The 72089-nt window shown below is 46.6% G+C and overlaps 4 non-coding genes across 4 annotated transcripts; 2 read left to right on the forward strand and 2 right to left on the reverse strand.

Moving 5' to 3' along the window:
* Positions 1 to 29593: 29593 nt before the first annotated feature.
* On the reverse strand, positions 29594 to 29665 carry trnag-ucc (transfer RNA glycine (anticodon UCC)). The gene has a single exon. It is a non-coding gene; the product is annotated as a tRNA-Gly (tRNA).
* Positions 29666 to 33793: 4128 nt separating this feature from the next.
* Positions 33794 to 33865, forward strand: trnaq-uug (transfer RNA glutamine (anticodon UUG)). The gene has a single exon. It is a non-coding gene; the product is annotated as a tRNA-Gln (tRNA).
* Positions 33866 to 34337: 472 nt separating this feature from the next.
* On the forward strand, positions 34338 to 34409 carry trnaq-cug (transfer RNA glutamine (anticodon CUG)). Its single transcript has one exon. It is a non-coding gene; the product is annotated as a tRNA-Gln (tRNA).
* A 13272-nt stretch (positions 34410 to 47681) lies between these two features.
* trnas-aga (transfer RNA serine (anticodon AGA)) lies at positions 47682 to 47763 on the reverse strand. The gene has a single exon. It is a non-coding gene; the product is annotated as a tRNA-Ser (tRNA).
* Between the last annotated feature and the right edge of the window lie 24326 nt (positions 47764 to 72089).

The following is a 72089-nucleotide window of genomic DNA, read 5'->3' on the forward strand; positions in this document are numbered from 1 at the left end:
CACCGTATTCTGGCTTTTGTCCCTTTCTTTCTAATCCCGATGAAGGTTCTCAGCCCGAAATGTCGACGGTTTGATGAGTTCCTCCAGCATTTTCTGTATGTTTGCTTCAGTCTGTGTATTGATTAAGCTAATCAAACTGGTACAGTGGAAGAGGAATTTGTGGAATGGTCAGAGACAGTTTCTTACAGCAGTATCTTACCCACGAACGGGCTATTTCAGATGTAATCTGTGTAATTGAGGTGGGATTACAGAGAGATCTTGTGGTGAAGGATCCCTGAAGAAGTGATCACAATGTGGGAGATCTCCAGACCACAGATTGAGGGTGAACAGCAGGGTCAGAACCAGTATCCTCACCCTAATTAAAGGCAATTTCAGAGACGTGACTGTGGAGTTGTCTGGCGCAGATGGGGTAAATAGGCTCAGGGACAGGTCAGTAATGAGCAGTGGCAGATGTTCAAGGAGACTGTTCGTAACACTCAGCAGACGTTGATCTCGATTAGACAGAGGGATCACAGAGAGCAAAGAACATTCTGTGGTCAAAGGAGGCAGACAAGAGGATCAGGATTTTTTCAGGAACCAGTGATGAGACAAAATCTAAAACTAACAAGGAAAAAGCAGAGAGGTTAACTCCAATAATTTGCATTAGTGTTCACAGTGGGGGCACAGCAAACATCCCACAGATATCTCATGGTGAAATTTCAACATTGTGCCATAATGTGTAACAATCACCATCACTAGGGAAAAAAACTAATGGGACTAAAAGCAAACATTACTTGGTCTCAATGACCTGCACTGGAGGCTTTCACAGGAAGTCTGGAGAGAAAGTAGATACATTGAAGTCTGTCAAAACTCACTGTTACAGAAAGGTCCCAGTGGAGTTGAAAACCATTGTTGAAGAAGGGTGGAAGATGAAAAGCAGGTAACTGTAGTCCAGTTAACTTCACTTCAGGTACTGGAGTCTATAATCTATGAAGAAATAATGTCATTTAGAAAAGTTTAATGTCATTGAATTAAGTCACCAGGGTTCACAGTCAAATTCACACAGCACAGAAACGAGCCATTCAGCTCAAATGGTCCACGCTGACCAAAGTTCCCATCTGAGCTCGTGGTCTGTAACCCCCTCACCACCACATTATGAGCAAGGTTATCCTCCTCCTTCTCCCATTTCCTTCCATTTGACCCATATCCTTCAAAACCTTTCCTTTCCATCTACCTGCCCAAGTGCATTTTCAATGTACCTGACTCAACCACTCCCCATAGCAGTTCATTCCATTTACTGACCAGTCTGTGTGTGGAAAAGTTGCCCTTCAGGTCCTTATTAAATCTCATCTTAAACCAATACCTTCCAGTTCTTGATTTCCCAACACTGACAAAAAGACTGTTCTCTTTGACCCAACCCTGGTCCTTCATGAATTTATACGCCTCTGCAATATCAGCACTCTTTCTCACACATTCCAGAGAAAAATATCTAAAATCCTTTCCACAGATCTCCTCTGCACTCTTTCCCGCTTAATGCTGTCTGTCATACGGCAGGGTGACCAAAACAAATCATTCTGGTCGCCAGTGAATCTTCTCAGCTCCAGGGTGGACAAGGTCAATTGTGTAATAAGGACACATTTGAGTAAAAACACTGACACTGTATACCAAGCACACTGAGCTGCCAGAGCACAGCATCGGCCAGTGAGGACACAGACCAGTACAACACCCGGCTCTCTACTACAAAATTCAAAGTTGAAAGTAAATGTATTATCAAAAATACACTTGTATCACCGTATACAACGCTGAGATTAGTTTTCTTGTGGGCATACTACCAGTTTGTTAGAGCGGTAGGGGAGGATGAAACTAATTTGGTGGGGGTAGGTTGTAGAAACCAGAGTGGAGGCACTCAGGATAGGAGGGAAGGTAAAAGAGCAAAGATAGCATGCAATTACACTGTCAGATGATAGGACATCACCGCAGCCAGCAGGGTGAGTATCAGTGCATGAGGGATGCAGAATCAAAGGGTAGCGATACTGTACTCAGAGTGTTATATCTCTATCCACAGAGTATAAGAAATAAGGTGGGTGATCTTATTGCCCTATTACAGATTGTCAGATATGATGTCATGGCCACCGCTGTGTCGTGGCAGAAGGATGCTTGCAGTTGGGAGCTGAATGTCCAAGGTTACATGTTGTATCAGAGAGATAGGAAGGTAGGCAGAGGGGGTGGCATCAATTCAGTAGAAAGATGTGATATAGGATCAGAAGATGCTGTATCATTCTGCATTGAGTTAAGAAACTGCAAGGGTAAAAGGACACTGATGCAGTTATATACAGGTCTCCAAACAGCAGCCTGGATATGGACCACAGATTACAACAGGAAATAGCAAAGACGTGCCAAAGGGCAATGTTATGATAGTCATGGGAGATTTCAACATGCAGGTAGATTGGAAAATTCAGGTTGGAATTAGATCACAGGAGAGTGAGTTTGTTGAATACCGACAAGATGGCTTTTTAGAACAGGGATGAGCTACATTAGATTGGGTGTTATATAGTGAAACCAAGGTAATTATGGAGCTTCAGGTAAAAGAATCCTTAGGAAACAGTGATGACAATATGATTGTGTTCAGCTTGAAATTTGATAGAAAGAAAGTAAAGTCTGACGTATCAGTATCTCAGTGAAGAACAAGATATTACAGTTGTATGAGAGAGGAGTTGGCCAAAGTAAATTGGAAGCAGATACTGGCAAAGATCAAGCAGAGAAGCAATGGTGTGAGTTTGTGGGAAAAATGAGGAAGATGCAGGATAGATGTATTCCAAAAAATGAAGAAACACTTAAATGGCAAAATGGGGCTGATGAGGGAAGTCACAGCCAATGTAAAAGCAAAAGAAAGTGCATCCAACAATGCAAAAATTAGTGGTAAGACAGAGGATTGGAAAGCTTTTAAAAGCCTGCAGAAAGAATAACAGGAGGGAAAAGATGAAATGTGAAAACAAATAGCAAACAATATCAAAGTGCGTAGTAATAGTTTTTTCAAGTATGTTAAAAATAAAAGAGAGATGAGAGTGGATATAGGACCGCTGGAATACGAGGGTGGAGAAATAATAAAGGAGGACAAGGAGATGGCAAATGAACTAAATGGGTGTTTTGCATGAGTCTTTGCAGAAGACACTAGCAGTGTGCCAGATATTGCAGGGTGTGAGGGAAGAGAAATGAGTGCAGTTACTATTACAAGTGAGAAGGTGCTCAAAAAGCTGAAAAGGCTGAGTGTATGTGTCACCTGGACCAGATGTACTGCACCCTACGGTTCTGAAAGAGATAGCAATAGATTGTGAGGGCATCAATAATTATCTTTCAAAATTATTGGACTCTAGCATGGTGCCAGATGACTAGGAAACTGCAAATATCACCCCACTCTTTAAGACTCCAGGAAAGCAACAGAAAGGAAATTATAGACCAGTTAGCCCGAACTCAGTGGTTGGGAAGTTGTTGGAGTCAACTTGTAAGGGAGAAGTTAGGGAGTACTTGGAGACACAGAACAAGATGGGACAAATACTCCAACATGAGGAATTCTGCAGATGCTGGAAATTCAAGCAACACACATCAAAGTTGCTGGTGAACGCAGCAGGCCAGGCAGCATCTCTAGGAGGAGATACAGTCGACGTTTCAGGCCGAAACCTTTCATCAGGACTAACTGAAGGAAGAGCTTGTAAGAGATTTGAAAGTGGGAGGGGGAGGATGAGATCCAAAATGATAGGAGAAGACGGGAGGGGGAGGGATGGAGCCAAGAGCTGGACAGGTGATTGGCAAAAGGGATATGAGAGGATCATGGGACAGGAGGCCCAGGGAGAAGGAAAAGGGGGAGTGGGGGGAAAACCCAGAGGATGAGCAAGGGGTATAGTCAGAGGGACAGAGGGAGAAAAAGGAGAGTGAGAGAAAGAATGTGTGTACATAAATAACGTATGGGGTACGAGGGGGAGGTGGGGCATTAGCGGAAGTTAGAGAAGTCAATGTTCATGCAATCAGGTTGGAGGCTACCCAGACAGAATATAAGGTGTTGTTCCTCCAACCTGAGTGTGGCTTCATCTTTACAGTAGAGGAGGCCATGGATAGACATATCAGAAAGGGAATGGGACGTGGAATTAAAATACGTATGTGGCCACTGGGAGATCCTGCTTTCTCTGGCGGACAGAGCGTAGGTGTTCAGCAAAATAATCTCCCAGTCTGCGTCGGGTCTCGCCAATATATAGAAGGCCACATTGGGAGCACCGAACGCAGTATATCACCCCAGCCGACTCACAGGTGAAGTGTCACCTCACCTGGAAGGACTGTCTGGGGCCCTGAATGGTGGTAAGGGAGGAAGTGTAAGGACATGTGTAGCACTTGTTCCGCTTACAAGGATAAACGCCAGGAGGGAGATCAGTGGGGAGGGATGGGGGGGCGAAAATGGACAAGGGAGTCGCATAGGGAGCGATCCCTGCAAAAAGCAGAAGTGGGGGGGAGGGAAAGATGTGCTTCGTGGTGGGACCCCATTGGAGGTGGCAGAAGTTACATAGAATAATATGTTGGACCCGGAGGCTGGTGGGGTGGTAGGTGAGGACCAGGGGAACCCTATTCCTAGTGGGGTGGCGGGAGGATGGAGTGAGAGCAGATGTGCGTGAAATGGGGGAGGAAGGGAAGCCCCTTTCTTTAAAAAACGAGGACATCTCCCTCGTCCTGGAATGAAAAGCCTCATCCTGAGAGCAGATGCGGCAGAGACGGAGGAATTGCGAGAAGGGGATGGCACTTTTACAAGAGGCAGGATGAGAGGAGGAATAGTTCAGATAGCTGTGAGAGTCAGTAGGCTTATAGTAGACATCAGGAGATCAGCTGTCTCCAGAGATAGAGACAGAAAGATCTAGAAAGGGGAGGGAGGTGTCGGAAATGGACCAGGTAAACTTGACGACTGGGTGAAAGTTGGGAGGCAAAGTTAATAATGACATGGGTCCGAGCTATGCCTGCCTTTTGTTGGCTTTGTGGAACAATCTATGTTCCAAACCTATTCTGGCATCTGTCCCCCACTTTTCCTTTGCTACATTGACAACTGCATTGGTGTTGCTTCCTGCACGCATGCTGAGCTCATTGACTTTATTAACTTTGCCTCCAACTTTCACCCTGCCCTCAAGTTTACCTGGTCCATTTCCGACACCTCCCTCCCCCTTCTAGATCTTTCTGTCTCTATCTCCAGAGACAGCTTATCTACTGATGTCTACTATAAGCCTACTGACTCTCACAGCGATCTGAACTATTCCTCCTCTCATCCTGCCTCTTGCAAAAATGCCATCCCCTTCTTGCAATTCCTCCGTCTCTGCCGCATCTGCTCTCAGGATGAGGCTTTTCATTCCAGGACGAGGGAGATGTCCTTCTTTTTTAAAGAAAGGGGCTTCCCTTCCTCCCCCACTTCACGCACATCTGCCCTCACCCCATCCTCCCGCCACCCCACTAGGAATAGGGTTCCCCTGGTTCTCACCTACCACCCCACCAGCCTCCGGGTCCAACATATTATTCTCCGTAACTTCCGCCACCTCCAATGGGATCCCACCACTAAGCACATCTTTCCCTCCCCCTCCCCCCTGCTGTCTGCAGCGATCGCTCCCTAAGCAACTCCCTTGTCCATTCGTCCCCACCATCCCTCCCCACTGATCTCCCTCCTGGCACTTATCCTTGTAAGCGGAACAAGTGCTACACATGCCCTTACACTTCCTCCCTTACCACTATTCAGGGCCCCAGACAGTCCTTCCAGGTAAGGCGACACTTCACCTGTGAGTCGGCTGGGGTGATATACTGCGTTCGGTGCTCCCAATGTGGCCTTCTGTATATTGGCGAGACCCGACGCAGACTGGGAGATCGTTTTGCTGAACACCTACGCTCTGTCTGCCAGAGAAAGAAGGATCTTCCAGTGGCCACACATTTTAATTCCACATCCCATTCCCACTCTGACATGTCTAGCCATGGCCTCCTCTACTGAAAAGATGAAGCCACACTCAGGTTGGAGGAACAACACCTTATATTGTCTGGGTAGCCTCCAACCTGATGGCATAAACATTGACTTCTCTAACTTCCGCTAATGCCCCACCTCCCCCTTGTACCCCACCCGTTATTTATATACACACATTCGTTCTCTCACTCTCCCTTTTCTCCCTCTGCCCCTCTGACAACACCGCTTGCCCATCCTCTGAGTTCCTCCCCCCTCCCCCTTTTCCTTCTCCCTGGGCCTCCTGTCCCATGATCCTCTCATATCCCTTTTGCCAATCACCTGTCCAGCTCTTGGTTCCATCCCTCCCCCTCCTTTCTTCTCCTATCATTTTGGATCTCCCCCTCCCACTTTCAAATCTCTTACCAGCTCTTCCTTCAGTTAGTCCTAATGAAGGGACTCGGCCTGAAACATCAAACGTAACTCTTCCTAGAGATGCTGCCTGGCCTGCTGCGTTCACCAGCAACTTGGATGTGTGTTGCTAGGACAAATACAGCATGGTTTCCTTAAGGGAACATATTGCCTGATGAACCTGTTGGAATTCTTTGAGAAGATTACATGTAGAATGGGTAAACGGGATGCAGTCCACGTTGGATATTTGGACTTTTAGAAGGCATTTGATAAGGTGCCACATATGAGGCTGCTTACCACATTAAGAGCCCATGGTATTACAGGAAAGTTACAAGCATTGACTGATTGGGAGAAGGCAGCGAGTGGTAATAAAAGGATCCTTTTCTGGTTGGTTGCCAGTAAGTAGTGGTGTTCTGCAGGAGTCAGTGTTACGACCGCTTCTTTTTATGCTGGATATCAATGATATAAAAGATGAAATAGATGGCTTTGTTGTCAAGTTTGCAGATGATATGAAGACTGGCGGAGGGGCAGGTAGTGTTGAGGAAATGGGTAGGCTGCAGAAGGACTTAAACAGATCAGGAGATGGGCAGGAGAGTAGCAAATGAAATACAATGTCAGAAAATGCATGGTCATGCTCTTCGGTAGTAGAAATAAATGTGCAGACCTTTTTCTAAATGGGCAGAAAATCCAAAAATCTGAGATGCTAAGGGAATTGGCAGTCCTCGTGCCGAACAACCTAAAGGTTGACTTGCAGGTAGAGTTGGTGATGAGGAAGGCAAATATTATAATTAACATTCCTTTCAAGGGGTCTCAAATATAAGAGTAGGGATGTGATGCTGAGGCTTTATAAGGCACTGGTGAGACCTCACCTTGACGACAGTGAACAATTTCGGGCTCCTCAACTAGGAAAAGATGTGGTGGCATTGAAGAGGGTTCAGAGGAGGTTCATAGGATGATTCCAGGATTGAGAGTGTTAGGCTCTGAGGAATGTTTGATAGCTCTGGGTCTGTACTCGCTGGAATTTAGAAGGATAAGAGGGGATCTCATTGAAACCTTTCAAATGTTGAATGGACTAGACAGAGTAGATGTGGAAAAGATGTTCCCCATTTCCCATGGCGAGGGAGTCTAAGACAAGTGGGCACAGCCTCAGGGTAGAGGGGCGCCCATTTAAATCAGAGATGCAGAGAAATTTCTTTAGCCAGAGTGTGGTGAATTTGTGGAATTTATTACCAGAGGCAGCTGTGGGGGCCAGGTCGTTGGGTGTATTTAAGGCAGAGCTGGATAGTTCCTTGACTGGATGGGGCATCAAAGGCTTCGGGGAAAAGGCCGAGGAGTGAGGCTGAGGAGGAGAAACAAGCGTCAGCCATGATTGAATGGTGGGGCAGACACGATGGGCCAAATGGCCTAATTCTGCTGCTATGTCTTATGGTCTTACTCAGTTAATCCAAGAACCACAACATAATCAATGAAACACCGCACCCAACCAGGTAACCAAATAACCAATGTGTAAACGACAACAACGTGTGCAAATACAAGAGAGAAAATAATAATAATCATAAAGAAATGAGAAATAAATAGAGAACATAAGATGCAGAAGTCGTGAAAGTGAGTCCATAGATTGTGGGAAACAGTTCAGTGATGAGTTAAGTGAAGTTAAATCTCTTTTTCTAGTAAATGAATAGCCTGTAACTTCCCTTTGGACTTGGAGGCAATTTGATGTGGCAGAACAGAGGTGAGACAGCGGACCCGTCACTGAGAGTGAGGAAGACACGAAGTTCGGTTGATTTAAACGCCGGGCCCAAATGGAAAAGTCAGGTACAGGCCAAATGGAGGCAGCAGGGACCAGGCCCCAGCTCGTATCGAAGCAACTGAACCCAGTGTTTGGATGATGATTTAGGAGCCAGGCCAGATTGAAATGGTCAGTGTGTTGGCCCGAGGCCAGGGATGAGCCGGTTCAGCTCGCTGCTCCATTCTGCGCTGAACTAAGCATCTGTGGATGGACTCTCTGAGGATTTCAGTTCAAAATGCTACAGTATTTGCTTGTGTTTATTGTTTGCATGATTTATTTTCCTTTCTGCACATTGGGTGTTTGACAGTCTTCTTGCTTTATTAGTGGGTTCTTTTGGCTTTCTTTGTTTTATGGCAGCCTGTTTGGAACGATCCTCAAGTTTGTAGAATATAAGCATACTTTGATAATAAATGTACTTTGAACTTTGGTTCAAAAACCTGATGGTTGAGGGTTAAAATAAGGTCAAAAATTTAATAAAACTCAAAACTGATGATCTTTTAATTACAGGCCAGGATGCAGAAGAGTGGAAAATGACAAATATTCTTCCCCTTTTTAAGAACTGCAATAGGGACAAGACAGGAAACTATACCCTGGTGACTCTTACATTAGTGGTAGGGTTATTTTTGGAAATGATCTTTAACAATGGGATCAACTTGTTTCTGAGAAAGCATAAATGCATTCAGAGTAGCAAAAATCTCTTTGCATGGGCAACGTCAAGTCTTGCAAACTCGGTTGAATTTTTAAAGTGAGAAATTCAATTGCTGAGGGCCGGGTAGTGGATATAGAGCATGTGGACTCTGGTGAAGCTTTCAACAAAGGCACTGATCGAAAGCAAGAAGGCACATGGGCTGAATAGATATTTGGTAGAATATATTCAAAGTGTAGCTTGGTCAGAGAACACAATAGGTAATGGTTGAGGGGTGTGATTCTGACTGGAGACCTGTGAACAGTGGTACCCCACAAGGATCAGTACTGGGAACTCTGTCCTGATGAAGGGTCTCGGCCTGAAACGTCGACTGTACCTCTTCCTAGAGATGCTGCCTGGCCTGCTGCGTTTGCCAGCAACTTTGATGTGTCTGCTCTTTGTGAAGTGACTTGAATGAAAATCAAGCTGGGCTGATTTGTAGGTCTGAAGAGACAGAGAATTTAGTGGAGTTGTGGATACAGTGCAAGGTTCACACAGGATAGACATAGACATAGACATACTTTATTGATCCAGAGGGAAACTGGGTTTTGTTACAGCTGCACCAACCAAGAATAGAGCAGAAATATAGAAATAAGTCCAGGACCAGCCTGTTGGCTCATGGTGACTGACCCTCCACGGGAGGAGCTGCAAAGTTCGATGGCCACAGTCAGGAACAACCTCCCATGACGCCCAGTTGTGTCGCAGTGGAATATGGCCGGAGTCCAACAGCAAAAAGTTCAATATCCGGGCTACAAACACGTTCCTCGATCGCAATATGACCAGGATTGCATCATCCGTTGTTAACCAGAACAGCAAGCCCCCAACTCCTTTACGCTTCCCGCTCTCAGTGAACTTCCGGTCAGCCCGAACGGTCTGGAAGCCCTCCATGGAAAAGTTTTGGTCGGGTATGTCCACGTGCAGTCCAAGTGGAGAACTCCTCTTCTCCACAAGTCTCTGTTGTCTCGACCCGGTCCTCTTTCCTCATTCAGGATTCAGCAGAATATAGACCAGCTGTAAATACGGACAGAGAAATGGCAGATGAGCCAAAGAACTTTGGGAAGTCAGATTTCAGAGGTTTTCTTTGGAATTCCTCTCCCTGTTGGAGTAGTTGAAATGGCATTTATGGCAATGACAAGCTCCACCTCAAGATGTGGGAGATCAGGGAGTCAGTCAGCGTCCCCGACAACTTCACATCAGGGAAATGCACCATCTGCAGCTCCTGACTGACCGTGTGAAGGACACTGAGCTGGAGATGGACAGATCTTGAGTTTTCAGGATGCTGAGACCAGAGATTCAGTGAGTTGGTCACACCTGAGATCAGGCTGCAGATAGTTTAGTGACCACCATGACTGGAAAGAGGAAGGGACAGACAGTGCAATGTCTCCCTGTGGCTGTACACTCCTTTCGATATCCCTGAGAGGATGACAAACCAGAGCACAGCAGCCGTCAGGTCGGTGGTACTGACAGCCGGGTCTGATGCTCTGCGTGAGGAAAGGACAAGCAGAGCAGTAATGACAGCACTCTCACAGTACAGGGGACATGCAGGAGATTCTGTGGCAGCATCAGAGATGCCAGGATAATGTGTCGCCTCCTGGGTACCAGGGTCAGGTATCTCTGAGATATGCAGGATTTCCAAAAGATAGACTTGCCGGCAGAGTCGGTGGTGAGGAAGCCAAATGCAATGTTAGCATTCATTTCCAGAGGACTACTGCACAGAAGCAAGGATGTAATGCTGAGGATTGATGAGGCATTTGCTCAATCACACTTGGAGTATTGTGAACTGTTTTGGGCCCCTTATCTAAAAAAGTATGAGCTAGCATTGGAAAGGGTCCAGAGGAGGTTCACAAGAGTGATGTCAGCAATGAAAGGGTTAATGCATGAGGATCTTTGATGGCTCTGGGCCTGTCTGTACTCACTGGAGTTTAGAAGAAAGAGGGGATCTCATTGAAACCTATCAAATATTGAAAGGTTGAGATAGAGTGGACGTGGAGAGGATGTTTCTGATAGTGGGGCATCTACAACCACATGGCACATCCTCAGAATACTAGGACATCCTGTTAGAACAAAGATATGGAGTAATTTCCTTAGTAAAGGGCAGTGAATCTGAGCAGCCTATGTCAGGATGCTGTTCATTGAATAGAGCTCACTGTTTAACCCCATCATTCCCACAATCCTGATCAATAAGCTACAGAATCCGGTCCCTCTGCAATTGGATCCTCGACTTACCAACCGAGAGACCACAATCTGTGCGGATTGGTGATAATATCTCCCCCTCGCTGATGATCAACACTGGTACACCTCAGGGGTGTGTGCTTAGCCCACTGCTCTACTCTCTATATACCCATGACTGTGAGGCTAGGCATAGCTCAAATACCATCTACAAATTTGCTGATGACACAACCACTGTTGGTAGAAACTCAGATGGAGATGAGGGGGCACAGAGGAATGAGATATACCAGCTGTGGTGTCGCAGCGAGAACATTGCACTCAATGTCAGTCAGACAAAAGAACTGATTGTCGACCTCAGGAAGGGTAAGACGAGGGAACACGAACCAATCCTCATGGAGGGATCAGAAGTGGAGAGAGGAAACAATTTCAAGTTCCTGGATATCAATATCTCTGAGGATCTAACCTGGTCCCAACATATTCATGCAGCTACAGTACAAAGAGGGCAAGACAGTGGATATATCTCATCAGGAGTTTGAAGATTTTTGGTTTGTCACTTTAAAACACTCAAAAACTGCTATAGGTGTATTCGATGTATAGCATTTATAATACACGTTATTTCTGTCTTTGCACTCTAGTTAATCTACTTAATCTACATATCCATATACACATATACTGATTTATTTATTCTTTCTATATTATCATGTACTGCATTGAACTGCTGCTGCTACATTAACAAATTTCATGACACACGCCAGTGGTAACAAACCTGATTCTGGTTCTGACTCTGAATTCATCCCCACAGACGGCTGTGGCCAATTCACTGGGTATATTTAATGTGGAGGTTCTCGACTGTGGGGACGAAAAGAGGGTCTGAGAGAGTTCAGAGATCTGTCATGATCTCTTACTCCTGGTAGAATGGTGCAGCAGACTGGATGGGCCAAATGGCCTAATTCTGCTCCTGTGTTTTATGGTCTGATGGTCTCGGAGCAGCTGCAGGACATTTCAAATGGAAGGCTGACCAGCCAGACATCATGGTGGACGGTGCATGTTGGTAATTGCAACGTAAGGAGGAGGAGGGATGTGGTCCTGTGCAGTGAATTTAGAGAAATAAGACAGAAACTAAGAAATAGTAAGCTGTTTATTACTCCCAGTGACACTTGTTAGTGCAGGGAGATATAGAAATATACCACTGATGAATGTGTGGCTGAGGAGCTGGTGCAGGGCAAGAGATTCAGTTTGATCGATCAATGGGGATAACTTCTAGGGATGATTGACAGAAATTGTTCACTCCCTCGGGTCTTCATGGGAAGGAACAGTTTTCTCCCTCTTGAAACTGCAGGGAATAGATTTAACATGACAGGTTGGAGGTTTAAAGAGGATCTGAAGGGTGAGGTGATGGAGGTGGATAAAATTATCTGAGACGTACAGAGGTTAGAGAGACAGAGACAATTTCCCTCGGTATAGGTGTAAATCTAAAGGGAATAGTTTTAATGTGGGGGAGGTGATTTAAAGGGGATCTGCAGGGTAAATATTACACACAAGAGAATTGCTGGTATTCCAAATGAGCCGTCAGAGGAGGTGGTGGAGACAGAAACACACAAAGTCTCTGTTCACAAACGCTTCTCAGGAAACTGTCATTCACTGTGTACATCCTGCCCTGGTTGAACTTCCAGGTGCTGGGTCATTGTTGTTTTCCATCTGTACAGTATTAATGATCTGGATGAGAATGTGGTGAACTGGATCAGGAAGTTTGCAGATGACACCAAGATAAGTCGTGCAGTGGACAGTGAAGAAGGCTAACAAATATTGACATGTGATGTGGACTAGCTGGAAAAGTGGCAGATGGAATTTAATACACACAAGTATGAGGTGTTTTTGAACATAGGATTAACGAGAGAAATGTGTGGTTTAACGATGATATGATGAAAACTGTCCTCTTTCCCCTTTCCCCAGAAGGAGGTTACAATCTGGAACACACTGCCTGAAGGGGTGGTGCAGGCTGGTGTTTAAGGACCATTTGGATGAGTATTTGAATCACCAAGGCAGGGTAGGAGACAGACCAAGTGCGATGGATTTTTGTTGGATAAAGGTATTAATAGTCACACAGTGAACCAAACCCCTCAAAAGGTGACCAAAGTGTTCCCATCCTCTGTGCACCCTGTACTTTTATATGGGAATTTGGTGAAGTACTCTGGGTGATATTAGGAGAAATGTCTGACAGCTTGGTCACAGTGGGAGGGTGCAAATATCTTCTCAGAGGATAAGGGGTTCAGTGGAACAAGCTCACAGCTAAGAATGAAGGTGACAAACCCCACTGCAGTGGAGGACTGCTGTGGTCAGGCGTTCATATGCCTCTGGGCCTTGCTCACTGAAGCCCCTGGGCATGTGCCTCTAATATTGTTACACAGTTCCCTGTATGTGGCATCACAGGTAGACAGGGTTGTGTGTTCTACTTGCCTTGTCAGCCAAAGAACTGCCTCTCATTAGAGTTGGACAAAACTGTTTAAAGACAGATTTAAAGGGGATCTGAGGGGTAAATATTTCACACAGAGAATAACTGGCATCTGGAATTAACTCCCAAAATAGAGTCACTGGTTTATACAGAAATGAAACAGTCCCTTCGGTACAACTCATCCCCGCCGACCAAGTTGTCGACCTGAACTCGGCCCATCTGCCTGCATTAGGCCCGAATCCCTCTCAACCTTTCCCATCCATGTGACTGTGCAAATATGTTTTAAATATTGTACCTGAGGCAGAGAGCCGGTGCAGTGAGGCGCTGACAGACACTCACTGTTCCGCGGGCAGGAAGAGGAGAGGCGGATCCCACAGCGGAGACGAAACCCCAACAAGTAGAGACCGGCTCCGCCATCTCGGACTTCCCGCCCTGGACCGTTTCCAGGGAAACGACGGCGGTGACGGTGGGACCCCTGTGACGTCACCTCGTGTTTGTCACGTGACGGGGCAGCGGGAGCTGTCAATCAGTGGAGCCGCCGGAAAACTGGGGAGCGTCGTAAGTAGAATCAGTCTGGGGAGGGTGGGGGCGGATTTCCAGGAACGGTGACTCTCCCACCTCACCTCCAGGAAGTGACTGTGTTATAGACTGTAATATTCACATTGCAATCTGACTCTTAGGTCCTATAAATATTTAACGTTTGTATTTTGTATATTTTTGTGTGGATAGTCCTTTTAATTTTGGATAAAAAACGTTGAAACTATATCAGCTTCATCAACCTTCCTGGTAACTTCCTCAAAAACACTCTACAAGATTGGTTAGGCATGACGTACAATGCACAAAGCCATATTAACTATTCCCAATCAGTCCCTCTCTATTCAAATAATTATATCTATGGTTGCTTAGAATACCTTCCAATAACCTTCCAACAACTGATATTAGGCTCACTGGCCTATGATTTCTTGGCTAATTTGTAGACCCTCTCTTAAACAACAGAACAACATTAACTATCTTCCAATCCTCTAGTACCGCACCCGTGGATGAGGAGGTTTAAAATATCTCTGCTGGGACCCTGCAATTTCTGCATTATCCTCCCACAAGGTCTGAGGGACCACCTTGTTGGGCCAGTAGATTTATTCACCCTAAGGCAGCAAACTTCTCCTCTTCTGTGGAAACAGCCTACAGGTTTGAGGTGGATCATCTGACGGAGTGGTGTAAGGACAACGACCTGGTGCTTAACACTTGTAAAACAAAAGAGATGATCATTGACTCCAGGAGATCAAAGGACAGAGTACACAGCCCCCTCCATATACATGGAGAGGTAGTGGAAAGTGAGGAAAACCTAAAGGTCCTTGGAGTTATGATGTCAAAACATCTGAAATGGACCACCAACACCTCGCTGCTTGCAAAAAAAAAGCACAACAAAGACTCTTCTTCCTCAGAAAGCTGAAACAGGCCAAACTTCCAGAAGAGCTGTTGCTTAACTTCTACCGAAGCACAATTCAAACCATCTTGACCAACAGCGCCACAGTGTGGTATGCCAGCTGCACAGCCGCTGAGCGACAAGACCTGCATCGCGTGGAGAAGGCGGCCCAGCGAATTGTCGGGATGGAGCTCCCAGGACTGGACATCATATTTTCTAGCAGACTCAGGAGGAAAGCAATCAGCATAACCAGAGACACCACACACCCCGGCCACACCCTGTTTGACCCGCTGCCGTCCAGCAAAAGGTTCAGGACACTAAAAGCCAGAACAAGTAGACTGAAGAACAGCTTCTATCCCAGAGCTGTGGCCTCTATCACACCACTCCCACAGAACAATGACCGAAACTGTGAGCACACACATGCACAAACAAGGTCTCAAATACTTGCACTAACTTGCACTTGCATTACTGTGATATGCTGGTGCTACTGCAACTTATTTTCTGTTACATATCTAGTTAATACTGAGTTTCTATTGTCTTGATTTTATCTACCGCTTTATTTAATTGCCTGAGAGGAAGCCAAACAGAGTTTCATTGTACCTATGTATAATGACAATAAAGATCATTCAATTATTTTACAAGTATTGCATTTTCTAAGTAACAGATTTTTTTTTAAGTCAGGAGAAAATTTAGATATTAGAGATACAAATGGAGTTAGGTGTCTTTGTGCAGGATTCCCCAAATGTGGACTTGCAGCTTGAGTTGGCAATAAGGAGGAAAATACAACTGCGTTTGTGGTGTGGACTGATCATGAAAACCTGGGGTATATTCAGACCGCCAAAAGTTCGAACTCCCGACAGGCCCGTTGGGCGTTATCTTTCGGACTATTCAAGTTTTCCCTCACGTACCGTTCAGGGTCCAAGAACAGGAAGCCGGACGCGCTTCCCGCCAATACGACTCCAAGGCGGACAATTCAAGCCCAGGCACTATCCTGCCACCATCCTGTGTGGTTGCCACCCTCACTTGGGTGATCCCGTCCAAAGTAAAAGAACGGCAATGGAACTGGCGATCGTCTGTATGTGCCCGTTTCCGTCAGGTCTCAGGTTTTCCAGTGGGAACACACATCTCGGTTCGCCTGCCACCCCGGGAGTGATCGGATCCTAGCGCTCCTGAAAAAAAAACGCTCTTGGTGGCCGTCCATGGAGGCGGATACACGTTATTATGTCTCAGCATGTTCCATCTGTGCTCGGGGAAAAGCATCACATCGGCCACCTGCGGGTTTACTTCGTCCTCTGCCTGTCCCTGGTCGCACATCGCCCTAGATTTCGTCAACGGTCTAGCCTCTTCACATGGAAGCACCACCGTACTCACCGAGGTAAAACGGTTCTCCAAGGACGTGCACTTCGTAGCCCTCCCTAAACTCCCTCCCTCGCAAAAAAACGCAGATCTTCTCGTCCACCAAGTCTTCCGCCTCCACGGAATCCCCGCGGACATCGTCACCGATCGAGGTCCCCAGTTCGTCTCGCAGGTATGGCAGGCCTTCGGTCAAGCCTTAGGTGCATCGGTCAGTCTGTCATCCGGCTTCCACCCCCAGACGAACGGGCAGACGGAACGCGTCAACCAAAGCTTGGAGGCGACACTATGTTGCGTAATGGCAAACAACCCGTGGACCTGGAGCGACCACCTCCCGTGAGTTGAGTACGTCCAAAACTCTCTGGTGAGCACTGCCATTGTAAAGTCCACATTCGAGTCCTCCCTGGTGTACCAATCCTCGCTGTTCCCCGCGCACGAAGAGGAGATTGCAGTACCGTCGGTTTAGGACTATATACGATCGGTGCTTTAAGGTTTGGGAGGAGCCATGCACGGCCCCACTCAGAGCAGCAAATCGCAATAAAAAGACGGCCGTCCGACACTGTATTCCAGCGCCTAAGTACCAACCGGGGCAGATGGTATGGCTTTCATCCGAGGACATCCCTCTCAAGAACGAGCATAGGAAACTCGTCCCTCGCTTCCTGGGACTATTCAAAGTCGAAACTGTTATCAATCTCACAGCGGTCCGCCTGAAACTGCCAAGACCTATGTGCATCCACCCGAATTTTCATGTTTCCCATTTAAAGCCAGTTTCCGTCAGCCCCTTGTGTCCTCCGGCTGAGACTCCCCCACCTGCCCGTATCATCGATAACCTTCCGGCATACACCGGCCAACGACTACTGGATGTGCGCCGTCGGGGCAGGGGTTTCCAATACCTGGTATACTGGGAAGGATACGGTCCAGAAGAGCGTTCCTGGGTCCCACGCTCCTTCATCCTAGACCCTTCTCTCATACAGGACTTTCATCGGGACCATCCAGACAGGCCTGGCGGATCGCGTGGAGGCTCCCGTTGAGGGAGGAGAACTGTCATGGTCCCTTGTGGCAATCTACTACAGTGCTATTTACCTCAGGAATTCGGCCTCGATCCCCTCGTTTAAATTCCAATCATTCATAGTCGTCATAGTCATAGCCATACTTTATTGATCCCAGGGGGAAATTAGTTAAATTCCCAGGTTGCACTAACTACAGACACCTGCTTTCCATCAGAAAATTCAGGATGAAGACCCAGTGGTCACAACAAGGAGCTGCCAGTTCGTTGGTCGACTCCGGTGTGAGTAACCTCGTTTCATGGTTCTTCGGACTGACAGTTCTAAGTCTAGCATCGCTCCTGCATTCTCTTCAAACATAAGACCCCGGGTAAAGACTCTCCTGGAAACCGATTCCCGCCCGCCATGGCATCAACGCCTCCCGACTCTACCCCCGTGCCCGTGTTCTGCACTTGGGTTCATCCACCGCCACGCTCGTGTAACAATATCTATATTTCTAACTGAGTGGGACTTTGACAGTTGTCATATGAAATGCCTGTTGACATTGAATAATAAACAAGAGAGAATCTGCAGACACTGGAACTCCAAGCAACAGACACAAAATGCTGGAGGAACTCTGCAGGCCAGGCAGCATTTATGGATAGAAGTACAGTCGACGTTTCAGGCTGAGACCCTTTGGCAGGACTGGATAAAAAGAGATGAGTAAATTTAACAGGTGGGAGGGGAAGTAGAGAAGCACGACGTGACTGGTTAAACCGGGAAGGGGGGAGAATAAAATAAAGAGTTGGGAATTTTATGGGTGAAACAGATACAGGGCGGGAGAAGAGGGATAGAATAAAAGGCCATGGAAGAAAAAAAAGGAGGGAGAAGGACCAGAGGGAGGCGATGGCCAGGCACGGAGATATGGTGAGAGGGAATAAAGGGGATGGGGAATGATGAGGGACGTGAGAACATGACTGGAAAATCAAGAAATCGATGTTCATGCCATCAAATTTAAGGCTACCCAGACGGAATATAAGGTGTTGTTCCTTCTAGCCGAGTGTGGCCTCATCACGGCAGTACAGGAGGCCATATAGATTGGAAGCTCACTGCGTTAAGGTAGCTGCTGAGTTTTATGCAGAAAAATATTGACTGATTTGAGATATGTGGCATGGAACCAGTGCTTGACCCTCAAATTTATCCAGTATTTTAACAACACTACGTCATATCTCTTTTCCCAAATATAGTCCAATCGCTCAAATACTACACGGTCCATAAATTTACATAAATGGGACGTCAATGATATTGGTCTATTACTAGAAGGATCTGACGGGGCAAGGGGGTGTTCCCAGGTTTTAGAATAGACACTACAATTGCCATTTTCCGTGAGGAGGGAAGATGGGCTCAATTCCAATTATGATTCAAAAAATGTAATATTATCTCAAGAGAGTTGTTAGACATTTGTTTAAACATACAATAATATTCATCATCTTCCTGGAGTCAGAAAGTGGGGTCGGGCGATGCGGGGGAGGGAAAGATGTGCTTGGTGGTGGGATCCCATTGGGAATGGTGGAAGTTACGGGGAATTATTTGCTGGACACGGAGGCTGGTGTGGTGGTAGGTGAGAACAGGAGGATCCCTATCCCTGGTACTATTTGCTGGACACGGAGGCTGGTGTGGTGGTAGGTGAGGACAGGAGGATCCCTATCCCTGGTAAAGTGACGGGAGGATGGGGTTCGAGCAGAAGTGCGTGAAATGGAAAAGATGCGGTTGAGGCTGCGTTGATGGTGGAGGAAAGGAAGCCCCTTTCTTTTAAAAACCAGGTCATCTCCTTCTTTCTAGCATGAAAACCAGATTCTGAGAGCAGATGGGGTGGAGACGGAGGAGCTGAGAGAAGGGAATGTTCCAGAATGAAAATCCTCACCCGGAGAGCAGATTATTCTGGAATGAAAAGCCTCATCCTGAGCGCCCGGGCAATATCCCGGTAAACCTTCTCCGCACGCATCCTGGTATAATCATGTCCTCTCCATAATGTGGCCACCAGAACTCGGTGTTATCCGAGCGCATCCAGGTGCTAAAACACATTACCAACAGACTGAAAAAAGCACGTTCAAAGAATTTAAGAGTCCCGACGATCACCACCGCGCACCACCCTCCGCGACACCGAGATTGATGCCTAGTCCTCTCACATACAATTCAACAAGCACACGGAGATTATCAGTAAAATACAAAGATGCATGTTTATAGTCCAGACCTCACAGCCCAACGAGATCATCTCTCGACAGACCCCCAGTGGCCACCCCGACGCAGGACGCCCGCTAGGGAATGCCACGGCTCACAGGACCAGTCCGCCCATATACAGGCACATATCTATTTGTTTTTTTTTGTATTTATTTGTTTATTTATTTGTTTGTTTGTTATTAATTTACTTATTTTCACATTGCTTGTTTGCCATTCTGCTTGTGTGTAGGTCTTCGTTCATTGATACTGTTGTATTTCTCAGATCTACTGTGAAGGCCAGCAAGTAAATGAATCCCAGTGTAATGTATGGAGACACATTCGCACTTTGATAATGATATTACTTTGGACTTTGAATGTGCTCTCTGAGTTCCGATTCCACGCAATTTATTGATAATACTCTGGCTTTTCTCAGTTTATTGAACGCTGGGAGCAGACAACCCGCCGTCCTTACCCGTTTTCCGCTGGCTGTGAATCCAGTCCACACCAGCGTTGTTACCTGGTGACCGCCCTCTGAAGCGGCCCAGTCAGCTTGTTGGATGGCTCAGAAAGGGGGAGGAGAGTGAAGAGTGAAACAAGTCCGGATGCCCGCCCTGCAACCCTGCAGACCTTACCACCTCCATCAGTACTTGGGTCCTGGAGCTCCGTCATTGACAGCCCGGTGGGAGATCGCTCCGCACACGTAGAGCAGTGGTTACGGAATTAGGCCCGGCTCCGCCTTCTCCAGGACAGCTTGGAAACGGCAAAAACCATTGCTGCTGCTGCAGAGGCCCACATGTGGATCTTGGGGATTGTAGTCGTGATGTGAAGGATCCCTGCGCCGATAAATGAGTTTCTCTCCGCCTGAGTACCCGCATGGAGTTTAGGGTGAAAGGTCACCTAGCAAAATATGAACCCTGTTTCTCGCTTCACTGATGTTGTCGTATCCGCTGAGTATATCCAGCAGTTTCTGCGTTTAGTTCAGGGTCAACTCTGTTTCTCTGACTCCGGATCTCTGCTGACCCTGTCGCATGTGGAGGAAGTGGTGAAGGTGACGGACTGGAAATCCATTTTGGGTTGTCTCCACGCAGGTTCGAATCCTGTCCACTGCAATGAATAGTGGAGCGGACTCGAAAGGCGGAATCGCCCACTCCAACTTCTGTTTCCTGTTGGTCAACGTCCAGCCTTTGTGTTTCGTTACATATTTGCTACTAAGAATGAGGTTATGGAATAACATGGGACAAGATAGGAAAGTCAGCATGTTTTCCTTAAGGGGAAAACTTGCTTGACGAACCTGCTGGAATTCTTTGAGGAGACTGCACGTAGTATAGATAAAGGGGATGTAGTGAATGTTGTTTATTTGTACTTTAAGATAGCTTTTGAGAAGATGTAACACATGAGGCTGCTTACCAAGTTAAGAGCCCATAGTATTAAATCAAAGTAACTGGCATGGTTAGAGCATTGGCTGGTTGGTAGGAGACAGCAAGTAGAAATATAAGTATCCTTTTGCGCTTGGCTGCCACTGACTTGTGTTCCGCAGTGGTCAGTGTTGTGACCACTTCTTTTTATGCTGCATATCAATGGTTTAGATGATGGAATAAATGGCTTTGTTCCCATGTTCGCAGATGATACGAAGATTGGTGGAGGGGCAGGTAGTGTTGATGAAACAGGTAGGCTGCAGAAGGACTTGGACAGATGAGGGGAATGGACAAGTGAGTGCAAATGAAATACAATGTTGTGAAATGCATGGTCATGCACTTCAGTAGTAGAAATAAATGTGGCATATTTTCTAAACGGGGAAAATATCAACAATTGGAGATGCAAAGAGATTTAGCAGTCCTTGTGCAGATGTAGTTCAGTGGGCGAGCACATGCTTTGCATGTACGAAGTCTCGGGTTCATTCCCAGATGAGGAAATTACTCTGTGCTCGGCATTCATTTCCGTCGTTGAAGCGCGGATAAGCCTGTAACATGCGGGAGAAGACGTTGCTGTATCGGTAGGGAAATTCAAAAACATTGCACAGCAATTCCAATGACTATATGTAGCAGAGTGTCGCAGTGGAACCATGACGGGCCCATAACCCCGAGGACGCTGGATCGAAACCATCTTCTGCTGTTCATCAGTTATCAGTGCGTTTTAAAGCTGGAGATACAAGGGAATCCACCGGCTTTCAGTTGAATAATGGAAGGAGAAATGACAAAAGAGTTTAAATTACATGTGTGCAATGGTCGAAGATGGACATTTCTGTTTCATCGGCTTTTGGTTCCAGTATGTACAATATGGTTTCCTAGGCACACACTCATCCACACAGATTTTAATGAAGTCAGTGACAACTGTGGCGTACTCATTAAGACTGCTAGATGAATCCCGAATACAGTCCTGTCCACAGATTCAAAGCAGTCCTGCAAGCGCCCCTGCACCTCCCTTGTCAATACCCTTTTTAATCCTCACTACTGATTCAGCAGAATTCAGCATCTGCCTATACTTAGGGAGTAGGAGTCGAGCCAGGTGATCAGACTTACCAGTGTGGGCAAAGTGGAAAATCTGGAAAATATTTTCCTGCATCAGTTAATCAGCCAATGAATTCTATTGATGAATGCTCCTCACCCCAACACACAATCAGGCCGGAATGGATGAGTCGCATCTGGACAGTGCTTTACACAATGATCCGCTGAATCGGAAACGATTCCGAGCCCTTTCCGTTCGGACAGGAAGAAGTGTCTGTGTAAAAGCGTCGATACCATAGTCACGAACAAGCATCGGGGTGACCCTTTAAGCTATACTATACCCGGACATGCCAGCGACAGATCACACTTTTGCATTGGTTTCTCGCTCGTTTAGTGGTTAGTATCCCCGTCTGTCACGGGGAGGACGGGGGTTAATTTCCCCGACAGGGAAATGGTTTTGCTGTTTACATATTAAATGTAATTGCAACTCGAATTTACCAAGTAATTTGAAAAGGGTTAAATAGTCATAGTCATACTCATAGTCATAATTTATTATTCTCGGGGGAAATTGGTTTTCGTACAGTTGTTCCGTAAATAATAACTAGTAATAGAACCATATAGTTAAATAGTAATATGTAAATTATACCATTAAATTATGAAATAAGTCCAGGACCAGCCTATTGGTTCAGGATGTCTGATCCTCCAAGGGAGGAGTTGTAAACGTTGATGACCACAAGCAGGAATGACGTCCTATGACGCTCAGTGTTGCATCTCGGAGGAATGAGTCTCTGGCTGAATGTACTCCTCTGCCCACCCAGTACATTATGTAGTGTATGGGAAACATTGACCAAGATGGCATGCAACTTAGACAGCATCCTCTTTTCAGACAGCCCAGTTCCATCCCAGAATATGAACGACCTTACAAATGAGTTTGTTGATTCTGTTGGTGTCTGCCACCCTCAGCCTGCTGCACCAGCACACGACAGCAAACATGATAGCACTGGCCACCACAGACTCGTACAACATCCTCAGCATCGTCCGGCAGATGTTAAAGGACTCAGTCTCCTCAGGAAATAGAGACGGCTCTGGCCCTTCTTGTAGACAGCCTCAGTGTTCTCTGACTAGTCCAGTTTATTCTCAATTCGTATCCCCAGGTATCTGTAATCCTCCACCATGTCCACACTGACCCCCTGGATGGAAACAGGGGTCATCGGTACCTTAGCTCTCCTCAGGTCTACTACCAGCTCCTTAGCCTTTTTCACATTAAGTGCAGATAATTCTGCTCACACCATGTGACAAAGTTTCCTACCGTAGCCCTGTACTCAGCCTTATCTCCCTTGCTGATGCATCCAACAATGGCGGAGTCATCCGAAAACTTCTGGAGGTTAAAGAGGTTAAGTCCGAGTTTGGAGTTGAAGTGATCTGTTCTTTGGGAATACAGAGCAGTCGGTCTGCTGTGACCCCGGGAGTGAGAGTCAACCGATAGGAGGCACTTTGTTTTCTGCTTTGTGAAATCTCCCCTCAGCGACTCTGTATCACAGAGTTATTCGACGTAACACGCGGTGACGTGGAACAATATTTGGTTCATCTGCCTCTGCCACATTTTAAAAGTTAAAAAAAAGGCTGTTCTTGTGCTCGATTTAAGGTTTACAGTTCAAAGAGTCAGAAAGGAGAGAGCGAGTGGAATCGGTGCCTTCACCCAGCTCAGGCCACCCTGCAGAGACTCCGGGAGACTCCTTCCGTCTGACTGCGAGCTCGGAGCTGTGAAAGGTCATCGACCTGAAACGTGAACTCGGTTTCTCCCTCCACAGACGCTGCCTAAACTGTACAGTATTTCCGGCTGTTTCAGCTTTTAGTTCAGGAGCAGTCCTGTTTCTCTGACCCCGGGATCGATGCTGTCCTCATCCGTCCCGGGACAGAGTGATTACGTCCCATGTAAAATGTCCTTCTTTGAGGAGTGTGTACTCGTGGCCGAATGTTTTGGCGATGCACTGGGAACTTAGTTTGGTATTTCCCCTTCTAAATCTGACCAATATGTGGTTCCACTGTTTTCTGTTTGATGTTGTGCGTCACCTTCTGATGCAAACCATGCATGCAGATTGTGAAAAGCCGAGTCACAGCATCGATTGTTAGTCACCATCTTCCAACGCCGGAATGGACCATTTATTAAAGCCTTTTCTCGCTTGTCTCTGTGGCGCAATCGGTGAGCGCGTTCGGCTGTTAACCGGAAGGTTGGTGGTTCGAGCCCACCCAGGGACGCTGGTGATCTAGCAGCTTTTGCTGCGCGTTGTATTGCCCACCGGGAAACGCTGCGCTGTCCGGAGCCCGGCGTTCCCTGCTCTGCGGCATCACATTCAGTGGACATTAAAATGATTTTTGTCACATACCGAGCTACGGTGAAAAGCTTCGCTTTCACGCTGTTCAGAGAGATCAGATCATTGCACAGTGAATAGAGAGAGAACAATGTTAAGCAATAACAGAATGCAGAATAAAATGTAAGGGCGACAAAGAAAGCACAGTGCGGGTAAATAATCAGGTGCCGCATCGTAACGGGGTAGATTGTGAGATCAAGGCTCCATCTTATTGTACTTGGGCACCACTCAACAGACATAACAGGGGAGTTGAAGCTATTCACGAGCCTGTAGTACGTGCTGTCTTGTACCTTCAGCCGGATAGAAGAAGGCAAATGAGAGAATACGGGGGTATGATAGCTTTCTGTCAGGAGTGTATAATATCCACTTCGCTTTGACCATAAGTGTGTGTTTGCTCCAGCAACATCCTTGGAACTAACGTACTTATCGGGTCTAATGTCGTGGTTTTGATTTAATTTTGGGTCCTCGATCATTCAGTTGTAGTTGAATTGGTTTCATCCCACATATATCCCCGTTCATTTTATTTTTACTATGGATGTCCAATCCCAATACACGTCCAGCAACTCACCGCCCCCCCCCCCCCCCGCCCCCGGCCCCACCACCAGGAAGGTCTCAAAGCTCTCCGCTTCCATCGGGATACCAGACCCAACCAGCTCCCCTCCTCCACCATTCACCTCCGTCTGGCGGAACTTGTCCTCCCACTTCCTTTAAACACAAGGTGAGCCATGGACACTGGCATGGGTCCCAGCTGTGCCTGCCTGTGTGTCGGCTACGTGGAACAGTCTATGTTCCAAGCCTACACTGGTGTCGCTCCCTAACTTTCCTTACACTATATAAATGACTGCATATTTACATCTTTCTGCACCCATGTGGAACTCGTCCACTTCATCAGCTTTGCCTGCAACTTCCACCCTGCCCAAAAGTTTACCTGTCCCATATCCGACAGCTCCCTCCGTTTGCTCCATCTCTCTGTCTCTATCTCTGAAGACAGCTTGTCTACTGATGTCTATTATAACCACACAGACTCTCTCAGCTACCTGGACTATACCGCTTCGCACCCCGTTACATGTAAAAATGCTAGCCCCTTCTCTCAATTCCTCCGCCTCCGCCGCATCTGCCCTCAGGATAAGTCGTTTCATTCAAGAACAAAGGGGATAACGTGTTTTTTCAAAGAAAGGGGCTTTCCTTCCTCCACCATGAAAGCTGCTCTCAACAGAATCTCTTCCATTTTGCTCACGTCTACACCCACCCCATCCTCGCTCCCTCCTCCGGACAGAGGGTTTGTCTTGTCCTCACCTACCTCTCCCCACCCTCCGCCTCCAGCACACAATTCTCTGTAAGTTCCGCCATCTCCGGCGGGATCCCACCACCAAACACATGTTTCCCCGCCCCCCCGACGTTCTACTCTCTGCAGGGATCCCATGTACGTTCGTCCCTCCCTCTGATCTCTCTCCTGGCACTTACCCTTGCAAGTGAAACAAGTGTTACACCTGCCCCAACACATCCGCCCTCAGTACCATTCAGGGCCCCAAGCAATCCTTCCAGGTAAGGCGACCCTTCAGCTGTGAATCTTTTAGTGTCATCTACTGCATCCAGTCCTCCCGGTGCAGCCTCCTGTATATCGGTGAGACCCGATACAGATTGGAGACCACTTCACTGAGCACCTACACTCCCTCCACCAAAACAAGCGAGAGCTCCCAGTGCCCATGCATTTAAATTCCGTTTCCCATTCCAATTCCGACATGGCAGCGCATGTCCTCCTGTATTGTCGTGATGAAGCCACACTCAGTTTGGAGGAGCAACAACGCATTATCTTCGGCTGGGTAGCTTCCAACCTGATGGTATGAACATCGATTTCTCAAACTTCTGGTAATGTCCCATCCTTCACGAAGCCCGATTCTCTTTTCCCTCCCTGACATTATCTGTTACCCACCCATCACCTCCCTCTGGTGTACCGCCCCCTTTTCTTTCTTTCATGGTCTCCTCTCCTTCCCTGTTCTCCAGCCCAGTATCTCTTTCATCAATCAAAGTTTCAGGTCCTTAATTTACCAGCCACCCCTCCCCCCGCCCGTTTCACCTATCACCTCGTGTTTCTTCTTCCCCTCCCCTCACCGTCTAACCCTGATTCTTCGTCGTTTTTTTTTTCTCCATTCTGGATGAAGGGACTGGGTCAGAAATGTCGACTGTATATTTTTCCCACAGATGCTGGCTGGCCTGCTGCGTTCTTCCAACATTTTCTGTGTTGCTTGGATTTCCATCATCTGTAGATTTTCTCTTTGGGCCTCTGTCCATATCGCTCCACTCTTACATATTCATGAGCCTATCTAAACACAACGTATATCCTCCGTCTCTGAACCTGGCAGCCCGTTCCAAGCACCCGCCCACTCTTCTAAAAACGTGACGCGCACATCTTCTTTAACTGGCATAGTTATTAGAAACAATGTTAGTGAATTTGTGGCACAGAACAGTACCAAGGCATGTGATTTAGTGGCCATTAAAGAAACCTGGTTGCAGGGTGGGGATGACTGGGGATTAAGTATACAAGGGTATCACGTAATACGGGATGATAGGCAGGAAGGCAAAGAAGGTCCGGTGGCACTCTTGAATAAGGATGAGATCAGGGCGATTGTGAGAGACGATATAAGATCTACGGAGCAGAATGTGGAGTCAATCTGGGTAGAGATTAATAATAGTAAAGTGAAACAAATCACTGGTGCACTGGTGGGAGTTGTCTATAGGCCACCTAACAAAAATATTGCAGAGGCAGAGGCGATTAACCAAGAAACAACAGAGGTTTGTAAGAATGGATCAGCAGTTGTTATGGGGTACTTTAACCTCCACATAGATTGGGTGAATCAGGTTGGTCAAGGAAATCTTGAGGAGGACTTCATAGAATGCATCCATGATGGGGATAAGTGTGGGGAATAAAAGATAGTATCAAATTAAAAGCTCATGTGTACAAAGTCGCGAAGAGTAATGGGAGACTGGAAGATTGGGAAAACTTTAAAAAGCAACAAAGAACAACTAAACAAGAAATAAGGAAAGGGAGTATAGAGTATGAAAGTAAATTAGCACAAAATATAAACAACAGCCAACAAAAGTAGGGTGGCTAAAGTCAACGTAGGTCCCTTGGAAGACGGGAAGGGGAAATTGATTTTGGGTGATAAGGAAATGGCTGAGGTATTGAACGACTATTTTGTGTCGGTCTTCACGGTGGAGGACAGGACTAATATGCCAAAGAATGATGTTATGGACGAAATGGGAGGCGAGGACCTTGATAAAATCACTGTCACTAAAGAGATAGTGATGAGCAAATTAGAGCGCCTGAGGATAGGTAAGTCCTGGTCCTGATGGGAGGCATCCCAGGGTGCTGAGGGCATGGCATTGGCGGAAGTTACATCAGACGTGTTGCCAATCATTTACCAACATTTCCCACGCTCTGGGCAGGTCGCTAGCGGATTGGAAGACAGCAAATGTCACGCCACTTTTTGAAAAAGAACGTAGGCAAAGGACGGGCCAGTTAGGCCAGTTAGCTTAACATCTGTAGTCGGGAAATTGCTTGATGCTTTCATTAAGGAAGAAATAGCAAAACATTCAGAAAGGAGTGGTTCCATTAGACAGACGCAGCATGGATTCAGAAAGAACAAGACCTGTTTGACAAACTTACTGGAGTTCTTTGAGGAAATAATGAGTGCAGCAGATAGAGGGGAACAGGTGGATGTCGTATACTTGAATTTCCAGAAGGCGTTCGATAAGCTGCTGTACAAGACAATTATAAATAAGATACAGATGCCTGGAGTCGGAGGAAGTGTATTGGAATGGATAGTGGATTGGTTAACCAATAGAAGGCAGAGAGTTGGTCTGAGTGGATGTATCTCTGGTTGACAGTCAGTGGTGAGTGGGGTGCCGCAGGGGTTGGTGCTGGGCCCGCAGCTGTTTAGCATTTATATTGATGATTTGTAAGAGGAGACTGTGTGTAGCGTAGCAAAATTTACTGATGACACTAAATTGAGTGGAGAAGCAAATTGTACAGAGGATGTGGAGAGCCTGCAGAGGGATATAGATATGTTAAATGAGTGGGCCAAGGTCTGGTAGACGGAATACAACGTTAGTAAATGCGAGATTGTCCACTTTGGAAGGAATAATAGAAGAGCAGATTATTATTTAAATAGTGAAAGATTGCAGCATGCTGTTGTGCAGAGGGACTTGTCAGTGCTTGTGCATGAATCGCAAAAAGTTGGCTTGCAGGTACAACAGGTTATTAAGAAGGCAAACGGAATGTTGGCCTTCATTGATAGAGGGATTGAATTCACGACCAGGAAGGTCATGCTGCAACTATACAGGATACTGGTAAGGCCGCACCTGGAGTGTTGTATGCAGTTCTGGTCTTCATATTTGGGGGAGGTTATACTGGCTTTGGAGGCAGTGCAGAGGAGGTTCACCAGGAGTCGAGAGATAAAGCGGTTAACCTATGAGGAGAGATTGAGTCGCCTGGGACTATACTCACTGGAATTCAGAAGAATATTAGGGAATCTTATAGAAACATACAAACTTTTGAAAGGGATAGATAAGATAAAAGTAGGAAAGTTGTTTCCATTGGTAGGTGAGACTACAACTAGGGGAAAATGCCTCAGGATTCAGGGGAGAAGATTTAGGACGGAGATGAGGAGAAACTGCTTTTTCCCAGAGAGTGGCGAATCTGTGGAATTCTCTGCCCAGGGAAACAGTTGAAGCTTCTTCACTAAATATATTTCAGATGTAGTTAGATAGGTTTTTACATAGTTATGGAATTAAGGTTTATGGGGAAAGGAGGGTAGATGGAGCTGAGTTTAAGGACAGAACAGCTATGATCTTATTGAATGGCGGGGCAGGCTCGATGGGCCGAATGGCCGACTCCTATTTCTTATGTTCTTAGTTCTTTAAACTCTCTCCCACTTCAACATTAAATTTCGTCCCCGCTAGAATTTCAAATTCCTACCCTGGGAAACCAATTCTGACTATCTGCCCAATCTATGTCTCTCATAGCTTTATACTTCATAATTCGGTCAATTTCCTCTGAGGCTCTAACACTGCAAAGAAGGCAAACCAGCTCAAACACTTTAATCAGGCAACAACCCGGCCGGCAACGCTTTACAAATTCTGCCGATCCTTCCTGTGAAGTGTCTTTTCTTGTAGAATATGCAATAGATTCTGAAAAGGATTTAACGGGAAACTCTTGAGGGACGTTAATTCCATTCCTAATGAATGATAATTAATGAATCAATTTTACACTCACACCGTGATTAATTGGCCCTTGCAGTTCTACGTAGATCGTGTCTATGTCAGAGGTTTATTTGTTAAGTACTCTAAATTGTACAACCTGCGATGGCCGGGAATCGAACCCGGGTCAACTGCTTGGAAGGCAGCTATGCTTACTACTATACCACCATCTCTCAATAATGTTGCAAATGTTTGGAGTACTGAGGTGTCTCCCATAGTTCCATGTGACTCGATCAGTCCCTGAGCTGCTTTCTGTCGGATCATTCCTCACTCTGCGTGGAAGCTGAACGTAAAGCTGCTGATCCCAGAGAACATCGTGGAACTAGAGATGGAGGATAGAGGTTGGAGAACCTTAAAAGCCTTCTTTGATTCCCTAGTTCTCTGGTGGGAAGCCATCAAGGAGAACATCAACAGGTTCTTCATGGGCAGGGGTATCCAGAAAGCAAGGCAGGAGCAGAAGGAACTGTGTAAATCCAGAGAGAGTTGCAGCAACTTCTCCTTCTCCAGTTTAACGGGGTGGATATCAATGAGGAACTGCGAGAGGTGAAGGGCCGACAAGCCCAGCACCTCGCCGCCGAATCCTCCAAGATCATCTTCCGATCAAGGGTCCAAACCGTGGAGCAGGACGAGACGTGCTCACGCTTCTTCTTCCAGAAGGTGCACAGTGGGAGCTCTGTGATCCACAACCTTATGGAAGAGGACGGCTCAGTCCCGTCCTCGCAGACCGACATATTGAGGATCTGCAGGACCTTCTCTGCCGGTCTGCACGGCGAAAAGGTCACAGACTCAACAGCCTCCCGCAGCTTCCTGACCGCTATCAGAGGTCTTAGACGACGGCATGCGAGAGAGTCTGGACCAGTCACTGACCCTGGACAAGCTGACAGGCTCCGTCCGTTCCTTTGAGTCAAGTAAAACTCCTGAAGCGACGGCTTACCGGCTGAGTTGTACTCGGCTCTGTGGAACTGGATGGGCCCAGACCTGCTGGAAGCGTACAACGCCATGCGTCTGGCCGGCTGCAAGTCAGAGTCCATGAGGAAGGGCATCATCACCCTCATCTAAGCAGAAGGGGAAAGAGAGAACATTAGGAATTGGAGGCCCATCTCTCTCCTGAATGTAGACTACAAAACCCTGTTCAAGGCTATCGCCAACAGCGTCAAGTCTCCTCTGGGACAGGTGATCCACCCGGATCAAACCTGCGCTGTACCGGGCAGGAAGATCTCAGACAGCCTCGCGCTGCTGAGGGACACCATCGCCTCCGTGCAGGACAGAGGGGTGGTGACGCCTGCCTGGTCATGCTTGGACCAGGAGAAAGCCTTCAACAGGATATCGCATACGTACATGGGGAATGTGCTCTCCAAAATGGGATTTGATGAGGGAATCCGGAATTGGATCAGACTGCTCTACACAGACATCCGTAGTGCAGTCCAGGTCAACGGGTGGGAAACAGATAGCTTCCCCATCAGGTCTGGAGTCAGGTAGGGCTGTCTCCTCTCCCCTGTCTTGTTTGTCTGCTGCATAGAGCCCTTTGCCGAAGCCATCAGGATTGATGAGGTCATAAGAAGGGAGACGCTGCCAGGCAGTGGAGGGACCCAAGTGAAAACCTCGCTGTACATGGACGATGTCACCATCTTCTGCTCTGATCCGAGGTCAGTTCGCAGGCTGATTGGCATCTGCGAACGGTTTGAGCTAGCTTCGGGGGCCAGGGTCAGCCGCGCGAAGAGCGAAGCCATGCTCTTCGGCAACTGGCCCGAACGGTCCAGTGTCCCCTTCACCATCAGGTCTGACCACGTGAAGGTGTTGGGGATCTGGTTTTGAGGGGCCGAGGCAAGCAACAGGAACTGGCAGGAGCGGACTGCCAAGGTGACACAGAAACTGGGACTGTGGGGAGGGCGCTCCCTATCGATAACGGGCAAGAACCTGGTCATCAGATGTGAGGTGCTCTCAGGGCTGCTGTACCTGGCGCAGGTGTGGCTCGTCCCCCGCTCCTACAGGTCGGAAATCACCTGAGCTGTCTTCAGATTCGTCTGGGGGTCCAAGATGGAGCGGGTCAGGCGGACCGTCATGCACAAGTCCCTGGACAATGGAGGCAAGAACGTCCCCATTGTCCCCCTCACCCTGATAGCCAGCTTTGTGTGTGGCTGCATCAGGTTATGTGTAGAACCCAGATATGTGGGGACCAAGTACCACTATGTTCCCAGGTTCTACTTGTCGCCCTGGCTACAACGGATAAGTCTGGCCCCACTCCCGCGCAACGCCCCGGTCAGCTGGTCGTTGCCGCCATACCTGTCATTTTTATAACAGTTCTTCCAGGAGAACGCCTTTGAATACAGGGTCATCAGGCAGTGGTCGGCACGTAATGTCCTGCAGTGCCTGCAGGAGAAGGACGTGATGGACACAGTGTAGTGGTTCCCTAAGCAGACCATCCAGTTCATCTGGCAAAATGCCTCATCGCCAGATCTCACCAACAGGCACCAGGACCTCGCCTGGCTGGCGGTGAGAGGGGCTCTCTCAGTCAAATCCCTCCTGTACGCCCGGAACGTCGTTTCCACACCCCACTGCCCACGGGAGAACTACAGTGAGGAGGAGTCTGTGACCCACCTCCTTGCATACTATCAGTTCGCACAGAGGATGTGGAGGCGGATGGACGGGCTAGTGGCACGTTTCATCCCCAGCAGCTGCGTAACAGAGGACTCTCTGATCTACGGGCTGTTCCCGGGGACGCACACGGAGACCAACATCCGGTGCTGCTGGCAGATTATCAACTCAATGAAAGACGCTCTTTGCTCGGCCCGAAAGTTGATGGTCTACAAGAACATAGAGATGTCCTTGGGAGAATGCTGCCGACTGGCACATTCTCGGCTGCAGAAGTACGTGCTGAGGGACGCACTGAAACTCGGTGCAGCCACCGCAAGGGCCCGGTGGGGAAGGAGCACTGTTTAGGGTTCTTCTCCCGCGGGAGTGGGAGGGGTCGGGAGCGGGGAGTATGCCCCTCAAAAATGGTGTGGAAAGAGTAAACAACAGACAGCCACTTGGGTGGCTAAAAGTGCAAATATGGAGCCTGGAATGGAAACATCTCTGAAGGATTGAGAGATATTGAATGGTTTATTGTACATAATTTTATTTTTGAATGAAGTATTTTTGAAATAAAAAAATGTGCAATTAAAAAGAGACTACAAAGATCTCGGTGAAGTTTCCAGATATCTGCTATCTTGCCTCATTCACTCAATAGCCGGGGATGTATCCCATCCAGTCCTGGTGAGAGTCCCAACGCTCCCGCAGCTTGTTGTCAACGTGCACTGGAATAGCAGAGTATCCTTTCTGAAAATTCTTTACTGCATCGCTTTTTGTTTGAGGAATACTGACGTGAAATATTCATTTCGTGCTTTCCCCACTTCCTCAGGCTCCAGGCATACGTTCTCTCCTCTGCCCCTGAGTTGTTCTACTTTCCGACCTGCCCTGTGATGTCCCTCTTGTTTTTAATGTGTGTGCAAATTGCAATGTTATTTCCCCAGTCTTGCTTTGCTAAATCATTCCCACTCACCAGCATCAGTCGGCACTACAGATTCTCTGTTTAATTTGCATATTGCTGTATATTTATCGAGGGCATTGTCCAATATCCACTTCCTAAACTTTCCTCAAGATTCATTTTCCTTTTTAGCTAAATTTTCAACATTACTGAACTGCTCAACTTTAAATGAATCCCACAGGTCAGATGTGAGTTTACCCAATCTCAGCAGCTCACAGTCTCCACTTTCCCCGTTTCCTGACAAACAGAGTTCTCATCAGATTGCCCTCAGATTAATAAATACCCCAAGGTTGTGTCCTTATTTGGCGCGGACGGCTGTCAAAATAGTTTCCCACAGAAAATCATCAGGTGCAAGGCTCATGCCCCAGTGCAAGGTCTCTGAAATGTCTCGAATATATCTGCTTCTAACACTACCCCTAGATGCGAATGCCATTCATTTTCTGTGTATAAAAAATAATCTAAAGCATTTCCCATTGCTTTAAATTCCTCTATCACCTTGAAATTGTCTAAACTCGGTTTTGCCACTTCTGCTCCCAGACAAATACTCTGACTGCCTACTCGATATTTGCCTTCCAGCATCTTGTACACCTCTTTTAAGTCACCTCTCATCCTGCTTCTCTCCAAAGAGAAAACTATTCCCATCCTCAACATGTCCTCACAACACACTCTCTATGAAGTTCAAAGTTCAACTGAAATTTACTATCAAAATTTACACGTGTCACCACATACTACCCTAAGATTAATCTTCTTGTGGTCGTTCATAGCGAATACCTGTGGTTCCATGGTGTAATGGTGAGCACTCTGGACTTTGAATCCAGTGATCCGAGTTCGAGTCTCGGTGGAACTTATTTCCTGGTTCTGCCAAGTGACGGGTCCATTTGTGAACACACTGGATTGTTCGTGAAAATTTTGATCACTCCGCGTCGGGTGGGGGGGGGGGGGGGAAGGTCGAAGGGCCGCTTTGCCCGAAGGTCGGCAGGTCGGGTCTCGGTGGAGGGAGGCCCCACGGAAGGACTGAGTTTGAGCTGTCGCTCTCCTTGACGCTGACAGAGGCTGTTTTCGAAATTCTGAGGCATATGTGATTGTTGGTGTGGACGGTAGTTTATATTGGTCTCTTCCAGTTGTTTTTTTTATGTTTTTTTTTGTTATCGATCCTGCTTCCCTCCAAAGAGAAAAGCTCTTGTCATACTCAATCTCTCCTCACGAAATTGGTCTAGGAAGTGCAATGTTTAAAGTAAATTTATTGTCAAAGTTCACACGTGTCAGTACACGCTAGCTTGCGATTCAGTTTCTTACGATCGTTCACAGAAAATATATGTGGTTCCATGGTGTAATGGTGAGCACTCTGGACTCTGAATCCAGCGATCCGAGTTCGAGTCTCGGTGGAACCTGTTTCTTTACTCTGTCAAGTGAGGTGCCCGTTTTGTATGTGACAATTTTGGTCACTCCCCATGGGAGGGTGCGTCGGCCAGGAGGTCGGGAGGCCGCCTCCAGCAAAGAGAAAGAGCCCAGTCTTCGTCTATGAAGGCCCCACGGCAGGACTCCGTGACGTCCTCGCTGATTTTCGAAGTTCGAAGATATGCAAGATAGTTAGTGCGGACGGTAATTTATATTGGTCTCCTTAAGGTTTTTTTTTTCTCTGTGTTTACGTTCTTGGCTATTTGCTACTTTCTGAATGGGGGTGGTGTTGAAGGCTAATATTCTTGTTGGCGTTTTTTTTTCGTGTTAGCTGTGTTAGATCTGTTAGATTTTTATGTGCGGGTGAGGTGTTAGGTGTTTGATGTATATTGACGCTGTTTTCTGTGTAGGAGGAACTTGGGGATTAGAGGTTTGATATTTCAGATGTTGTGTACTGGTGGGAGATCACTTACAGTTGTGCGAGGGTGGCGTTGGGATTTTGGGGTTTGCGAGTTCCAATTCGTTTTTCTTGCGGGCGAGAGGTGATGACTTTTCATTCAACGACATTGTTGTTGTTTGATTCTGTATTTCATGGTTATCTGGAGAAGACGATTTTCAGAGTTATATTGTGAGCTCATCCTTAGGGTGACTAAAACTATCCCCTGTTTTAAAAGCCTGATCGTTGAAGCGTAATGGCTATTCCTGAACCTGGTACTATCGGACGTGAGGGGTCGCATAATTTCTTGATGGCAGCATCGAGAAACGAACATCGCCTGGATGATGGGGTCCTTGATGATGATGCTGCTTTCCTTCGGCAATGCTCCATACAGATGTGCTCATAGTGGAGAGGGCTTTACCTATGCTGGACTGGCTGCATCCGCAACTTTTTACGGTCCACTTCACTCAGTGGCATTGGTGTTTCCATACAGATCATGATGCAACCAGTCAGGATAATCTCTGTACACCTACACAAGTTTGTCAACGTTCGAAACGACATTTGCACAAACTTGCGTAGAATTGGCTATAAATGTTGGTAAGTCGTTCCGGGGTGCGAACAAATTCTGTTCCTCTAAGCCTCTACAGTACGAACCCAGTCAACATTGTGGAAACTACAGTCACACACTATCTGTTGCTTTTACAACATTCTATAACATTCCTACCTTTCTGTTCCTTTTTCTCCTGCTGAAACATAAAAAACCTCTGCAAAGTGAAGCACACAATATCTCTAGTTTCCTCTTCGTGAAATCTCTCTTCCATCCTGAAAGAATCCCAGTTGGAGGGAGGTGATTGACCGTGGCCACGTATTGCTCTCCACTATCAGGGTTGTACAAGTCTCAGTGTTTGAAGCGCTGGGGTTGTACTAGTCTTCAACGGTGGAGCACAATGTAAGGTGGGTTCAGGTCTGTGTGCACTCACACAGCGCTGAGAATTTCATAGGTCTAAGTCCCCGTACCGAAGGTCTATATATTGCAAATTACTTTGCTCTGTGTGCTTCCAGTGTTGCAAGTGGCTGGTGTACAGTGTGCGGAGTTTGGTCTGTGTTTGATCGTGTCTTCACTGTGTCATGTCTGTCTTTATCTGTACAGCAAATGGATGCTACTGGAAAACTGTGTCCCCACAGAGTTATGTTGGGGTTGCTGGGGTCTGTGTCCCTGTCATAGAGTGGAGAACAAAGTGGGGTTTATTATTGTTAAATGTAAGATATTTCCAGGAATGTTACAGTTCTCTGATTACACAGCGCAAAGCCAGTTAGTTTCTACGTATAATAACAATCTCTGTCACTTCAGTACTGGTCAGTCACTGTGAAAGTCTTTGTATCAACGATTATCAAGGCCTGTGTCTTAATAACTTCCTGCCAACAGTTGTAGAGCTCTGTGTCCTTACAGAGCGGTGCGGACTGTTGTAAAGATGTATCTTCTTACAGTGCGGTGCCTCGTGTTGTAAATGCGTTTGCTCTTACCGTAAGATGCTGATGATGTCTATAGGTCAAAGGTAGAGTGCTGTGCTTTTGTCATTGGTGGAACGTTTTGATAAAACTTCGTACTTGTATCAGAGTCTTGTTCTGGTCTGTGTCTTTACTGACCTGTGTTGTGCTCCGGCAGCTCAGTGTGCTTGGAAGGTAGTGGCAGACCTTTACAGAAGTGTGTCCTTATTACACGAACTGGCCATATACACTTGGGTAGATTAGAAGTCTCCTGGAGACTACACTGACTTTTTCAGACCATTAGTGGGCAAAAGTTCACTGTGGAATGGGGTAGACTAGTAAACCAATGTATTATATACAAGCTTTTGGTACTACATTCCTACTGTCCATTTCCCAGTCTCTTCCCACAGCTCGGCATGCTATTTCCCCGAAGGACCTGTCCAGTTCCTCTTTGAACACACTGAATGGTTGTTCCCATCAGCTCGGCAGGCTATGTGTCCCAGATGAGAACCACAGTCAAAGCAGAAATAAAGGTTTCGTCACTCTCTCCATTTGATCCTTTGCCCACTGGTGCTGTGATCATTCATCAATAAACAGTGAACAGTACAGCACAGGAAGAGTCCCCCCGGTTCACTCTGTGTCTGTTGACCATGATGCCAGTTTAAACTGCATGTCTGCATGCATGTGGTCTGTGGCCCCCAATGGACTAAACCCCCCCGAAGGATTTACCCACCTTAACACTCTTTGAGAGACCCAACACAATCTCCTCCTTAGAATCAACACATCATAGAATATCAGCCTACCCTTTCCTGATCTTGCTTTCCTCCCTGACATTTCCCTTGGTAAACAGCAATGAAAAGTATTCATTTTGTATCTCACCTTCTAACTATGCAAACACTCCCGCCTTTGTCCTGGAGTGGTGCTGCTGTTTCCGTAGTACTATGTTTCCCCCCTAGATCCATCCAATTTGTGCTGCTACACCGGACATATGACGGTTTTTATTTTTTAAAAAAACTAAATGCAATATCTCCCATTACTCTGAGCTCCTGAATGTCACCAGACCTCTCTTACTCCCTCACAGGGACAGGGAAGCCCTGAAATCTGACCGGCTGGACTGCCAGAGACTCTCACATGCTAGGCATGGATTTAACCAACACATTCAGCTCTCAGACCGCTCTCTACGATTCCTGCCAATTCGGCTGCAATTCGCCTTCCTAAGTTTACGTTCATCCACATGCAGTTCCCATCATGTCCTCTTCAACGACCATCTGACAACCTCCAGAATTATGATCATTAAATCTCTCCCAGTGAAACTCATCTTGCTGGGCCCTATTCCAATGCCAATCAGGTATGTCTCTCTCCCCGGTGCACCATCTACATACTGTTTCTTCCTGAACACGCGTAAAAAAAATGTCCAATCAAGCCTGGGACTGTAAGGGTGTCCCAGTTATTCTGGGCAGATTATTCAAACGCTACAGCTCCTCTGTTGTTTTTCCATCAGCCTATAATCTGCCGATTTATCTGTTTGTCTGTCTTCCGGGCTACAGGGAAGTTGACAGTGTAATCGATTCACAGTGATTACAGCTATCCTATTCCTAAATTCTATCCGCATTCTGTGTCGCCGGGTTCAGATATGGCCCAAGTGCGGAGTCAGAGACACTGAAACAGGTTGATATTTCACAGACTTTAATGAGAATAGTGTTAAAGGGGAAAGAAAACAATAAACAGAAGGCCAAACACGGCCGTTAGCTAAAACCATCAAATGGTGAACTAAGCCTACACTGCGCCTGAAAAGAACAACTAAGAATAATACGAATAGCGCTAGTCTTCAGAGTCAATTGACCTGACTGGCCAATTTCTCAGCAAAGGCGAAATGCAAACAGGCAGCAAAGAGTTGTTGTACTGTGTCCAAGACTGGGCAAATTCTACGACGGAATGAATGGAGTTAAATACTATCACAATGAAATAATAACTAGCTGACACTTGCATATTCACGATCGTAAATGCGAATCTGATGCGCTGCCGAATCCGTGGTTGCGACAGGAAACCCCTCTCTATGCGCATCCCCTGAGGCACCATAACCTGTGTGCGCTAGAAGTCCCCGATGAGAGACTTGCCCAAGATGTCCTTCAGTGATGCTGGTAGACAATTGCCATGGTGTGCACTGCCAATATCGGAGGCAAAGACGGCCATGTAGAGACAGAAACAAGAGCTTTTACAGAGGTAACTCGACCAAGTGACACCGTCAGAGGGATCATATTCAAAATGAGAACTCTCCGGTTGGAGCTGATCGGGCATCTGCTTCAACAACGAAATAACAGAATCCCGGAGCCTATGAAAATTAACATAACAAACTTAAACAGAAAGCACAGGAAACCACATGACAAAGAGCGAGTCGCTCGAGAAAGACGAAAGGAGCTGTTAAACCATTGATAACTGTTGTTAATAAACAATTCTGGTGGTCTAAAAACCTCAGAGCCCAATGCTCTCTGATGCCCCGCACATGCCTGAAGCAGTCACTACAGGACCACCTCCTCCCGATAGCTGGCACCTGATGGCGCAGGAAAACCTGAAAACGCGAGAGCCAGGAATGACTCGAGAGACCTTGGGAACTTTAGAGGGAGGCAAGAGGAACTCGAGAGGAAGGGCGACTCGGCGATCCCGAGAGACTGAGACACCTGGGAAACCCAGTAGGCTGAGATCAAGAACCCGTAGGCGGGGCAGAGAGAGAGACTTCGGTGTTCACGAGGTGGGGAGGACATTGAGAAACCCTGAACACATGAATAAGCCTTGGAAACAACCGGAAAAATAAAACGCTTAGGAACATAAAGAAAAGCCCTTGGGAAACCTTGAAAACATGAAACTTGAAACCAAGAGAAGGAACCTTTTCAAATCTTATAGTGTTTTATCTTTCACAATTTATTCCAGAGACAATTAGAATATGAACTCAATTTCCAGATCAAGACAGCATAGATAGGTTTCTTTCATCGCTATGCTAGCTATTTCTCTATAGATCTAGTTAATTTGCTACATGACAATTCAGTTTTCCCAGTCTGCACCATGACTGTACCATGACTTTCATCATGAGGTTACTTTACTTGTGTATCTGCACACTCCAGTCAGGGGTCAGCTTTTGGAGTATGGCTTTTCCAGAATTTACACTACTGACGTCAATGATGATTTGTTGAATCAATTGAAGAGCTTACTTGAAGTGCTCATTTGTTATGCAGACCTGAGTCATGGAACCACAAAGCTGGGAACCTGGGTATTTGTGACTTGAAAAGCTTAGAATGGATATTGAAGCAACTCAATATAGACTAGAGAATTAGATATGTAGACTCGAGACTCTGGGAATATAGAGTCTGGAGACGCACTGAGAGTAAAGTTACCCTCTCCTGAAGCCACCAATGTCAAAACGTCACTGTTCAAACTTTGCAAGATCCTTCTGTCACGATGGAGACAGAGAAAAGGGTTTATACATAGGAATTCTAACGGAACATTGTTGCCTCGCCGAATCACTCTGACCAATGAATCTCATGGCCAAGGTCAGCTGCTCTCTCTCTCTCTGCTGGGTCCATCATTGTGTGGTTTGAGACTTCCTGTCACCGGCTTCGGATATGGCCCAAGTGTGAGGTGAGAGACACTGAAGCAGATCGATATTTCACAGAATTTAATGTGAACAGTGTGAAAGGGAAAAGGAAGCAATAAACACTCTGGCCGTTAGCTAAAAGTCTCAAATGGTGAATGAAACCAACACTGCTGCTTAAAATAACAATTAAGAATAAAACGAATACCGCTCGTCTTCAGAGTCAATTGACCCGACTGTCCAATTTTTCAGCAAAGGCCGAATGCAAACAGGCAGTGAAGCGCTGCTGCACTGTTTCAAGTCTCGGCAAATTGTACGATGGAATGAATGGAGTTAAGTACTATCGCAATTAAATAATAATTAGCTTACATGTGCATATTCACGAGCGCAATTGCCCGATCTACTGCGTTGCCGAATCCGTGGCTGTGACATTGGCTTACTGCAAGTGCCAGCGAGATTTCCTCGCCGCTGTGACATTGTTCCTCATCAGCAGAGCTGCTCCGGAATCTCTTTTAGCCTCCTCTGGACTGTCTGAATCATATGAATCCTAGACTGGTTAGAAACCAGTCCAGTCCTTCTGTCACCCAGATCTCTGTAATCAACGAATCACCGCGCCATGTACTAATTCAGGCTCTAAGTACGTCTGCCTTAACAGTTCTGCACCCTGCACTGATATAAACACACTTCAGCCTCTCGGTGCCACCGTGCTCATTAACGTGGCTGCGTTCCGCAACCTCATCTCTACTTTCCGCTCAACACTACCTGCTGACCTGCCGCTGTGATTCCCAGAAAACCACATCCCCATGCGTACATGTCATAGTTTTCTCCGTGTGACGTCTCATAGTGTCATTTGATATTGCAGTCGTTTGCCGCAGCCGCTTGTTGCGAGCAGATAAGACACACAGGTTTGCTGTTGTCCTCACAGAAGAACAACGAGCTTTCCAATTATCGTTGAATATCTGACCTTCGATGACAACTTTTATTTTCTTGGAAAACATTTTGAACCACAGCAGCCTTGCTACAGGTGTTACTTGCCTGAGTACTCTGACTGCTCATACTGTGTCTGACGACGTAAGTGGGGCCCTCGTGGTCTTCAGAGCAGGGTGGAAGGTGCTTATGCACAGCGGGCGGTTAACTGCCGCCTATTGTTTTCTAAGTACACACAACAAGCTGCCGGCGCAGCAGGCGGCACAGACAGCGGTGGGAGAGGGAGCGGCTGCCGTACCCATGCATAATCAATGGTCGTGAATATACTTTTATTCCACAAATCATCCCCCGGGCCGGTAGTTTGACACCCCTGTTCGATCGGGATCCGCACTGATAAAATCGGCGATGTTCTCAGATATATCAAAGATGTTTTGCATTATTTCAGTCCAATAATGACACAAGTTCCTCCCCTCTCGGCCAACAGGAAGTTTAATGCTGTTCAGATTTGAAAGGCCATGATGCAGCTTGCTGCCACTTTGTTAGAAATGTCTTTGATGACCAGACTTGTATCATGTAGCACTACAGCAGTGTTGTTAGCCGATCACTGCAACACTGGGGTCATACTGATGTTCTCACGATCCCGTCTGGTAGGTCCCCAGAACAGGAACACTACAATCCAGTTACAATCATCAGTCTCCTTCGTGCTTCAATGCTGGCAGGTGTTAGTATTTTCTGCTACAGACTCCAAATATCAATAAATATTTGACAGCTTTTGTTCAGGCCAAAGGCTCAATTTAAAGGCAAAGGGGATACCCTTGGCAAACAGCAGTGAGCCTGTCATCCAATACTGTAAGTGCCATTAACAGAGGTTACAGGATCACTGGTGACATGGACATTGCACGTACTGTTACCTAAATCTAATCTCATCACCCCGTAGTTGCAGTAACAGACTTCACCCTCATCCTCATGAAGCAGCTTCAGCGCTGAGGATTTATGCAGTCCATGATGAGAAGTTTATTGCCATCGTTGAAAGCAGTTCCATTGGCAAGTGTGATTTCTCTGGGCAGTGCGGTCCAGTGCTCCCTTCACAGCTCTAATCTTCTTATCAAAGTGGTAAACAGAATCAAACTCATACTATTGAAGGGTAGAGACTGCACTGTTAACCCACTTTCCAAATGTATAGACCTCTTACAGCACACTCAACAACTCGACCGTTTAGCCCCAACATGCATTCATAACTAAGGGTCATGTTCATTGAGTGGAACAGGAGCTGTGCTGCCTCTCCGTGACATGAGGTATTCAGAAGACATACAGTATCCACTAACATTTCTCTCAGCATCGGATCAGGAGAAGAAGCCATCAATTCCAAAAATTGACATGGGGGCTTACATCAGGTGCTAATTTACAATGGGCAGAATTACAATTGTACAGATACTACAGTACAGTTTGGGAAATAAACTTCATAGTCTCTGATGATGGTGGCGGTGGAGGCAGGCAGACAGGAACAAGGAGTTTAATATTGAAGTGGCACCAGCCATGACCCCATTAAATGACAGAGCAGGTAGGAGGGTCTGAATGGGAACTCCTGCTCATAATTCGGATGTGTGTGTGTCTGTATGTCCCTGTGGTGTGGTGACCAGTGCTACATCTGAGACCCCACTTCCGTTTATGCATTTCCAGTAGAGTTCCCTGCTCTGGCACACTGTGCCTTCAGACAACAAATGCAGGTCTGCTCTATGCCTTCTTCACCCATCAACTGACTGCTGACTGCTGCCAGGGACGTGTCCTCATGTTCTCCAGAGTCCCTCTGCCCCTGCACACTTCTCCATATTCCCCCATGTACTGTGTGTCCACGGCCTTGTTTGTCTTCCCCACCTACATCTCCTCAGTTCCCCAGATTAAATTCCATGTTCCTCCTGCCTGCCCACCTGCTGAATCCACTGGCCTTTCCTGCAGTCTTCAGCTTCCCTCCTCACGATCTCCCACACGGACAAGTATTGTCACATCTGCAAACTCCTTCATCAGGTGCCCACACTGACAGCAGAGTTTCCCTCACTCCCTCTCACCGAGACAGAGTGGGATCCATTTGTACTTTGCCTTAGATCCTATGGGATCTCTCTGCGCTGTGGGTTTCATCTAACACGTCGCTGACATCCATGTGGATGACATCAAGCACACTGTACAGACATCAAACAGTTGTGGATAGGAACAGGACATTCAGCCGACTATGATTCCAAATTAAACTGATCCCTTCTGCCTGCACAGGATCCATATCCCCCAATTCCTGCAAATTGATCTGGTATTAAAAAGCTCACAACTTTGCTACCACTCCCATCCCAGGCAGTGTGATCCATGCACCCACCACTCTGTAAAACATCTACTTTAAATTTTACTCCTCTCCCCTTAAAGCTATGTCCTCAAGTATGTGATGTGTGAACTCTCAGAAAAAAAAAAGATGCGCACAGTGGAACCTAACAATGCTTTTCAGAGTTTTATCAAATCCTGTCAGGTCTCTCCTCAGGTCCAATGCTCCAGAAGAAGCAATCCAAGTTTGTCCTTCTGGTCCTCACAGCACATCCTCCCCAGGCCAGGCAGCATCCTGATAAATCTCTCCTGAACCCTCTGCAAAGCCTCCACATTCCTCCTGCAACTAGAACTGCACAGGACACTCCAAATGTAGCTTGAGCAGAAACTCTACATCTGACTCCGGAATTCCTGACCCTTGTATTCTGTGTTTCTGATGATGACGGCGAACATACCGTACACATTCTGTACCACTCTGCCTGTCTGTGTTGCAACTTAGACCTCCTGATCAATCTGTGCAGTAATGCTGTAAGGGTCCTGCCATTAAATGTGTATGTTCCCTTCACATTTAACTTCACACTTGCCAGGACTAATCTTCACTCTCTTGACCAACTCTCCTGAAAAATAATCAAACAACATCCAACCTTCCGATGTTGAGAATAAATCTTCTCTCAACAATGATTCCTGGTGTCGCTCGGAATTATCTCCAGCAATCCTCTGAGCACTGCCTGGAAGTTGACTGGTCGGTAATTACTCAGCCCATCTCCATTTGCCTTTGTAAACATGGACACAATGTCAGCAGCCTTCAATCCTCCCGCAGCCAGAGAGATTGGGAAATGATGTGCAGAGTCTCTGCTGTTTCCACCCATCCTCCTCTGAACCGGCCTGGATGTGTTTATCAGCGCCAGGTGAATTATCTGTTTGCTATGATGCTGAACAATATTTCTTCCCTCGATACGTCACTGCCCTCTGCTGCTTCTGCTCCTGATCCTTGTCTCATTCAGACCCCTGCGCCTGCTCCATGGTTCGATAAGGTCATGGCTGGTCTTATACCTCAGCACCACCTTCTGCACTAACCAGAGATACAGCTCGGATGGGTTTAAACTAATTTTGACAGTGGGATGGGAAACGAAGTGAGAGTGCAGAACACGAGGTAGTTTACAAACACAGTCAATGTGTAGAGAGACTCTTAGTAAGGAAAGGCTGATGGTAGGGCAAAATTGCAGTCAACGGGGTGATTTGCAACATAAAGGGAGGACAAAATCAAAAAATGAGCATACAAGACAAAAGTTGATATATTTGAATGTGTGCAGTATACATAATAAGATTGGTGAATTTGTACCACAGTTACAGAATGGCATGTATTCTGCTGCAGGCATCACTGAATTATGGCTGAAAGAAGATTATATCTGGGAGCTTAATATCCAAGGATACACATTGTATCAAAAGGACAGGCAGGAAGGCATAGTGGGTGGTGTTGCCCTGTTGGTAAAGAATGAAATCAAAGCATTAGAAAGAAGTGACATAGGGTCAGAAGATGTTGAACCATTTTGCATAGAGCTACGGAAGTGCAAGAGTAAAAAGACCGCAATCAGCATTGTTTTCTGAAGGGAAAATCTTGCCTGACAAAACTGTTGGAATTCGTTGAAGAAATAACAAGCAAGATAGACAAAGGAGAATCGGTTGATGTTGTGTACTTGGATTGTCAGATGGCCTTTGACAAGGTGCCATGCCATACAGGAGGCTGCTTAACAAGCTACGCGCCGATGGTGATACAGGAGAGATACCAGCATGGATAAAGCAGTGGCTGATTGGCACAAAGCAAAGAGAGGGAGTAAAGAGAGCCTTTTCCGGTCACTAGTGGTGTTCCACAGGGGTCTGTGGTGGGACCGATTATTTGTATGTTACATGTCAATGATTTGGACGATGGAATTGATGATTTGTTGCCAATTTTACAGACGATGCAGAAATAGTGGAGGGGCAGGTAGTTTTGAGGAAATAGGGAGTCTACAGGAGGACTTAGAGAGATTAGGAGAATGGGCAAAGAGTGGAAGATGGGTCAGGATGCGAGTATATGGGAAGTGGGCAAACTATCCCTCTAGTGTTTGTAGATCTCGTACTGGAGATGCAGTATCACTTCACCCTGCCACTTTGATTTTGGCCCACGTTGTCATCGTCTCGGTCCCCGACTTGCCTTTATTGGGATCTTCCTCCTCGTTAACCTCTGTGCTGGAGTTTAAGTTAAAATGGTGGAGTTATTGCTTATGGATAGTGTTTTGGGGGTGGGGGTTTTATAGGTACGGGGTGCTGTGATCTGGGGGCTGTGCAGTAGCTAATTGAGCGGAGTTGTGGGGAGGGACAGACCCGGGGTAGAGTTAGGTAATGGGGGTGGAGGATTCACGGCGAAGGGAGGTGGGATGGGGTGACAACTGCATTTGGGGGGCGGGGTGAAGGTTTCTGCGGGACCTTGCAATAGGGGGCAGGTCTGAAACAGGAATCAAACCGCTGCTGATATTAGGTAAATTTGACCCCTTGATGGGGTGAGGGCGTGGGTTTAAGGGGGTGTGTATGAGGGTTGGAGATGTTACGTTTAGGGGTAGGGCAAAGGACTGCCAGGTAAGCCCTTTTGTGGGGTGTGGCTTGGGTTATTTGGGTGCTGTCCGGTTTAGTTTGGGTGCGCAGTCCAGTGGAAGTTAGAATTAGGGTGAAGTGTAGGGTTGGGAATGTTTATGGGGTGTCGTGGTGCTGGTGATGTGGGGTGAAACTGGCTCCCTGATGGGGAGAGGGCCCACGTTTATGGGGGTGTGCAGGAGGGTTGGAGGTGTTATACTTAGGTGTATGGCTGGGTGGAGGGGCCACAGGACTTTGTGGTGGTGGGAGGAGTTGAAAGAGCATCCGGTCTGATGATGAAGTGGCGTGAACTTGGCCCCCGGTGGAGAGAGGGCTCAGGTTTATGGGGGTGTGTAGGATGGGTGAAGTTTTTATGTTTAGGGATGTGGCTGAGGAATGTGGATGTAGGCCTCCGCATTTGGAGGAGCGGAGAAAAGGAGCATGGGGCCCAGTGTTAAGTAGGTCCCTTTTTCGGGGTGTGTCCAGGGTTAACTAGGGTGTGTGATCCTTTGGATGTTAGGATTAGGTTGGGGGTTAGGGTTGAGGGATGTCCGCTGGGTGGTGGGAGTTAGAGCTGGTGATGTGGGGTGAGCTTGGCACTCTGTCGAGAAGAGTACTTGTGTTCATCGGGATGCATTTTTCCCATGGGGTGATGCTGGGGGGTTGGGGTGAGTGTTGCGTCTGGATCAAACTGATCGTTGCGAATCTATTCTTCCGAGTGGTTATCCCTTGTGGAGTTATAATTTCGAACTTTATCCCTCTCTATTCTGTTTAGATGTTTCTATTTGGGAAATTAGGTTCTGTTCTAGTGTTCGGCTCTATTTCCAAAGTAAGACATACCTTTCCTATTTAATGGTCACCTGTCTGAACTTTGTTTCTGGGTGGGTGAATGAAGGGGATTTTCCTCTTCCTCCCTACTCTGGTTTTCTCAATAATTTTCTTAATTATTGGGTGCAGTGTTGGCCAAATGAAAAACAGACCATTAGTCCCAACAAGTCCGTCAGTTTCAAGGACTCCGCTGCAGGAAATGCAATTTCCGGTCATATCGAACGGACAGATTCCTGACCAAAGACAACCCCGCTCCTTTCCCTCCTCCATCGGGCAGAAAGCACAAAAGCCTGAAAGGACGTGTCACAAACTCATGGATAGTTTCAGTCCAGCTGTTTTGTCCATTGAATGGTTTCTTAGTACGATAAGGTGTACGTTTGACCTCACAGTCCACCTCGTTATGATACTGCAGCTTATTATTTACCTGCACTGTGCTTCCCCTGTCGCTGTTACACTTCAGTTCACCCGGACTTCTGGTTTCACTGGCTTGAGCTCAGAAAGTACAAACGTTGTAATAATAATAATAATAATAATAATAATAATAACAACAACAAAGGAATATTGTCGATTGCGCGAAATGTCGAGTTTGAAAGTGAGTTGTGGAAACAGTGTTGGTGTGAGTGAGGTTGAATGAATTTATCCCTCTGGTTCAAGTGGCGATAACATAAAATCAAACATGAAATACACTGGTGCCCTGTAAGAGTTTCTGTTGTTTGATCGTCCATGTACAATATATTAAGCTTATGTGAACATGAATGTAAGCAAGGCAGGTCGTGATAGTGTTCTGTTTTCTATATGTGGATTTTTTAAATCTTTAAGTGAATGTATTAGGCACAGCACGGAGAGCACAAAACGGACAACCAAGGCCACTGGATCAAAAGCGTGCCTGGATAGTTTGGAACACCACCATTTCGGATAACAGCCGAACAGCAGCTGACCGATTGCATAGTAGAGGCCACCTGAATAAAAGCAAAACACATGGACACTTCCTGGTTTTGAAGGCGGCGAACAGAGATCGGTGCTTCGACTGGCTTTTTACAATCTGTATCCCTGGGAGGGATCAGGGAGTCAAAACCGATATAAACACGTAGTCGGCAGGACTCGAACCTGCGCGGGGAAACCCCAATGGATTTCTAGTCCATCGCCTTAACCACTCGGCCACGACTACAAGTTCTTCACACGTAGATTCAAATCCCGGAGTCAAATAAACGGGGTTGATCCTCAACTAAAAGCGGGGATTGCTGGAAATATTCAGCAGATCTGTTAGCGTCTGTGAAGAGAGAAACCGAATTCACGTTCAGCTCAATGACCTTTCACCAGGAAATCAGTCACTGAATTGGATGGAGTCTCAGTCTGAGCAGAGCAGGATCGGGAGATGTAGAATCCTTCTGCGGGGATTAAGAAACTGCTCAGTAGAAGACCCCGATGGGAGTTTCTTAATAAGCTTTCGAGTTGTAGCCATGGATGTGGTCTACAATATACAGCGGGAGATTCTCTTTGTCTGCTGACTGTTATTTAGGTTATAAATACAGGAGATTCTGCAGATGCTGCAAATCCAGAACACAGAATGCCGGGGCAAGTCACCAGGTCTGACAGCATCTCTGGGGAGGAGGAAGGAGTCCATATTTCGTGCGCAGATGCCCGTTGAGTTCCTGCTGCATTTTGTGGATGCTGCGTCGGTCAGTCTCGACGTGACCAGCAGCGACCGCAGTCTGAGGTGAACCGGAGAACACACCCGCACTCCAGGATTTATTTTGTCCAATCCCGAGTCTCATTCACCTCCCAATCCGTCCATAGTATCCAATGAAGGTCAGAATTCCGTCAGTTTTCAATAGTCCGCAAATCACTGGTTCTGAATGTGAAAGTGAGCTGCTGTCAGCAGTCCTCTCTCCCCTCTGTAGAGTCCTGCCGTCGGATGTCTTGCGATTCTCGTACCAGACGGTTTAGCAAGTGGTTAGAGCTCGCTCAATGATGCTCCTGTGAAATAAAAACAGATTGAAGAGGGGTTGGGGAAGTCTCACTGAAGCCAGGAAGTGGACACACCGGTGCGCTTTCTTGCTGTTCCCTGTGGCGTTCAGAGGGCGGGTTTGGTGGTCCACTCTCTCTCTCTCTCGAGGAGCCGTTTATTTGCGGTAATGAGTGGTCAGCCTGCACCTTCCAAATGAATCATCTCTTTGCTCTTGTCCACGTTCAGACTCAAAGCATCATTCTACCTCCTTTACGTGTGTCGCTGTATCGCGGTACCGTCATTGTGCCGACTGCAAACCTGATGATTCGGTTTGAGCTTTGCAATGTTCAAAATTACAGCTCACTAGCGTGGAGATGCCGGGGATCGAACGCGGGACCTCATACACGCAAAGCATGCGCTCTTCCACTGAGCTGCATCCCCACTTAAAATACAGAAGTGTTCAGGTCCAAACCTTCCTGCATATCACAACTGAGCAGTGAAACACAGACAATGGCTGATGGCCACAGTCATTCGGCCCCGAGTCTGCTCCACCATCCAGTGCGATCATACTTCATCCTTGTTCAGTTCTCTTCCCGAACACCATGATAATTTTTCTGTGGAATGAAACCAAGTAGACTCCAGCAGAATGATCACGGAAAAGAAAGCATGTACCACGTTCTGAAGCATAGTTTGAATGGTCTCCTCGTGAAAAAAGATGGATGCCTCACAATCTACCTCGTCACGACGCTCCACCTTATTATTTTCCCGCTCTGTGATTTCTCTGTGGCTGTTTCACTTTATTCTGCATTTAATTAATGATGAACCTTGTTCTCAGACAATACTCTGTGTCATGGTATGATGTCTATGAAAACAACTCACATAAAAAATGCTGGTGAACGCAGCAAGCCAGGCAGCACCCATAGGGAGAGGTACAGTCGACGTTTCGGGCCGAGACCCTTCGTCGGGACTAACTGAAAGAAGAGATAGTAAGAGTTTGATGTCTATGAAAAGTATGAAAGAGAAGCTTTTTGTCACATATTGTATCTGGCAAAAATAAAACAATTTAAATCCCCACTGAACTCTGTACGGCAGCAGAAAGGGAACATCCCCCCATTCCACCCCCACCCACTATCCCAGCAGACAATGAAATGCACAGTAACTGCTGCTGGATCACCAGACACCCTGGGTGGGCTCGAACCACCACCTTTCGGTTAACAGCCGAACGCGCTCACCGATTGCGCCACCAAGACAGGGACTGAAAAAGGATTAAATGATCCATTTCTTCGTTGGACGGTGTTGACTAGTAGTCGATGCTAGGACACCGATTTTCACAATCTGCTTGAATGAATGATTTCCATCAGAGAGTCGAGGACACTATAAAAAGAAAACGTGAGGAACAAATATTTGTCCGATTTAGAAGCTTCGCGGGGAACTCCCAATAAATTCTTATCGCATCTGCAAACGACTCGGCCACGACTACACACTCCTCACAACTGGGCAGGCCAGGAACAAGGGCATTTTACATGGAATGTGGTCACTATGTCCCGGAACGTATGGGGAGTGTATCGATCCCGGGGTCGGCAAAAACAGGACAATTACTGAAATAAAATCCGAAACTGCCGGAAATATTCCACAGCTCAGACAGCGTCTGTGGAGGGAGAAACAGAGTTCACGTTTCAGGTCGATGATCTTTCACCCTGAGCTCTGGGCGCGGAGTTGGAGGAGAGAATCTCACTCAGTCTCTGGCGGGTGGCCTGAGCTCGGCGAAGGCGTCGGTTTCATTCTCCTCCTCCTTTCTAACTCGTTGAACCGTACTCCTTAAATAGAGCGTAAGACCGGCCTTTGCTTAAAGTTTAAAGCATAGCAGAGGTGGATGATGGAAATATTTTAGCGAACATGGGACTCTGTCACTGAGGGTTACTCTGAATGGCGCTGAGATACAGAGTCGCTGAGGGGATATCTGAAGAAGCTGAACACCGATCGCGAGATTCTCCCTTCCCGGGGTCACTGCAGACCGGACTGTTCCACATCCCCGATGAACTGATCATTTTAACATCAAACTCCGACTTAACCTCCTCAACACTTTTCTTTTTGCTTTGAAAATTCCGTTTGAAATCACATTTAATATGGAAACAGCAAAACTAATTCCTCGTCGGGGAAATGAAACCATCATTTTCCGTGACGGGCGGGTGTATTAACCAGTGATGAGAAACCAGCGCGAAAATAAATCTGTCATTCAGACGTCCGAACACACGACGTTTCACGGGGTCAAATCAACATTCGTTCGGGGACTGCAAAACCGACACTTTTCAGACATTTTACATTTCTCCCTCTGCGACCGGCGAGGTCTCGGGAATCCTTTCCGATTCAGCTGCTTCTTTGTCGAGCACTGGCCAGAGGACACGCTCCCGTTTGTGCCTGATTGTGCGTTGGGATGAAGAGCATTCCCCAGCAGGATTTATTGTCTGAGTAATTGATGCAGGGAACGATTTGGAAAGGGGGGGTTGGGGGGGGGGGGGAGAGAGACAGAGAGAGAGAGAGAGAGAGAGAGAGAGAAAGAGAGAGAGAGAAGCTCCTCTGCAAGGTTTTCTCATTTTTTTCTCCAGTCCTGATGAAGGGTCTCGGGCAGAAACGTTCAATGTACTCTTTTCCATAGATGCCGCCTGGGCTGCTCAGTTCCTCCAGCATTTTGTTTATTTTCTCTCTTTTCCAGTTGGGACGAACGGGCATCCACCGGAAACATCAAATCTCTTCTTTCTGCAAATGTTGCCTACCCACTGCGTGTTTCCAGCATTTTTTTATATACAAGACACGGGTTTATTCTGCAGAGAATAGATGACATTAAGATACCTCAATACACAATCGGTTAATCTTTCCAACCAAACAGAAACCTCCGCAAAAATTAAAAAGGATAACATATAAAGGTACATTCCAGCGGAAAGCCAGTGGATTTCCTTGCATCTACCAATGATGGGATGGCCTTGTGTTTTAAAGCGCACTGACGGAAAATTGTTGTTGTTAGCAGTTGAGATAGCAGAGGATGGTTTCGATCCATCGACCTCTGGGTTATGGGCCCAGCACGCTTCCGCTGCACCACTCTGCTATGGGAATAAAAACAGCATTGCTCTCCCATGAATGATGTGCAACCTCTTGCGTTTGTTTGTGTATGCGCGCGTATCATTCTGTGTGTGTTTGCGTTTGTGTGTGTTGGTATGGGTGTGTGTTTTTGTGTATCTGTATTTGTCTGGGTCTATATTTCAGTCTGTGTCTGTGACTGAGTTTGTCTATGTTTGTGTCGGTGCCTGTATCTGTCTTTGTCTTCTCTATGTCTGTACATGTCTGGGTTTGTGTCTGTATGTCTATGTCTGTATGATGTCTGCATCTCTGTCTCTGTCTTTTTCTGTCTATGTCTGTGTCGGTGCCTGTATATGTTTAGGTCTTGTCTATGTCTGTATATGTCTGGGTCTCCCTCTGTGTCTGTCCATGTTGCATCAATTCCATTTGCCCCTTATTCCTACCCACTCACTTCACTTTCTGTCCTTAATTCTGTCTCCACTTTCGTTTCTTTCTTCCTTACATTCTGGACCACCCAGTTATTCTCTCCGTGTCGTTTATGCTTTATCCCATCTTGCACCTCGTTCCCGATATTTGCCAGTGAATGGGGTTTCTCTCATTTAATTGCTAGCAAGGACAATTCATCCCTCTTGTGGGGCTTCTTATCAATAACGACATTCTGAGCCACACTCGAGAATCACGACGTTCAATCCCGAGGTCCCATTAACGTTCTAATCCTGTCCTGATCATTGAATGAATGTTGGATTTCCAAGCTGAACCAGAAGTTCACCTCGTCTCCCTGTGAACGGAACTCGCGGGTTTAGATGCTGACTTGGTTTCCGCATCGCAAGTACGTACTTCAAACCATCCCTTCATCAGGATTTAGTTAGACCATAAGACCATAAGACATAGGAGCAGAAATCGGTCATTCAGCTCATCGAGTCTGCTCCGCCATTCCATCCCGGCTTATCCCGGATCCCACTCAACCCCATACACTTGCCTCCACCGCAGTCTGCGGCTGAGCATTCCACAGATTTGTTACTCTCTGGCTAAAAGCAAAGTCCTCCTCACCTCAGTCTAAAAGGTCTCCCCTCAATTTTGAGGCTGTTCCCTCTAGTTTTGGACACCCCCACCATAGGAATCATCCTCTCCACGTCCACATAATCTTGGTTCTTCCACATTCAGTAGGTTTCAATGAGAATTGTAGTTGTTGCTGTAACGTTCAGAACACCACGGCCGAGCTTTCGTCCCTTCCTTAAAAGTGGGGGTGTTTTTAGAATTCCACTACCGAGGACTCATATGCAGCAAGGAACCATTCTTAACTATCCCACGGGTTACAGGGTTATCGTGGCGTCTCTACGACGGCAATGAAAGGCCAACGATAGTGCGGGAAATTTCTTCATCTGGGATTTTCCGCCCAGATTTCAAACTTCACAAACAACAATGTGGAAATGCGGGGTTTGGACCCGGGACCTCACACATGCGCTCCTCCACTGAGCCACGTCACCACTGTCAAATGAACGATGATATCTTCTGTCTGACATTCTGAGCACAAAGGTTGGACGTTCAAAGATTGAAAATAGAAGTCGGAGTAGGCTATTCGGCTTTTCGAGCCAATTCCGCCATTCATTTCGATCGTGGTCGCTCATCTAACCTCAGTTTTTCTTCCCGATTATTACGCACGCCCTTTCATCCTTTTTGTATCTAGTCATAGTCATAGTCATACTTTATTGATCCCAGGGGGAAATTGGTTTTCGTTACAGTTGCACCATAAATAATAAATAGTAATAGAACCATAAATAGTTAAATAGTAGTATGTAAATTATGCCAGTAAATTATGAAATAAGTCTAGGACCAGCCTATCGGCTCAGGGTGTCTGACCCTCCAAGGCAGGAGTTGTAAAGTTTGATGGCCGCAGGCAGGAATGACTTCCTATGACGCTGTGTGCTGCATCTCGGTGGAATGAGTCTCTGGCTGAATGTACTCCTGTGCCCACCCAGTACACTATGTAGTGGATGGGAGACATTGACTAAGATGGCATGCAACTTAGACAACATCTTCTTTTCAGACACCACCGTGAGAGAGTCCAGTTCTATCCCTACAACATCACTGGCCTTACGAATAAGTTTGTTGATTCTGTTGGTGTCTGCTACCCTCAGCCTGCTGCCCCAGCACACAACAGCAGACATGATAGCAGTGGCCACCACAGACTCGTAGAACATCCTCAGCATCGCCCGGCAGATGTTAAAGGACCTCCGTCTCCTCAGGAAATATCTGAAGATATGTCTGACCTCTCCTCCATTTATTCTCATTGTGGAGAGCTGCGTCAGGGAGAAAAGGAGACGTGATTGTCTGTGGGTCTCACACCATTGACCTGTAAAATTTAAGGAGTTTAAGTCAGAGAGCAACAACAGACTTTCAAACTCAGAGTATTAGTTTAAAAGGACGACGTAAAGGCGGATGAACAAAATATTTCACCAAACCCAAGACTGCGCATTAGTCCTGAATAGAAACAAGACACTTTTGGAAATTCGCATCCACGTCAAATTAAAGAGAGAATATTTAAATCGGAATCACTTGTCACATTCTTGCAGACTGAAACGGAATGATCATTAACTACCCAAATTAAGATTGTTCCCTGCAGTCGGGAATGCCGTCAACCGAGTCGTGAGGATGTCAAGTTGTGAATTTATTTAACTTGCACGATGACGTGAACGAAATATCCGGATTCCTGGGTCGGAAGATGACAGAGAGAGACACAGTCAGTCAATAAATCAGCCACCTGCCACAGAGGACAGTGGTGGTCTGGGTCTTGTGTTATAGCCACCGGCCACCAGAGGGCACAGAGGAGCTGGGTCTTGTGTTATAGCCACCGGCCACCAGAGGGCACAGAGGAGCTGGGTCTTGTGTTATAGCTACCGGCCACCAGAGGGCACAGAGGAGCTGGTGCCCGATGGAACCGCCGCAACACGTATTGGTTAAAGAACAAACGTTAGATATACTGGTGCCAAATGAGAGTTTGCATTGGTTTCATATTCCATGTTCTGTCCATTTATTTCATGGCAAAATGCAAGCAAGGAAAGACAAGAGGTGCTAGTATTCTATTTTTTATATGTGGTTATCTCTTTCAGTAAATAAAATAGGAGCACACACACCGGACAACAAAAGCAGCGGGATTTCCAGAGAGTATGAGTGGCCTCGACCACTGATGTTCCGGTAACGCGCAAGGCTCTGATCGATTGCGCCACAGAGACATCCTGAAAGAAACTGGAATAAATCGGCTCTTCCTGGGTTTAGAAACGGTGACCAGATATTGGTGTTTGCTCCGGTTCATTTACAATCCGTGTCCGTGAGACGGATCAGAGAGTCACGAAGAATATAAAACAAAAAATGAAGAGGCAGGTAATTTGTCAGGATTCAAAACTATGCAGAGACAACTTAATCGATTTGTTATCTATCGCCTTAACCACTTTGCCACAATAACTATGTTCACATGTGACAGGAGTAGCAGTGATCCAGAGTCAGGCAAACAGAAATGATCCTGAACTAGAAGCAGAAACTGTTGGAAATACTCAGCATCCGTGAAAGGAGAAACAGAGTCCACATTTTGCTCGGTGGCCTTTCACCCTGAAATCCATGGGGCATTTAGTCGGAGAAAAACTCTATTATAGCGGGATAAGTTTTCATCATATCGCGATGACAAACACAAAGATCCCCATGTGGGCCTCAGCAGCTGGGACAAAGGAGTTTGCCGTTTCCCAGTTGTCCTGGAGAAGGCGGAGCTGGGCCTTATTCCTGTCACACTGATCTACGTGTGCTGAGGGAGCCCCCAATGGGCTCTCAATGACGGGGCGCCAGGACACTGAAGCAGTGCGCAGGGACTGACAGCAATGGTGACGTCAGCAGGGTAGCAGGGGCCGCCGTCCCGGACTTGTTTCACTCTCCTCCTACTTTCTCCCATCAGGTGCATTAGCACCACCTACTGTGATGGAGTCTGAGGGGACGCTTGATGGGGATCAGATGCGACATCACAAATCTATTTTAACTAAAACGCTCACCAGGGTCCTACACGACTTAACCGTCCCGGCCTGAGGTACCAGTATATCCTGCAAATTCCGCACCCCAGCTCGACCCATTAAATGCCTAAACAGCTTCCAACATTCCAAAGAATATCTGTGGCACATCATGATCACATGCTCCACCGTCTCTGAGAGATTACAAAAATCACACGAGACATTCCCTTACTACCTAAGAAGTTCCAAAGAGGAGTGCAAACCCGTATGTCCGACTATTAGTCTTATAAACCACACATCTTCCCTCTTATTCTTTTCCAAAAGTTGCCACCCTTAGACTGATGGAAACAAACAATAATATCACCTCCCTCTGCAACTCTTATCCCACAATTTCTGCTATTTCCCAGCCTGGTGCAACATTTGGCTTCATACTTTCCCACATGAAATATAATATCTACCTCAGACTTAGTGTCTGCTTTGCTTTGAGCGATGGAGGACGAGAGGTGACCTGATAGAGGTGTAAAAGACGATGAGCGGCGTTGATCGTGTGGATAGCCAGAGGTTTTTTTTTTCCAGGGGGTGAAATGGCTAACAGGAGGGGGCATGGTTTTAAGGTGCTTGGAAATAAGTACTGAGGGGACGACAGGGGTAGATTTTTCACACAGAGAGTGGTGGGTGCGTGGAATGCACTGCTGGCGGCGATGGTAGAGGCGGATACAATAGGGGCTTATAAAAGCCTCTTAGATAGGTACATGAAGCTTAGGAAAATAGAGGGCTGTGTGCTAAGGAAATTCTAGGCAGTTTTTGGAGTATGTTACATGGTCGGCACGGCATTGTGGGCCGAAGGGCTTGTAACGTGCTATAAATTTCTATGTTCTGTGTTCTGGGTTCTTCCCACACACTTCAGAGCATATAGATCATAATACACATCCATCAACAGATCGGCTGTGGCTTCTTGAAGACATCGATTCCAAACTCTGCAGTACCGAAGTAGTGTCTGGGCAGATCACAACTCTGTTTGACTTAACTTGTTCAACCCATTGCAGACTAATGGTAATGGCCATAAATCCTGCTGTATAGACAGACAACCTTTACCCACCACAACATTAAACCAGGGAATAAATAACCCATCCGGTTACTAACTGGGTTTTTAGAACAGTCTGTAAAGACAGGCAAAAAGGAAATAATACTGCTGCCGTAAATAACCAGACATCCTCTCACCCTCTCAAGAATTTAGAACATAGAACATAGAACATAGAATAGTACAGCACATTACAGGCCCTTCGGCCCAGAATGTTGTGCCTACCCTCAAACCCTGCTTCCCATATATGCCCCTACCTTAAATTCCTCCATATACCTGTCTAGCAGTCTCTTAAACTTCACGAGTGTATCTGCCTCGCCCACTGACTCAGGCAGTGCATTCCACGCACCAGCCATTCTCTGAGTAAAAAAACCTTTCCCTAATATCCCGCTTGAACTTCCCACCCCTTACCTTAAAGCCATGTCTTCTTGTATTGAGCAGTAGTGTCCTGGGGAAGAGGTGCTGGCCTGTCCACTCTATCTATTCCTCTTATTATCTTGTACACCTCTATCATGTCTCCTCTCCCCCTTCTCTCCAAAGGGAAAAGCCCTAGCTCCCTTAATCTCTGATCATAATGCATACTCTCTAAACCAGGCAGCATCCTGGTAAATCTCCTCTGTACCCTTTCCAATGCTTCCACATCCTTCCTATAGAGAGGCGACCAGAACTGGACACAGTACTCCAAGTGTGGCCTAAACAGAGTTTTATAGAGCTGCATCATTACATCGCGACCCTTAAACTCTATCCCTCGACTTATGAAAGCTAACACCCCATAAGCTTTCTTAACTACCCTATCCACCTGCGAGGCAACTTTCATGGATCTGTGGATATGTACCCCCAGATCCCTCTGCTCCTCACTACCAAGTATCCTACCATTTACTTTGTACTCTGCCTTGGAGTTTGTCCTTCCAAAGTGTACCACCTCACACTTCTCTGGGTTAAACTCCATCTACCGCTTCTCAGCCCACTTCTGCATCATATCAATGTCTCTTTGCAATCTTTGACAATCCTCTACACTATCTACAACGCCAGCAACCTTTGCGTCGTCTGCAAACTTGCCAACCCACCCTTCTAACCCCACATTCAGGTCGTTAATAAAACTCACGAAAAGTAGAGGTCCCAGAACAGATCCTTGTGGGACACCACTAGTCACAATCCTCCAATCTGAATGTACTCCCTCCGCCACGACTCTCTGCCTTCTGCAGGCAAGCCAATTCTGAATCCACCTGGCCAAGCTTCCCTGGATCCCATGCCTTCTGACTTTCTGAATAAGCCTACCGTGCGGAACCTTGTCAAATGCATTACTAGAATCCATATAGATCACATTCACTGCACTACCCTCATCTATATGCCTGTTCGCCTCCTCAAAAAACTCATTCAGGCTTGTTAGACACGATCCGCCCTTCATAAAGCCATGCTGACAGTCCCTGATCAGACCATGATTCTCTAAATGCCCAGAGATCCTATCTCTAAGAATCTTTTCCAACAGTTTTCCCACCACAGACGCAAGGCTCACTGGTCTATAATTACCTGGACTATCCCTACTAAATTTTGTGAACAAGGGGACAACATTCGCCTCCCTCCAATCCTCGGGTACCATTCCCGTGGACAACGAGGACATAAAGATGCTAACCAGAGGCTCAGCAATCTCTTCCCTCGCCTCGTGGAGCAGCCTGGGGAATATTCTGTCAGGCCCCAGGGACTTATCCGTCCTAACGTATTTTAGCAACTGCAACACCTCCTCTCCCTTAATATCAGCATGCTCCAGAACATCAACCTCACTCATATTGTCCTCACCATCATCAAGTTCCCGCTCATTGGTGAATACCGAATAGAAGTATTCATTGAGGACCTCGCTCACTTCTACAGCCTTCAGGCACATCTTCCCACCTTTACCTCTAATCGGTCCTACCTTTACTCCTGTCATCCTTTTTTTCTTCACATAATTGAAGAATGCCTTGGGGTTTTCCTTTACCCTACTCGCCAAGGCCTTCTCATACCCCTTTCTTGCTCTTCTCAGCCGCTTCTTAAGGTCCTTTCTTGCTGCCCTATATTCCTCAATAGACCCATCTGATCCTTGCTTCCTAAAGCTCATGTATGCTGCCTTCTTCCACCTGACTAGATTTTCCACCTCACTTGTCACCCATGGTTCCTTCACCCTACCATTCTTTATCTTCCTCACCGGGACAAAATTATCCCTTACATCCCGCAAGAGATCTCTAAACATCGACCACATGTCCATAGTACATGTCCCTGCAAAATCATCATCCCAATTCACACCTGCAAGTTCTAGTCTTATAGCCTCATAATTCACCCTTCCCCAATTAAAATAATTATTGTCCTCTCTGATTCTACCCTTTTCCATGATAATGCTAAAGGCCAGGGTGGTATGGGTGGAAATCAGGAACAGGAAGGGAAGTGGGTGGTCACTATCGCCCAGATGCTCACCCACTGAGAGATCTGTGACCTGACCCGGTTCATTACCAAGTACAGGATCTAATATGACATTCCCCCTAGTCGGCCTGCCCACATACTGTGACAGGAATCCGTCCTGGACACACTTAATTTGTTTATCCTCTAGAAATCTCAAATCTATTTCCACATCTGGAAATGTCCATGATGGACCTCCTGGCCAGGCCACTTGTCCACAAATCCCCAAAAGCATACTCCCACACTTATTATCTAAGTATCTACAGAAAACATTTATCAGCTCTGCTGCTATATTCACAACAACCCATTAAAACAGAATTAGTCAGATGTGACGTCCTCACTCTATTAAGCAAGTCCAGTATGCAAGGCTCATTTTTTTTTTCTCTCGGCAGGTCAAGAGACATCTCGCCTTGTTTAACCTCCAATGCATCTCTAGCTGTCGTCCAGAACGCTCCATTACAGATTCAAAGTGCACTGGTCTGTAGAACATCCAACCTATATGAAACTGAATGAGCTGTCTCTCTATAAATTAATAACCTGTACTAAAGGACAATAAATTGTCAATAGAACACCCTGGATGAGCCACAGTCCTATCCAGCCTCACAGAGCATAAAGTTAATGACCTGCTTACATTTATCCTCCAAACACTTTACATTTGCTCTGCACATCAGCCAAAGCCCGCTATATTTAAATACGGGAATACTCGACAGCAAACAGTCACACACAGTAAAGTGAATATAATCCGCACTATGTTTCCGAGTAAACACACACATTTTGATTTGGACACAGAAAATTTAAAACCCAGTCCAGAGACTATTCTTCCGTTGCTGTTAACACTGTTTGTACAGAGCGTACCACATAGGCGGCATTGCAACCCCTTTTCCACAGACCCCATCATCTGCACATAAAGCCAGACCAAGCCCAGCCCCAACACCATCGGTGGCATCTGTTAGTCACGCAAGACCATGGATCTGCACCTGGAAAGTCTAGCTTCTCCTCTCCAGGCCGCAGGCCTGGGCAAAGTTCTATGGAAGGCCGGCAGTTGCCCATGCAGCAAGTCTCCCTTCTCCACGACACCGATGTTGTCCAAGGGAAGGGCAAGGGCCGATACAGCTTGGCACCAGTGTCGTCGCAGGAGTTTCCAGAACGAGGTTGAAGGCAACGTCGGGCTGCCTCAGGGACTCCAGCTCCGGATTTGTCTTTAGGGTTTACTCCCGAAGCCTTTTCCATGAGTGGCTATGGCCGCAAGGCAGAGGAGTTTGAAATCAGAGTTTTCCCTTTCTTAGTTGTACAGTCTTCCCAGGCTGACCAGCACCATCTATCCGAGCCCAATACCATCAAAATATCATTAATCCTCAGTTTAAACAATATTAGACTCATAACACCCTCCTGGGTGTGAGGCGTCTGAAAATTCTGATGAGATTTCTTCACAACCCACCGCCACTCTGAATGACTGGCCAAAAAAAGAAAAAAACAATGCCCAGTTGTAAAACATACAAGTTACAGTATCCAAGTAAAAGATACGAAGACAGGGAAGTTATGGTAGGGTACAGGAACCGTGGTGGACAAAGGCTGCAATAAATCTAGTCAAGAAGAAAAGGAAAGCTTACAAAAGGTTTAGAGAGCTAGGTAATGTTACAGTTATAGAAGATTATAAGGCTAATAGGAAGGAGCTTAAGAAGGAAATTAAGACAGCCAGAAGGGGCCATGAGAAGGCCTTGGTGGGCAGGATTAAGGAAAACTCCAAGGCATTCTGCAAGTATTTGAAGAGCAAGAGGATAAGGAATGAAGGAACAGGACCTATCAAGAGTGACAGAGGGAAAGTATGTATGGAACAGAAGGAAAGAGCAGAGGTACTTAATGAATACTTTACTTCAGCATTCAGCATGAAACAGGATATTGGTGATTGTAGTGATGACTTGCAGCAGACTGGAAAGCTTGAGTATGTAGATATTAAGAAAGAGGAAGTGCTGGAGCTTTTGGAAAGCAGTAAGTTGGATAAGCCGCTGGGACCGGATGAGATGTACCCCAGGCTACTGTGGGCAGATGAGGAAGGAGATTGCTGAGCCTCTGGCGATGATCTTTGCATCATCAATGGGGACAGAAGAGGTTCTGGATGATTGGAGGGTTGCTGATGTTGTGCTGTTATTAAAGAAAGGGAGTAGAGATAGCCCAGGAAATTATAGACCAGTGAGTCTTACTTCAATAGTTGGTAAGTTGTTGGAGAAAATCCTGAGAGGAAGGATGTGTGAACATTTGGAGAGGTACAATATGATTAGGAGTAGTCAGCATGGCTTTGTTAAGGACAGGTCGTGCCTTATGAGCATGATTGAATTTTGAGGATGCAAAGCTGGGCTGGGCAGTGGCAGATGGAGTTCAACCCAAATAAGTGTGAAGTGGTTCAGTTTTGTAGGTCAAATATGATGGTAGAATATAGTATTAATGGTAAGACTCTTGGCAGTGTGGAGGATCAGAGGGATTTTGGGGCCCGAGTGAAATAGGACACTCAAAACAGCTGCACACGTTGACTCTGTGGTTAAGCAGGCGTACGGTGTATTGGCTTTCATCAATCGTGGAATTGAATTTAGGAGCCGAGAGGTAGTGTTGCAGATATATAGGTCACTGGTCAGACCACACTTGGAGTATTGCGCTCAGTTCTGGTCGCCTCACTACAGGAAGGATGTGGAAGCCATAGAAAGGGTGCAGAAGAGATTTACAAGGATGTCGCCTGGATTGGGGAGCATGCCTTATGAGAATAGGTTGAGTGAACTCGACCTTTTCTCCTTGGAGCGACGGAGGATGAGAGGTGACCTGATAGAGGGGTATAAGATGAGGAGAGGCATTGATCGTGTGGATAGTCAGAGGCTTTTCCCCAGGGCTGAAATGGGTGCCACAAGAGGACACAGGTTTAAGGTTAAATTAGTAGTGATGAAGTAATTCTCTACTCTCTGAAACAAAGAATGGACAGCACCGCAACCCTTTTCCAGTCCCCTGGAAGCATCCCTAACTTCCAGATCTTCTTATAAAACTCAAAGAACCTCTTTTGGGCTGTCTCGGGCAGATGGAGTATATGATAGATTCCCTTATCCTATCCTGGGCTGTAGTAGTTGCCCTATTGACAACAGATTTCAATTAATCCAACTTCAAGTCATCATCCAAGGCACTCTCAAACGTCTCGTTTCCCATAGATCTTCCCATTGTCCATCAAAATATGCTCTCGTCTCCTAAAATACTCATCCCCTATATAGTCTAGTCTTTCACAAACCTCCGAAAGGTCTCGGCCCGAAACGTCGACTGTACTCCTTTCCATAGATGCTGCCTGGCCTGCTGAGAACCTCAGGCATTGTGTGTGTGTTGTTCGTCAGGACTATGTATCATTGTAAACACGTTTCACATTCATTCTGAGTTTTTTTGTCGACTGCAGCCAAATTTTCATTCACCACTAATACTGGTTATAACTTCTGACACGATTCATTTTATTTAGCATTCTCCACACCACTGTGAGAACAGTTTCCCTCCCAACTAATCAGCAAAATCCCCTCAAGCCGCCCTTTTGTCATTCCTAATAACTCTCCGTGCTGTCGCTCTTTTCTTGGGAAAGTTCAGCAAAGCTTCTTGCGTGACTCCCCGTTACAAAACACGAAAAGCGCGTCTCCGGTCCCTCTCCATTCCCGCTCCCCGGCCCGTTGCCGAGGGAACGAGTCTCGTGATCAGGGCGCGTTCTCTGTGACGTCACCATTAAACTACTGTACTCGTTAATCGCTGGGTATCACGTGACAGTTAGGTGCCAGCCTCGTGGGGGGGGGGGCAGAATAAATTGTCAATCAGAGCAGCCAATGGGAATCCTCCAAATATTACAAATAAATCATGAAAAAGGCTCGACCGGGCGGGGAGAGGGTATGTGTGGAGAAAGCCTTATCTCCACACCGGGCCGAGGGAAGGGAAAATAACAAATACTTACCAAGGGAAATAAAGAGCGAAATATAAAACTAAACTGAGTTATACAGTGTTCTTTCTGGACTGTCGGTGAGGTCAGAAATAGACGCCGATTTGGGTGGAACCCTCATTCAGACAATGCTAATGCAGAGATTTGAAATATTAGCTGATTTCTCGCTGACAATTTTAATTACATCGGGAATGAACAGTGAGTCTAGTGGGTGGCGTGGCAGGTAATGACAGAAAATAAAGAGATATTAGATTAACAAAGAGGTTTCAGGAACCAGCGTGATATTGGTTTCTCACACCGCTGGAGGACTGTCTGCAGTTATGGTGGACACACTTTCGGACGAACATGATTGCACTGTAGTCTGTGACCTGGTGCTCTGGTCCCCATCCCCCCGCCTGCCCCGGGGAGCAGCAATGCACCTTCCTGACAGTGTAGAGCAGATTCACCAGGATGTTGTTTGGCATGTGGCCTTTCCGCGATGAGGTAAAACTGGATGGTTTGGCTTTGTTTCCCTCGGAAAGGAGGAGAAGCTGAGGAGCTGAGAGTGACTCTGGGCTCACTGTGTAAGAGCCATGTCAGGCATGATGACAGCGCTGGGTAACTCGATTGTTACCGAATATCCACAAAACGATGCTGTTCAAAGCTCAAAGTACATTTATGATGAGTTATATGTACCATGCACAATCTGGAAATTAGTCTCCCTATAGGCAGACAGAGAACAGAGAACCCTAATGGAATCCATTAAAAAACAGACCATCAAACACTCAGAGTGCTGGAAAATAAAAACAAATCGTGTAAACAACAAAGGCCAGCTGACAAATGAAGTTCACAAGAGTGAGTCAAATGTTGTGAGGCCAGTCATCACTGCAGCCGATGCAGCAGCCCGTTAGTTGCAGGCCGGAGCTCAGTCCAGTGGAGATCCGAATAAACCTCGCTAAGCAGCCAGAGGAACCGGCCCGTCCCTTGCCTGTGGTCTCGACACGCTGACCTGGCACTTAGATCGATCACTCAGGTGTTTGCTAGCTCGCAGGCCTGGGCCCAGGCCCCGCCACCTCTACTCTGCATTGCCACCGCTTGTCTCTCCTCAGTTCTGTCACATGGAATCACCTCCAAGTCTGCTCCAGGAGTGGCCAAACATTGTCTCACTCTCCGGCCCGGGCCCCGTCGCCTCGATTCGCTCCGTATGCGCCACGCACAACCGTCCTGCATCTTCAAAGCTGCAGTTCACACCGCAAAAATTCCAGTTCGGAGAGGCGGCTGAAAAGCTCAACTCCGAATGGCAAGCAACAGCCTATTGATTGCAGTGATCGTCTACCTGAAAATGTGTGATTCATAAACTAGTTCGTGGTTTTGTTCGATACCGACAAGTGATCGCTGTGCTTCATCGGCGCCGTCATAAACCGGAGTGTCCCCTCCCTGGTGCCAGGGTCAGGGACGTTTCCGAGCAGCTACAGAAATCTCGCAAGGGGGTCAGTGTTCATTCAGCTGGAGGTGGTGACTCACGTCGGTACCAATGGACAGGTAGAAAAGAGCTGATGCTCTGTACTGTGAATATAGAGAGTTAGGGAAGAAGTTAAAGAGCAGGACCTGAAGGGTTGTAATCTCCGGCTTACTCCCGGTACCGTGTGGTAGTGGAGGTAGGAACAGAAAGTTAGAGCAGATGAATGGTGGCTGAGGAGCTGGGGCGGGGCAGGGTTTCAGGATTCTGGATCATAGATTCATGGCGCCATAGAAAGTACAGCACAGAAATAGGCCATTCTGTCCATCTAGTCTGTGCCAATTCATTTACACTGTCCGCCCTCATCGACCTGTACTGGGAACATATCCCTCCATACCCTACCATCCATGTACAGATCCAAACTTCTCTTAAAATTTGACATCAAACTTGCATGCATCACGTGTTGGCAGCTCCTTCCAACACCCCCATCTGAGTGAAGAATTTTCCACTTGTGTTCATATTAAGCTTTATCATCAACCAGCCTTAACCCATGATCTCCAGTTGGAGTCCCACCCAGCCTCCGAGGGAAAAGTGTGCTTGCATTTACCCTGTCACTGGGACTTCTCCTGGTGCAGGGATGAATTGTACAAGAGGGATAGTTTGCACCTTCACTGGAGGGGGTTCAGTATCATAAAGTTCATTACTGCTCCCAGGAGGGTTGAAACAAGATTGACAGGGGGATGTGAACCAGAACACCAGTCACTGAATGGAGGGATTGAATCTAAGTGAGATGCCATGCGCATGTAGCCCCCCCCCCCCCGGCCACCCTCAGGGTCGCTCGGCTCGCTGTCGTCTAGGAAAACAGCCTCGGCCCCGCCAAACTGGCTAATTCGTTTGTGTGGATGCTGTGTGAGGTACCCTACCCCGCCCAAATAACAGACATTACACCAGATGCAATTAAATGATTTACAGTTTATAGATATTACTGGAACCATATAATTAAAAGAGAATAAAATATAAAAGGAAAATAAAAGGCGCCACACTTACCAAAGTTCAATCTCTTCGTGCACAAAAACCGTTGGAGCTCAAGGACCTTCTTCTTCACCCTGCGACCCCCTCAGACCACCTCGACCGGCCGCCTGGGACCAACAACGGTGGTCGACCAGACGCTCCACACGAGTCCGTCTCCGTCTCCTCGCCGAACGTCCCGCTCGGGGTCCGACCCCGTTAGCGGACTCACAGCACCTCGTCCATCCTCTGTCTCGCTCTCCCGTCTTCTGTCCCCAAACCCTGCGCATACAGTATCTTCAAATACACCAAAACCATAACAACTATCCCAATTGGTTAATAGCACCCTCTTATCACCCTCTAAACCACAATATGCTGCTAGCGCAAACTTTCTCAGCGTTAAAGCACAACAAAGCCGCATTCCCCAGATTAACATAACAAAAACGCCATTTTAATTAGCCTTCGCAGTAACGTAAAAATCGAAACCCCCTTACACACAGTAATACTGTGTGGATGGATGGGCAGGAGCTTAGGAATATAAACGACAGCACAGATGGATTGAGTTGTGTTCAGTTGAATGTGAGAAGCATTAAGAGTGAGTCTGCAAAATTAAGGACGGCAATTAATCTGATGGGTTTATGTTATACAGCCTCATTCCCATCAGTCACAGAGACAGATTCTAGGAAGGAGCAAAAACAGTGTTATCACTATGGGTGACTTCAGGATCATCACTGTGCCTGTTGATTCGGAACGGATTTAAGATGGTGATGGTGAACTTAAGCGATTTCTGGCTGGTAGCTAAAGAAACACGAAATGCATTTTTTTTTAAATTCAGCATTTTCCGGCGAACGATCTCTGTAAGTAGTAATCTGTAACTTCCCTTAGGTCTTTAAGGTAATTCGCAGCGGCAGAACCGAGGCGAGATCAGGAGACGGACCGGTCGCCAAGAGCGAGGCGGACTCAAGGTTCCATCAATTTCAGCGCCGTGCCGAAGGCCGAATGGAGGTGGTGACGTTCGGGCACCAGCGCAAACCGATTCGACTGAACTCAATGTTTGGACCCAGAATTAATCGCCGTGCTGAATCGCGGATCAGATCGACCCGACGAGGTCCAGGCCCCAGAGCGTATCGAGGCGATTAGACCCGACATTTGGACATGGATTTAGGTGTCGGACCAAACTGAAAATATCAGGGTGCCAAGACCTGAGCCCCTCATATCACTGTTCCACGAAGTTCACTCGGCTCCGCGTTGAACTATAGGCTCGCTAGCGGAATTCAGTTCAGAATATTGTTTGCTTGCGTTTGTTTCTTCCCTGCACGTTGGGTGCTCGATGGTCTTCCTTTTTATATGATTTGGGAAGGGGCTTCTTTGTTTTTGTGGCTGTTTGTTAGGAGACGAATCTCGAAGCTGCATAATGTATACATACTTTGATAAAATATGTGCTTGGAACTCTTGAACTTTGAACCGCCCCAACATTGACTGGGGACTCTCATGGAGCAAAAGATTCGATGGGGCAGTATTTGTTAGCCATGTCTAAAAGGGTTTCTTTAAGCAGTTTGTGCGTGGTACAAGTAGGGGGGAGGTTATGCACTGTATCCCGTTCCCGGAAATGAGCCAAGTGACGGACATTTCAGTGGGTGAACCAGTGCAATTTGCAACAAGGCAAGAGTTACGTTATTGCTCAGGTAAGGATAGTTTTCAGATAGTGTGCAGTCAACCTCGGCAAGAAAGGTCTTTGAAAAGCAGAGCTTCCCTTTCACAGAAGGGGACTGGATCCACTTACATACCAAGACAAGATAATGACAATTATAGCAAATGACAGATTATAGTGTAATATTTCCTTTACTAATTCTGAATTATCATTGTTTTTAATGTGCAGATACTTTTGGCTATCAATACTGTATTATTTTGGTTTGAATGTTGACTAAAGAAGGATACAGGGAATATGAACAAAAACAGGTTCCATTGCAAACACGAGGAGATCTGCAGATGCTGGAAATCCAAAGCAAAGCACACAAAATGCTGGAGGAACTCAGGATGCCAGGCAGCATCTATAGAAAAGAGTAAACAGTTGACGTTTTGGGCTGAGACCGTTAATTAGGACTGGAAAGAAGGAGTTCAGATTAAGAAAGTGGGGAGAGAAGGAAGAAGTACAAGGTGGTAGGTGACAAGTGAAATGGGGGCGGGGTGAAGTAAAGAGCTGGGAAATTGACTGGTAAAAGAGATAAAGGGATTGAGGAGGGGAAATATGATAGCAATGGATAGAAGAACATGAAAGAAAGGGTGAGGGACTGGTAAGGAAATAAGGTAAGAGAGGGAAACAGGAATGGAGAATGGGGAATGGTGATGGAGAGGAGAGGGCAATTACCAGAAGTTTGGGAAATCGATGTTCATGCCATCGGGCTGAAGCCTACCCACACGGGCTATGAGGTGTTGCTCCTCCAACCTGAGTGTGGACTCATGGCAGTAATAGAGGAGGCGATGGTCTGACATGTCGGAATGGGAATAGAGGGTAAAATTGAAATGAGTGACCACCGGGAGATCCCACGTTTTCTTCCCGATGGAGCGAAGATGTTTGACGAGACGGTATTCCAATCTACGTCAAGTTTCTCTGATATACAGGATACCCCATCATGACCACTGGATACGGTAGGCGACATCAACATACTTGCCGGTGAAAGAGTCGCCTCAGATTGCTTGGGGCAATGAATGGTAGTGAGGGAGGTGGTGTAGGGGCAGATGTGGCATTTATTACCTTTACAAGGATAAGCACCAGGAAGGGGATCAGTAGGGAGCGTCGTGGACAAGGGAGTCGCATCGGCAGCAATCGCTGCGGAAAGCGGAGATTGAGGGTGGAGGAGGGGGGAAAGATTACCATTTAGTCATTATCAGTCACCGAATAAAAAACTCTGTAAAACGTGATATTTCTTTGTTCAAATTTGAGAACAGTTTGTTTCAGAGGCCATGTCGTTCTCCTTGTGCACAGCTAATGTTTATTTGAAGAACGAGTGCGAGTTTGCAGATTACAGCTAATGGTGACCGTGGACACATGGAGTTCCATCCGAGATACCAAACCCTAGACTTTATTGTACAGTGAAAAGGAATTCAGCCCCATTGGCCGATCAGTCCTCACACAGAATTCCTCCTGTGTGGAGTAGTCGATCACCTTTGTCAAATGTGGGAAAGCTGCAACAGTAAAACAGGGGCATTAGATGGGATCGAATCAGGTGAGTGAACAGATGGAAACAGTAGCTGCCTCGGGCCGGGCTGAATCCCATGAGTCGATGGGAAAAGGGGATGCCTCATGTTGGATTGAATCCCAGTGGTACATGATGGATAGAGACTGCCTCGAGGTGGATTCGATCCCATGATGTATGAAAAAAGAGATTGAGTGAGAAAGTGAATTTTGAAGTATGAGTGAGTGCCTGGATTGTGTGTCTGAATGCTCACGTGACAGTCCCTGTCCTGGACATCAGGAGGACTCCGGTGGCGTGTGTGTTGGCACGTTATGGAGCAGAAAGTAGGAAATATGTTGAGAAGTGGGTGGAATGGAAGAAGCGAGTGCCTGCAGAAGCACAGATATAAGGAGAAAAATGGGAGAAAGGTAGCAGATGTCCTGTGACTGTTTACTGGAAGAGTGAAATGCAAAAAAAAAGTTATATGATTCTCGCAGTAAGAGCAAAAAATATGAAATAAAGTTAGAGAATGAAAAGGCACAGAAAGAGCAGTCTACCTCAGTGTTTAACAAGAAACAACCGGTAACAGAGTCTGAGGAGCAAGTAATGTCTATAACCCGCTGTACCCCTGCCTCCCCCAGGCACAGTTACAACAAAGCCCATCCCTCAGTTGTACTGTGTTTGATTCTGTTTACCACTTTGATAAGAAGATTAGAGCTGTGAACGGAGCACTGGACCGCACTGCCCAGAGAAATCACACTTGCCAGTGGAATTGCTTTGAACGATGGCAATAAACTTCTCATCATGGACTGCATAAATCCTCAACGCTGAAGCGCTTCATGAGGATAAGGATGAAGTCTATTACTGCAACCACTGAGTAATGGGATCAGATTTAGCTTATGGTACGTGTAATGCCGATTTCACCAGTGATCCTGCAACTTCTGTTAATGGCATTTACAGTATTGGCTGGCAGGCCTACTGTCGTTTGCCAAGGGTATCCCTTTGCCTTTAAATGGGGTATTTGACCTGAACAGGACCTGTCCAGCGGTTATTAATCTTTGGTGTACGTAGCAGCAAATACTAACACCTGCCAGAATTGAAGGACGAAGGAGACTGATGAGTGTAACTGGATTGTAGTGTTCCTGTTCTGGACACCTACCAGACAGACTCGAGAGAGCATCAGTATGACCCCAGTGTTGCAGTGATTGGCTAACGACACTGCTATAGTGCTACATGATACAAGTCTGGTCACCAATGACATTTCTAACAAAATGGGAGCAAGCTGCAATGTGGCCTTTCAAAGCTGACCAGAATTAAACTTTCTGTTGGCTGAGAGGGGAGGTAGTTGTACCATCATTGGCTGGAATGATGCACAAACATCCTTGCTATATCTGAGAACATCACCGACTTTAGCCATGAAGATCCCGTTCGAAGCAATTAAGGTTAAGAAGTTTGGGCAGGAGAGACATGCACCTCTATCATCACCTTTGGAAGTCTATTCATCAGCTTCACTCCCTGCTCGGAAGATTCTGCAACTCGAGTGTACAGTGGGCAAGGGTTATTTTCTTGCTGGTTTTGACACTTGTTCTCCTGTCCTGCCTGAGATCACTCTGTGCAGTAATGGTGCAAATAACAGCTGCCTCCATTACAGTTCAACAGGCCTCCTCTTCAGATAGTCACTGAGGAGAGCCGAATTCTCTGTGCAAGTCAACTGCAGCCACAATCCGTGTTGTCATTGACGAGGGAAGGGAAGTGGGGAGTCTGGAAGTTACAGCAAGTCAAGTTCATGTAGCCCCTTGGCAAAGGAAAGTTTACAGATAGTGTGCAGTCAACCTCGGCAAGAAAGGTCGTTAAAGGGCCTGATTCGCCTTTTGCATACCAAAACAAGATGAGGATGCAAATGACGAGCTCTCGGAATATTGGCCACAAACAACGGAAATCTGCAAATGCTGGAAATCCAAGCAACACACACAAAATGCTGAAACAACTCAGCAGGCCAGGCAACATCGATGGGAAAGAGTAAACGGTCGACGTTTCGGAACGAGATTCTGCATCAGGACTGATATTGGTCAGTTCCTTTACTAAGGTGGTGGGACCATGTGGGAGTTGATATCTGACAACAACAGCACCGGTTTAAATGTGTTCGGAGTGATGGACTCCGTCACTGAGTGTAACAACGAATGCTGCTGAGATACAGACTCTCGGGTTGTATTTGAGGAAAGAGGCTGAACACAACGTCGCTCTCTTCTCGGAGCTACATTCTCGAGCTCACAGCAGCCGGGATATTCCACTTTTCCAATATCCAAAGAAATGATCACTTCAAAACCGAATTCCTTGTCCGCATTTACTTTTTAAAATTCATTATTCCTCTTGAATACAAATGCAGGAAAATGACATTCTCCCTGTCGGGGAATTGAACCCCGGTCTCCCGCGTGACAGGCGGGGATACCAACCACTACACTAACAAGGAACATCCCCTGGCATTTCACTCTGTCATCTATATATAAGAATACAAATGGGTAAATATGATTATTTTGTGTTTGTTGACTGCAATACTGGAGCCTTTTACTCGTGTCCTTCTCCCAGAAGTGTCTCAGGTTTCTCCAGTGATTCAGTCACCTACTGCTCTCGAAGATTAGCCGAAGTAAGTTCTCTCATTACAGCCCAATTCCCTGTTGTTGGAAAGTTCATTAATAATCATATTTATATTTTAATTCTGCTTTTATAATGCGATAGGCAGAAAACGATGCGTAACTCTTCGAATTTTGAAGGGATCACTCCCACTTCAGTCTGATTCCGGGTGATTATTCACTGGGCGTTGTGCTCTCCGGTCTGTCGGAGGATGGCGACCTCAACTAGACAGAACATGAACTGCATCAGAGTGAGGAATCAGAGTGACCAGTCGGAGAGCAGCTCGGGACGTCATTCGACGTCATACACCACTGGAGACAGTCAGTACCTGAGTCTCCTGCAGAATGATGGACCGATAGTGATATGATCGTTATATAAGTAATTTGTCCCGTTTTTTTTCCCGTTAACTAAAAAGTAATAGAGTGGTGAGAGTTGATATTGAACCACAGGAAAAGTATGCTGGTGCGGTAGTAATGGGGACAAACAAATAGCAGATGAACTTCATGAGTACTTTTCTTGTTTCTTCATTGTGGAAGACACTAGCAGTGTGCTAGAATCTGTGACTGTCTGGTAATAGGTGTGAGTGCCATTGTTATTACAATGGAAAAGTGCTAGGCAGACCCAAAAGCATTATGGTGGATAAATCACCTGGGTCAGATGGACTACATCCCAGAGTCCTGAGAGAGGTTATTAAGGAGATAACTGATGCATTGGCAATGATCTTTCAAGAATCGCTTGATTCTGGCATGGTTCTGGAGGACTGGAACAC

This window comes from Mobula birostris, chromosome 28 (assembly GCF_030028105.1).
Source record: "Mobula birostris isolate sMobBir1 chromosome 28, sMobBir1.hap1, whole genome shotgun sequence".
Taxonomy (NCBI): domain Eukaryota; kingdom Metazoa; phylum Chordata; class Chondrichthyes; order Myliobatiformes; family Myliobatidae; genus Mobula; species Mobula birostris.